The sequence below is a fragment of the Cicer arietinum genome, chromosome 5, assembly GCF_000331145.2.
Source record: "Cicer arietinum cultivar CDC Frontier isolate Library 1 chromosome 5, Cicar.CDCFrontier_v2.0, whole genome shotgun sequence".
In the NCBI taxonomy this organism is placed as follows: Eukaryota; Viridiplantae; Streptophyta; class Magnoliopsida; order Fabales; family Fabaceae; genus Cicer; species Cicer arietinum.
In genome coordinates, this window is record NC_021164.2 from 58,377,554 (window position 1) to 58,443,177 (window position 65,624).

General features: G+C 28.3%; 4 protein-coding genes and 1 long non-coding RNA gene across 5 annotated transcripts; 3 read left to right on the forward strand and 2 right to left on the reverse strand.

Annotated features, from left to right (window-relative positions):
* The first annotated feature begins 11,896 nt into the window (after nt 1-11,896).
* Nucleotides 11,897-20,853, forward strand: LOC101512846 (probable LRR receptor-like serine/threonine-protein kinase At1g06840). The gene is made up of 21 exons (XM_004500336.4): nt 11,897-12,118; nt 12,338-12,520; nt 13,394-13,544; nt 13,887-13,958; nt 14,136-14,207; nt 14,303-14,446; nt 14,593-14,664; nt 14,759-14,830; nt 15,550-15,624; nt 15,786-15,854; nt 15,942-16,007; nt 16,169-16,240; nt 16,497-16,583; nt 16,988-17,056; nt 17,263-17,750; nt 18,079-18,237; nt 18,473-18,756; nt 18,913-18,964; nt 19,176-19,426; nt 19,595-19,729; nt 20,270-20,853. The coding sequence occupies exons 2-21, from the start codon at nt 12,415-12,417 to the stop codon at nt 20,618-20,620; spliced, it is 2,847 nt and encodes a 948-aa protein (XP_004500393.1). The 5' UTR covers nt 11,897-12,118; nt 12,338-12,414; the 3' UTR covers nt 20,621-20,853.
* A 4,957-nt stretch (nt 20,854-25,810) lies between these two features.
* LOC101513391 (large ribosomal subunit protein uL16-like) lies at nt 25,811-27,102 on the forward strand. Its single transcript, XM_004500338.4, has 4 exons — nt 25,811-25,931; nt 26,065-26,566; nt 26,664-26,745; nt 26,834-27,102. Exons 1-4 carry the CDS (start codon nt 25,922-25,924, stop codon nt 26,900-26,902), a joined length of 663 nt encoding a protein of 220 aa, XP_004500395.1. The 5' UTR covers nt 25,811-25,921; the 3' UTR covers nt 26,903-27,102.
* A 2,915-nt stretch (nt 27,103-30,017) lies between these two features.
* LOC140920229 (uncharacterized) lies at nt 30,018-32,974 on the forward strand. The gene is made up of 2 exons (XR_012162951.1): nt 30,018-30,449; nt 32,449-32,974. It is a non-coding gene; the product is annotated as an uncharacterized lncRNA (long non-coding RNA).
* LOC101513702 (metal tolerance protein 4-like) lies at nt 30,761-34,794 on the reverse strand. The gene is made up of 7 exons (XM_004500339.4): nt 34,451-34,794; nt 34,190-34,359; nt 33,438-33,636; nt 32,665-32,843; nt 32,431-32,581; nt 31,658-31,788; nt 30,761-31,184 (listed from the first exon to the last, which is right to left on the reverse strand). The coding sequence occupies exons 1-7, from the start codon at nt 34,671-34,673 to the stop codon at nt 31,005-31,007; spliced, it is 1,233 nt and encodes a 410-aa protein (XP_004500396.1). The 5' UTR covers nt 34,674-34,794; the 3' UTR covers nt 30,761-31,004.
* A 17,974-nt stretch (nt 34,795-52,768) lies between these two features.
* On the reverse strand, nt 52,769-55,884 carry LOC101514039 (KH domain-containing protein SPIN1-like). Its single transcript, XM_004500340.4, has 7 exons — nt 55,583-55,884; nt 55,403-55,491; nt 55,057-55,202; nt 54,441-54,560; nt 54,219-54,335; nt 53,414-53,557; nt 52,769-53,075 (listed from the first exon to the last, which is right to left on the reverse strand). The coding sequence occupies exons 1-7, from the start codon at nt 55,669-55,671 to the stop codon at nt 52,929-52,931; spliced, it is 852 nt and encodes a 283-aa protein (XP_004500397.1). The 5' UTR covers nt 55,672-55,884; the 3' UTR covers nt 52,769-52,928.
* Nucleotides 55,885-65,624: the final 9,740 nt, after the last annotated feature.

Sequence of the window (65,624 nt, forward strand, 5' to 3'; positions counted from 1 at the left end):
ATTTTAAAAACCTGAAGAAAAAAAAAATTCAAACATTACAATTTTTATACTATTAAAACAATTATATAAATTTTTTTATGTAAGGAGTGCATAAACTACAATGAAAATATTAAGTGGAGAAAATACTTAAATACTACATTTTCTAAGATAACACTACTAATTTAGTGTGATATAAAATATAAGAGTTTCATACATATCAACGACCAGAAAGAAAAAAAAATCAAACCATTATAATTGATCGATTAATTTTTTTAGTTTATCATATCATTAGTTTGATTGTTGCATCCCTAGACAATACTCATAATTCACACAATTGAAAGATTCAAACAATTGAAAGATGTAATGTATTTTTTAGTTACAATGAATTTTTTTTAACTTTTTTTTTAGGTTCACCTTCATTGAAATAGTCAAAAGAAAATGAAAATATTAGAAATGCATTGGAGTCTCAAACAACCCTTAAATGCATTTGTTCTAGCATTATAAATGATTTTGGTGCGAAGAAGACTGTGGAAGTGTGTCTCAAATTAGTAACAACTTGGAGTTAGTTAGTTATAACTGAATTTAGTTAAGACAATGTTAGTTATAGTTAGTTAAGAAGAAGTTTGTCTTTAAATACTATAGTTGAAAATGCATTGTAAAGGGTTGTAATGTGTTGTTGCATGTGGTAATTGCTGATTGAGAGTGAGGCATATGGAATTAGAGATTCATAGAAATTCAGAGAAGAAGATTAAGGGAGAGAAAAAAAGATTGAGTGAAAAGATTAGTATTGCTGGTTTAGAAACAGTGATAGATACTAGGAGATCAATTTTGAGAATGTCTTAATCTTGTAAAGTTCAATCATTAATAGTGGATTAACCTTGCTTGATTGTATGTGACGTATGTCTCATCAATTGAGACTGAACACGTAAATATGAGTATTATTTTTCTTCTATCTTTCTTTAATTTTCGTTTACATTAATTGAAAACTAGTTTTTTCAAAACTGCTGAAATGGAGAACGATAATCAGTCTCTGTTTTTTGGTTTTCAGAACATTCTGTTTTTCATTTTTTCTCTACAATTGTTTGTTTTTCTGTTTTGTTGGTTAATTCTTGTTGCAGATCATAATATTGTTTTAACAATTGGCGCCGTCTGTGGGAAAGGGAGCAACAATGGTGGGAGCAACAATGGTTGGAACCACAAAATTTGACATTGAAAAATTCAATGGATCAAATGATTTTAGTCTATGGAAAATAAAAATGCATGTTGTTCTGGTACAACAAGGTTTGGTGAACATATTAAAGGGTGAATCAGCTCTTCCAACAACAATGACTGCACGAGAAAAGGAAGAACTGGTTGAAAAAGCAAAGAGCACTATCTTCTTGTGTCTTGAAGACAAAGTTTTGATAATCAGTCTTCGTTTTCTGGTTTTCAGAACATTCTTTGTTTTCAGCAGAAAACCAAAAACGTTCTCCGTTTTTCATTTTTTCTCTGCAATTGTTTGTTTTTCTATTTTGTTGGTTAATTCTTGTTGCAGATCTCAATATTATTTTAACAAAGACTATTAAGTTGAAGAAAAAATTACGAGATGAGAAGAAGAGAAATATTAAATGACTTATGGGTTTGCTTAAAAGTAGTTGAAATATGTTATAATGGTGGGAGTAAATATATGATATAATAGTAAGAATTTGTAGTGTTTAATGTTAAAGTAGTTTAATATTGATTTAATGTATTTGTGTTTTTTTAATGATTAACAAATTTGGTTAGATTTGAATTAAATTATGTGTATCTATTTTGTATTTGTGTTACATAATTAACCATAAACAAATACATAAATCATGTACTAAATAACCGGTAACCAAGACATAGTGAACTATATAATCACAATGTTGTTTCATTAACCAAACATTGTTGTTCATGCATTTCCAACAAAAGAATATATATTGTCCAAAATTAGGTGTTCATATATCACCAACAAAACAAAATGTTTAATTTAAAATGTATTACATAATCGATGTTACATAAATGTTAATGCCTTATATTTAAGTGTTGGAAATAATTTTGAAATGTAAAATAGTATCTTTTGTTGATAAAAAATGAAGGCTCGTCTTTTTTCATATCCAATATCCTCTAACAATAATTTTAAGAACCACTTTCATGACTTCTTATTCTCATTCTCCACCACTTCAATATTAGTTCATGTGGATTTGTTAAGTCTATTGGGTGATAAGTTTTTTTACTTAGGGTTCTATTTGCTTTCATCTTCATTCTATATGAATTTCCTTCAACAATTACTATTGATGATCCCATTAAAGGGTGAACATAAGATAGACCAAACCAATCATCAAATCATAAGACTTTATCATATTCATTATCATCAAAATTAATATACATAGAAACATCTACTAACCCACTAATTTCATTCACATCATTCTCAACATAAATGTTAATCACACATTTGTTCTAAACAAATTAATTACCAACAACATAAGTATATTCATTTAATCTTATAAGTTTAAAACTAACATCTCCGTCAACGATTTTTAATATAAATGGTTGAACTTACGAGACTAATAATAACCATTTGTATCCTTATTATTTACTATATTTATTTACCTAACATCCTCTATTAATTTATGATCACATTAATATCATTATTAATATTTAAATCATAAAATTCTTAATACCTTCTATGGATAGGTTCACCTTGACTTGGTTTTCTCCGCACTAACACAAATACTAACCATTTAATTACTACGATTAGGTCGTATATGAAACTCTAATAGTATGAACACTATATATAATGAATGATTCTAAAATTAATTTGAAGCTTTCCAGTTGGTGACCACGTTCTTTAGTGAATTATTATGATCTCCACTAAAATTAATAAAATAAGGCGTTTTTTCAATTATTTGAGAATAATGAAAATTCAAGTACATAATATTTCAATTACTTTAATTTTGTCACATTTTTATACAATTAATTTAGATGTTCTCACCTTGCATGTTTGTAAATTTACCATTTTCAATTTTAATAATTATGAATTTGAATTCTTCTCGATCAATAATTTTTACTAATTTAAAAAAATAAACATTGTTTTTTAGATAAAAAAGAATAATGGTGATTAATTAAATTTGAGTAAAAAAGAATAATGACAATTTGAAATGGTTTAAGATCAATAATAATAATTTTAATACATGACATAAAATTAAATGTTTTGTGTGTACGATAGCAATAAAATTGAGTGGCCAACCAAAAGAAAGTTTAAAAAACAATCACATTTTTTATAAAAAGAAATAACTATTAAGAGTTTTAATGAGATTGATGCAACTTTCGTAAAACATAAAATTGTGAAAATCAACTAAATTATATCACTTTTTTTGTATTGGTAAAAAAGTTTTACCCAAGAATGCAATTATATATCTCACTTTTCTTGACGGAAAAAATTGTATCTCGATCATTATGTAAATGTTTGTTGAGTAGTTTTAGAAGTTATTCTTTTTTAAAACATATACAAAGTATTCACTGTTATTTAGTAGTGATAAGGTAGGATTTTTTTCTTTCAACCAAATTTTATCTGTATCCAAAAGTTTTAGATCGGATCTCTGAAGTGACGTTGTGATATATATCAATTAATTTGTAGATAAATTTTATTTTATATATGCAACAATGTATTTTTTTTTACACGGGCTCAATTAGATATCACTATTTAAATATGTCATAATATTATTTTTTAAAATATTATTTTTTAAATTTATTAAATATTTATAAAATAATCTATTGTTCAAACGATAAATCATATAATTAATTGTCACCGTATATATTATATAGGGCGCCTTTTATATATATATATAAAAAGTCTTTATCTTGTAACTTATTTTTTTCAAGTAGTTTAATAGTTAGACATACACTTTAAGTGTGAAGAATTAGAAAAATTTTAAGGTCAAATATAAACTCTTGCATATCAATAACCCTTGCAGTAAGTGACGACTCTGAGCATGTTTAGAGTGTGCGATCGTACATGATTTTAAATTTGTATGGGCATCAAAATTTTATTTATAGTTTAAAAAATTATATAGTAAACAAAATGCAGTATAAAAAATAATTATATATTAAAAATATAAAAAATTGAGTAGTTCAATGTTTTTTCTTCTTAAACTTTAAGTCTTAAATTTTAAATTTATAAATTGTTGGACCCTTGTGGTTGAATATGTACAAAAATGATATGCATTTGTTATTTTTATACTAAAATTAGAACCCTAGATAACAAAAATGTTTTGTTTATCAATTCCATTACTCCTTTATTCTTTGGTTTCTAAAGTTTGTGAAGAAAAACAAAAAATATCTATTAATTTCCATAAGAATCTCTTGTTAGATAATGTTATTATATATTAGTAGTAAGGCTATTTTAGACATTTCTATTCTTTTGTACATATATTCATTGTAACCCTATTAACTCAAGTTTGGTTAATTCTATATTATGAAACCCTAGAATGGTTTTCTCTCTTCTTCCTTTTTTCATTGTTAACATAGTATCAAAGAGCTTTGGTTGATTTTGGGATCTACTATAAAGAAGAGATAGACTGTTTTGATAGGAAGGCAACCACCAAAAGAGAGAAGAGAAGAGTAGCCTTATTCCCGATTTTGTTAAATCAGTCTCACAAAAACATTGATTGAGCATTCGTTAACCGTTAGATCGGGTTGATTTTTGGACAGCAGGTTCGCAACATTCAGGTCTTCGTCTTCAACGGTCGGATCAGCGAAAAGACGTCTGGAGGGGAGAAATCATGCTCGCACAGAACCAGATTATCCCTAATTTATTTTGTCTTAGTGATTGTGTTTGTTGTATTTTCCTGTCATTATTTGTTATGGCTGGTGCTAAGGATGATTCTCTTCAAGCACATTGGAAAGTACATTGTCCGAAATTGGAGAGAGCACATAAGAAAAAATTTAGGGGCCATCGTCCAATGTTGTTGTTTATGCTCCTCCTACCATTGGTTCTAGTTTTGGTTCTATATACTCATATGAGACTGCTTCCCAAATATTTGATATTGCAGAACAGCTTCAAAAACTTCTTGCCACTCAATCATATGCCATGTCTGCCACCTCTTCTAAATGTTTGAACTCGTCAGGTATATCTCCTTCCATATGGATTCGTGATTTGAGAGCATCTCATCATATGCCATACGATGATAAATCTTTTGTGTCTGTGAAACTTGTCTCGTCTGTGTCGGTTATGACTGTTGTTGGCACTCCTATGCCACTAGCAGGCGTTGGTTCTGTCTCCACACCTAACATGTCTCTTTCTGATGTTTATTATATTCCTAATCTTACTTTGAGTCTTGCTTCTATTAGTTAAATATGTGATCTCAGTTATTTGGTTGTGTTTTCTTCTACTTCTTATTGTGTGCAGGATTCACATTCTGGGAGGCTGATTGAGTCAGGTCATAGATAGGGGGGACTTTATGTTTTGGATGACCTGCAACTCCCAGATATTGCAACCTCAACAAATACTGCTGACTTATTATCTAGTTTTCGCTTGAATTCCTTATCTTCTAGTTTTTATTTATAGCATTCTCGCCTTGGATATGTTTCTGCTTCTAAATTAAAAAATTTGGCTTCTACTAGAGCCTTAGGATAGTTACAAACCTGTGATATATCAGATTGTTGTGGTTGTAAACTTGCTAAATTTCCAGCTTTACTGTTTAGTAAAATTGTTTCCGTTTCATATGCGTCATTTGATTTAGTTCACTCTGATGTTTGGGGTTCATCACCGGTTTTCACAAAGGTGGATCTAGATATTATGTTTCGTTTATTGATGATTACACTCGTTATTGTTGGGTTTATCTTATGAAAAATCGGTCTGAATTTTTTGACATTTATCATATGTTTCGTGCAATGGTCAAAACTCAACATAATTCTGTTATAAAGTTCTTTCGGTGTGATTTAGGTGATGAATATACCTCTAATAAATTTTTTGAATTACTTGCTTATGATGGCACCCTACACCAAACATCTTGTACTGATACTCCTCAATAAAATGGAGTTGCTGAAAGGAAACACTGTCATATTATAGATACTGCTCGTTCCCTTTTGTTGTCCGCTTCAGTTCCTAGTGAGTTTTGGGGAGAAACAGTTCTTACTGTTGTTCACGCTATTAATAGAATTTCATCCTCTATCATATCAGATTTGTCTCCCTTTGAAAAATTGTACGCTTCTACCCTTGATTACTATTCTTTGAAAGTTTTTGGTTATACTTGTTTTGTTTTTTGCCCTCAAGTAGAGCACAATAAGTTGTCTTCTCATTCAACCATGTGCGTTTTTCTTGGTTATGGAGATGGTCAAAAGAGTTATCGTTATTATGATCCGCATGCAAGAACTATGGCAGAAGAACTATCTGCATTGCACAAAACCAATACTTGGAAATTAGTACCTCTTCCTCTTGGAAAACGTGCTATTGGGTCTCGTTGGGTATACAAGATCAAAACTAAGTCTGATAGGTCAGTTGAGCGCTACAAAGCACGTCTTGTTGCTAAGGGTTTCTCTCAACAATATGGTATGGGTTATGAAGAAACTTTTGCTCTTGTAGCCAAGATGACCACTATTCGTACTCTTATTGCAGTTGCATCTATTCATCAATGACATATTTCCCAAATGGATGTCAAAAATACCTTTTTAAATGGTGAGCTTCATGAAGAAGTCTATATGGTCCCTCCACAAGGAGTTTCTCATAATCAAGGGGAAGTATGTAAGTTAAAAAAAGGCTCTATATGGTCTTAAACAGGCTCCTTGAGCTTGGTTTAAGAAATTCTCTACTGTGATCACTTCTCTTGGTTTCCGCTCTAGTGAACATGATTCTGCATTGTTTATAAGGTCCACCATTAATGGTCGCGTTATACTTTCTCTATATGTTGATGATATGATTATTATAGGTGATGATGTTAGTGGAATCAATGAGTTGAAATTGTAGTTAGCCAAATAGTTTGAGATGAAGGACTTGGAAACTCTTCACTATTTCTTGGGGATTAAAGTTGTCTACTCTCCTAGAGGCTACCTTATTTCTCAATCCAAGTACATTGCCAACATTCTTGACCAGACTCGTCTTTCTGATACTAGAGCAGTAGATACTCCTATTGAGTTAAATGTAAAATATGCTCCCTTGGATGATGTTCCTTTACCAGATTCCACTTTGTATTGTACTTTGGTTGGCAGCTTAGTGTACCTTACGATTACCAGATCTAACATTGCTTATGTTGTTCATGTTGTTAGTCAGTTTGTTGTCTCTCCCACTACAGTACATTGGGCAACAGTTATTTGAATTCTTCGTTATCTTCGAGGAACTCAATTTCAAAGCCTTCTCTTTCCATCGTCATCCTCATTAGAGTTAAGAGCTTATTTTGATGCTGATTGGGCTGGTGACACCACATATTGTAAATCTACCACATGGTTTTGTATTTTTCTTGAAGACTCTCTTATTTCTTAGAAGAGTAAGAAACAAGACAATGTTTCTCGCTCTTCTACAGAAGCTGAGTATTGTGCTATGATATACACTACCGTTGAAATAATTTGGTTGCGTTGGCTTTTGTCTGATAGGGGTATCTTTCTTTCTGAGCCAACTCCGATGCACTGCGATAACAAGAGTGCTATTCAAATTGCTCACAACTCGGTCTTTCATGAACGCACCAAACACATTGAGATTGATTGTCATCTTACTTGTCATCATCTTTAGCATGGAACCATTACTCTACCGCTTGTCTCTTCTTCTTTATAGATTGCTGATTTGTTCACAAAGATGCATTCCATTAAACGTTTTCGTTTTTTAGTTGACAAACTCTCAATGCTCCATGGTAATGCATCGTGAGTTTGAGGGGAGATGTTAGATAAGATTATTATATATTAATAGTAAGGGTATTTTATATATTTCTATTCTTTTGTATATATACTCATTGTAACCCTATTAACTCAAGTTTGGTTTATTCTATGTTATGAAACCCTAAAGTGATTGTCTCTCTTCTTCCTCTTTTCATTGTTAACATCTCTTTTGTCAGTAATTGTTTGCTCATACTCTCTTCTCAAAAAAATGTATCTCTTGTTGAGATGATTCTTGAATGAAATTTTATCTTGCAAAAACATGTTAAATCGCATCAAACATAATGAATTTAATTATCATTATCTCAGTCATAAAATCCAAGATGAATTGATTATAAGTATAAAAAACATAACGAATTAATTAATATCACATCAAATATAATAAATTTTATTATCATTATATGACTTATAAAAAAACATAGAATTTACATAAAAAAATAAGGCACCGAATTTAAATTTTGCATATGACACCAATATTTTCAGGAATTGCCTTGTTTGCCGCCATTGAGTTTTACTTACACCACTAATGAAGACTATCTTTATCCTTATTCCTTAATATTATTTATTACTATATTTCTTTACCTAATATCCTCTATTAATTTATGATCATATTAATAACATTATTAACATTTAAATTGTAAAATTCTTAATACCTTGTGTTAAAAGGTTCACCTTGACTAGGTTTTCTTCACACTACGATAAGGTCGTCTACGAAACTCTAACAGTGTGAACACTCCATATAATGAATGATTCTGGAAAATTGATTTGAAGATTTCTAGCTGGTGACCACGTGCTTTGGTGAATTATTACGATCTCCACTAAAATTAATAGATTTATAAGATTTAAGGATGATATAATAGAATTTTAAACGCATCAAATTTTAACCACTTTAATCATATCATGTTTATAGATATTATTAGTTAGTTTACAAATTTATCATTTTTGAATTTAACAATTATAAATTTGAGTTGGTCGCACTTGATCTATGCTATCAATTTAAATGAATAAATATCATTTTTAAATGATAATCAATTTAAATAAAAAGAGAATAGTGATAATTTTAAATGATTGAATAATAATAATAATTTTAATACATGACATAAAATTAAATTTAAATTCTCTATTACCATAAAATTGAGTGGCCAACCAACATGGAGTTTTAAAAATAAAGACTTTTTAAAAAAAAAAAAAAATAATCACTTTTAAGAGTTTTATCTATTTGTTATAGCTTTTGAAAAAAATTCAAAGTCTCAAAATAAATTATAAACTACTTTAAATGAGTAATTATTCTGAGTAGCTTCACATTAAAATTATTTTTTTAAAACAGATTATTTTCTTAAAAAAATAACTTTTATCACGATAAACAATGATTTTTTAATAAATTATCTTTAAATTGTGAATTATCAAAATTATTATTTTTTATATAATATGTTGCAAACAAACCCTCTAAATGAGATATTATTCAAAAGCCAAAGTTTAGGTAACCTTGGGGTCCATGATGAAGAATGCAACATTGCTCTTCAAATGGTGTGGAGATTCTCATGGGCAACATTAAACAATCCAAACTTAAGAAGAAAAAGTCTTCAAGAAAAAGTTAAGTTTTTATATGGATTAGTCTTCTAAAGATTATATAAAGTTTAACTTCTACAAGTTGAAGTTGAATTATATATTGACTTTTATCTATGGTTGGTACGATGTATGTTTTCTGCAATCGCATGTTTGAAAAGAAAGTTGTATACTTTCACCAAAAATTTGCATCATATACAAAAACCAAACCTATTTTACTAAGTATGCAACTTTTATAATTTTTTAGTTGCTTCCACCACAAGTTTATTTAATATCCAGATTTGCTTCTATATATAGGTTCACCTAATTTGACTTGGCTTTCTCCATAGACTAACACGAAGCACTAATATGAACACACTTTCTTTAAAATTAAATATATATACATTTTTTTTTATGAGGTAAATAAGACCCAAGTTGTTTGTGTCTATATATATATAATATAACAAATATTGAAGAAGATTTCAATGTAATATTTCATAAAAGAATTAATAACTAAATATATATTAATTAATTAATTTAAATTTTGTCCAAAGAATGTTAATTTCAAACAGGAGCTAGGAAAAAAATTTATGAATGAAATATTATATTTAAATGTAAAAAATAGAACATTAAAAGATGATAAATCATATTATAAAAAAGGATTATAAATTATTGGTAAAAAAGTTTTACCCAACTATGCAATTATAGATCACTTTGTTTTACGAAAAAAATTATATCCTACTATGAAAATGTTTGTTGCGAAGTTTGAGAAGTTAATATTTTTTTTAACATGTGTATCCACTTTTATTTAGCAGTGACGAAATAGATTTTGTTTTCTTTCAATTAAAATTTCTCTGTAGGCAGGAGTTATAAATCAGACCAATAAAGTGACATTATGATAAAAATGATTGAAAGATTATCTAAATTTTTTTTTTTCATTGTTAATGTACATATCAATTAATTTGTAGATAAATTTAATTTATATACATGTGACAATGTAATTTTTTACACTGGTGTAATTATATTTCACCATTTAAATGTGTCATAATATTATTATTTTCTAAAATATTGTATTCTCATCAAGACACTACAATTTGAGAAGTACTAAATGTGAGACACAGAAATTAAAATTGTGATTTACTATTAAAAAAAAAAAAAACGTTGTTATTGCACACCAATTATTATTATTTTCATTAAATACTAGATCCTACCATAACAGATTAACACGTCATGAGGAGTGAATATGACAAAATAATTGGTACAAATACATAGGAAAAAGAAGAGTCAAATTAGTCATGTATAATTATATCCATATATATGTAGTTCATTGGCCACCTAAATAATGATGTAGGCAGCATTATGCCGTCATCATTTTTTTGTTTAGAAAAAGAAAATGTTACCTCATATTTGCAATGTTTTTTAGTTAAGAAAAATAAATTTTCAATATGTTTTTTTGGTTTTTCACAAACATTTTAGTTCCAGTTCTCATAATATTTCGTTTTTATGCTTTTAAATATATCAATTTTTTTTTTATTATTGTTGTTTTAATTAATTCTTGTAAAATTTGTTCATGTTAAAATTAATTTATACATGTGTGTAATATTCATTTTAATTTTTATGTAGGTATTAGAGGTATTTATATGGTACAAATATTAATTTCAATATGAATAAATTTTATGAAAACTAAAAAATTAAAATTAAAATTAAAATGTGATATATTTATAAAAAATATTTATTTATTTATTTATTTTCAAATTTAAAAGTGATATATCTGGATGAAGAAAAATATATTTAAATAAAAAAAAAAGATATAAAAAATGAATAAACAACAATTTTGAATGCGAATATTGTCACTATAATCATTTTAAAAGTGTTACATTTTGACGAAGAAAAATATATTTAAATTGAAAAAATAAAAAGATGTAAATAATAGATAAACTAACATCATGTTCCATGAATTAAATGTGATTTTTTTATATTACTCAATTTAGTCCATAAGATCACTGACTAAAAAAATACTCTTTTTTATGTAACAAAAAAAAATACTTTTTTTACCAAACAAAAGAAATACTTAAAAATATAATTACAATTTCAATAAATTGAAAAACAATGTTAACAACACATTATAGATTTAAAGATCAAAGTTATTATCATTTTGTTTGGTACTCCATAGAAAGGATAGTAAATACTATTATTGATCACAGATGGAAATTTAAAACAAAAAATTCAATCGAACAATATCATTTGTTACATGAGTTAGAAATGAAAGACAAATAAAATAATTGTTTATTCATAAAAATAAAAAAGAATATACTTTCATCCATAAAATCAACAGAAGGAAAAAACAAAAATGAGTAAAGACACACTCTGTATCTTCTCCAGTTCACAAACTGTTTTGGTTGTTTGATTCGGTATCAATTTCATTCTTCCATTTTGTTATATAATAAATAAAAAATTCATTCTTCTATTTCATTACATTCTCATAAAGTCAAAGACGCCAACCCATTTAAGAATAACCCATTTTTATTTTATTTTCTTCTTCCTACTTTTTTTAATGCAAAATGGTGAAAAGTTTCTACATTATTGAAAGTGATTGTTTCTCCCTTCATCAAGAGCACCACCTATATTTTGTTCTGCATTTGTTATGGCGACTCAGTCATAAATACAATACTGAAATACCCTTCACTTTGTCACATCTTGTCCCACGTCTATGCCACCTTCACTACCTGTAAGTAATAATATAAAAACACCTCATGTTTTAGTTTGTACTATTTTCATGTTATTTGCTTCAAAGTTTGAGTCTTTTTCCATTTGGGTTTCAAGTTTGATTATGTTGTCTCAGGTGTTTTTCTTTAGTCTGGTAGCTGTTTGATTTTATGCTTACATGGGGTTGTTTGTGGATTCACATCATCAATTAATGTTTCTTACTTGATTTGTTTGTTATCAGGGAGAGATAAAGTGTTTTAAGTGATTCATGAGAGATATTTAAAGGTTGTGTTGTGGTGATTTCTGTATATTTCAAGGATGTATCTTTTAGAGGGTCATAAACATGAAGTTGTTTTCATTTTATGGTTTTGTTGCTATTTATTACTGGTTGCTGCACAAGATAATATCACTGACCCCACTGAAGGTATGTTTCTTTTTCTCCTTTTTTGGCATTCCATGATTTATTTTTGCTTCTATTAGGATGTACTTAAATACTAAAAATCGTTCATGTAGCTCTAAAGTTTAATTTCAGTTGTAATAAAAAAAATGTTTAATTTCAGTAGGGCTAGTTGAATTTGTCCATTTTCACCCTTCAAGTCTAAAAGGCCCTTGTGTGAGGGAGATGTTAGGGTTGTATTGATAAAAATCTTTAATTTGAGCTTTTTGGATATTTGGTTCTTGAGAAATTCTCTTTGATGGTATACAAGTGTCTCTGGAAGTGGTAGTGATACAATTTGCAAATGATATTCTTTTAGTTAGTTACATTGTTGGTTAGTTTAGGGATTTAATTGTATGAAAAAACCTTGGATGACTGTAAAAAATATAACACAAAACCATCTACGTGTCTTTTCCTAATAGCTTAAACTTTTGTGATAGTTGATTCATGACATGGTTCTTAAGCTTCTATGAGCAAGTGGTCTCGAGTTTGATCCTCGTCTCCATCACTTTTCTAATAAGAAGCTGAATTTCAGCACAAGATATGCTGTCCTTTCATTATTCACATTTTAAGCCCAAAGAGCCCTTGCATGAAGGGACATGTTAGAAATATTGTATAAAACCATGCACATGTCTTCACCAAACTGTTTAGGGATGGTTTATGGCAATGACCAAAGACAGAGATAAGATAATTGTATCATTTCAGATGAACTTGGTTAATTGTGGAGTTTTCTACACTTGACTCAAAGGAAGGAGAATTTTGTGTTCTATGAGACTATCCATAAAACATTTCTTATAAGATATAATGTTGCTTTTTGTTGATTCTATTGATGATGTGATAATTGTTTGAATTGACGTGCAGTTGAAGCATTAAAAGCCATAAAACAAAGGTTGATTGATCCTAATGGAAATTTGAGCAATTGGAATCATGGAGACCCGTGCACATCTCATTGGACAGGAGTTTTGTGTTTCAATGAAACATTAATAGATGGCTATTTACACGTTCAAGAATTGTATGACTTCTGTCTTCTACTCGACATTTCTGTTTCATAAAAGACATATTTACATTTACAAGCTTACATATCCTCTCTCTCTCCCTCCCTCTCCCTCCCTCTCTCTCTCTCTCTCTTTCTCATTTGTTAATGCGACAATTGATTCACAACTTATTAAATAGCTTGTAGAATGTGGAATAGTCTCCATTTGAGAAGCTATCAATCTTATTCATCGATTGTAATTTCTTTTCGTGTCTTTCCAGAATCAAACTACTCAATGCAAAGCTATCATTCTGTGTTTGGAAATTGAGAACTTTCTTTTTGCCACTACTCCTTTGTCAAGTTTGTTTTTCTTGTTTGTAGGCAACTAATGAATTTGAACTTGTTCGGAAATTTGGCACCAGAAATTGGCAGCTTAGCTTATATGGAAAGATTGTAAGACATTAGCTGCATTTATGCTTGAAATTACAAATTATTTCGAATAATTTTCAATTTAATAATTGCTAGATGCCACTTTGCGTATGTAGTAGTTTTGACTCATTCGAGTCTTTCCTCGTTTTCACATCTTTTAGTTAACTTCTTCTAATACATCCTTTTCTACATGTTCTAAAGGAACTTCATGTGGAACAATCTAACTGGGAGTATTCCAAAGGAAATTGGGAATATCAAATCTTTAATCCTCTTGTAAGTTAAACCTTTTTCTTTTAGCATGTATGTTAGTCGCCATATGATTAAATAACCCGATTGTTTTCATTTTAACTTTTTTTCATTTTTGTTAGACTCCTGAATGGAAATCAATTAACAGGTTCACTGCCAGAGGAGCTTGGCTTTCTTCCAAACCTTGATAGAATACAAATCGATCAAAACAATATATCAGGATCTCTACCTACATCATTTGCAAACCTGAACAAGACAAAACACTTGTAAGGTTCTTGACGACCAAAATGTTGTTTAAGCATGACCATTCTTTATATTTTTATTTGAACTCTTTTATTTCTCAACCTTTGTAGTTATTACCATAATAAAAATGGAAAGAAAATAATGTTTTGCTTTTCCCCCAATGGAACAGTCACATGAACAATAATTCAATTAGCGGGCAAATCCCACCGGAACTTTCCCGATTACCAAAACTTGTTCACTTGTAAGTTGGTCATTGGAAGTTTTTCTTGGTTTTATTTAATCCTTTGTTATCATACTTATATGTTTGTTAACAAGATGTTTCTCTGGACCTGTAGCCTTCTTGACAACAACAACTTATCAGGATATCTTCCTCCCGAGCTTTCCAAATTGCCAAGCTTACTTATTCTGTATGATTTTCTTATTCTCTGAAATGTGTGTTTGTATGCATATATAATTATATTTTATGTTTTTCATTTCAGATGTAAAAAGTTCATATTCTTTATAAAGCTCATGGCATTTTGCTTCTCTTCCACGTAGCGTTGATCTCTGTTGGCTGTTCCATTATTTACACATCTGTAATTTGGCTGTCACTAAAATAGTAAAATATAGAGTAAGTACTCAAATTGGTCCCCGATAAAAAAACACGCAGACCTATTTGATCTATGGTAAATGAAAAGTACCAATTTTGTCTTTAAGAATCCAAAAGTGTGTCAAATTAGTCCTTTTTAAGATATTTTTAGGGACATTTTAGTTCCTATTAGGGGCTAATTTGACCCTCATTTGAGATTCTTAAGGACCAAATTGGTATTTTCATTTCTCAGAATCAAATATGTCTTCGTTTTGTCTGGGACCAATTTCAGTATTCACTCTAAAATATACAAGTGTTGGGAAATCTCATAGATGATATCTTAGGAATAGTTTCCATAGCTCATTATATTTCATGAATTTATTTTCTGATTAAGCTAGTCTAATTTTATTATAAATAAATAGGTGGTTAGTATTTCACCTCCGTACAATCATTGCAACACGTCCACAAGAATCATCTTGTGATGTTTACATTACAGCTCTTAAATAATTGTGTTTGTATAGTTAGATTCTTGAAGTATTGTTTTGGATTTTCTTGCAGTCAACTTGACAACAATAATTTCGACGGGAATAGCATTCCAGATACTTATAGCAACATGTCTAAATTGTTGAAGTTGTAAGTGAATTTTGTTATCCCTTGTCTCTAAGTAAGTTTTGTAAGAGCAGGGAGTGGAGTCCATGTGCGAAAGCCTTTCTTCCAATATTTAGCTGCAAAGTACTAGTTTTAGATACTATGATTTTTGTCTCTAAATGTTATTGGTTTTTTGATACTATCAGGAGCCTTAAGAATTGCAACTTGCAAGGACCGATTCCTGACTTAAGCCGTATACCAAATCTTCTTTATCTGTAAGTTCAGTTATCTGTATTGAGGGAAGTTACTTTTCGATGCAAAGAATCTAGCATGTCACCATTTTTATGTTGTATGAATTTCAGTGACCTCAGTTCCAATCGGTTGAATGAATCACTTCCTTCCACACTTTCAGAAAACATCACAACTATGTAAGAATCTCTGCCATTCAAATAATCTCTACTCTATTTATTTTGCATTTAATTATTTGAATTCCATATGTCAATATTTTCCTCCTGTTTATTGTTTGTTGTAAATCTACTGAATATGAGATCATATACTTTTGATCATTAATCTATGTGGTTATATGCAGTGATTTTTCAAACAACAAGCTTACTGGAACCATTCCGCCCTCCTTTTCTAGTCTTCCACATCTTCAGAGATTGTAAGTTTTCTTTTGTTTTATCTTTTCTTCTTCTATATATCAAACTGTTAATATAATCCAAATGAAAGTTATATCAACCACTCATCTCATTTTCCCATCAAATATTGAATTTTCTACTACTAACGAGTAAGACCTTTTTTTATTTTTTTTATTTATTTTTTATTTTTTTATTTTTTTTTTATTTTTTTTATATTCTTATTTAATCAATCATGTTATTAACTAAATGGATTCTTACAGTTATCATTCTCTGTGGTAGGTCTCTTGCAAACAATTCATTGAATGGCGTTGTTCCCTCCACGATTTGGCAGGATAAGACTTTAAATGGAACAGAAAGATTTATCTTGTAAGCCCTAAAGTAATAAGTTCCACAATTTTGTTTTCCTAGCTAAATGTGTATTAGGAGTGTGCATGCGTTCTTTTCTGTATAGCAAATCATAGTATGTTCCCTGCCTATGAAGCACAAACACTGGAGACGACACTAATAATAATTTTAGAAAATGAAAGTAATTGAATGTAGCCATATGTTTCAATATCGGACACTGATACGTATGCATTCAATCTGAAGCGTTGGTGCTAAATAGGTGTGTGCACAATCAAATTGGTAAAGATTTTTGACCTTTGGGGCATATTTTGGGTTTTTTTCTATGCTAATATATTCAATTCATGTATATTTCCATCTGCATAGTTGCTAGTGAATACTTAGATTTACATTTTTGATTTGCTTAGCCTGAGGTTCTGATCTTTCAGGGAGTTGGAAAATAATCGATTTACAACTGTATCAGGCAATATCAATCTTCCTCCAAATGTCACAGTCTTGTAAGATTCTTAACTTACTATGCAGTTTGCAATGAAATCATTGTAGTGTGTTATGCAGTTTTCCATTATTTTGATTTTGTTATGCACATTCAAACGTCTTTTGTCATTTTCCGAAGATCAAGAATTGAGCATTAGATTTAGCATATATATACTAGATCTTTTTTAAATATCTCCCACGTTATTATCTGAAAATTCTTGTATTTCAGTCTTGACGGGAATCCTCTATGCTCAAATAACACCCTGAGTCAGCTCTGTAGTTCCGAAGGCGTTAATGACACAAACGACCTCATTCGAACAAACGCCAATGGTTTCTGTCCTGCTCAATCATGCCCGCCTCCTTATGAATACTCTTTGGATTGTTTCTGTGCAGCACCATTGCTTGTTGATTATCGACTGAAAAGTCCGGGGTTTTCAGATTTCCTTCCATACATAGACGATTTTGAGAAATACATGACTACTGGTCTTACTATAAATATGACTCAACTAAACTTTACTTTTCATTGGGAAGCAGGACCTCGATTGAGAATGAACTTGAAGTTTTTTCCTTTATATGTTGATCAAAATAGTTCCCATACTTTCGATGAAACTGAGGTCATGCGAATTAAAAGCATGTTCACAGGATGGAATATTCCTGACAGTGATTTGTTTGGACCATATGAATTGCTGAACTTCAATCTGGGCTTTTACCTGAATGGTGAGTTTCAAAAACTTTCTATGATATGATAAATTGGTTGCAGGAAATTCGATTTAATGCATAATGTTATTAAAACTGCTTTCATGTTTTCTTTATCTGGATGATTACTATGAATTTCAAATAAAATCTCTATTCATTTAGTTGTTCATGTAATGTTTTCAGTATATATTGAACTAATGATCCTCCCTGTAAACAAATTTGCTTTCTCTCTATTTGCTTGTATCGCAAGTTGAAATTTACAATTAATAAATTGCTGCATAATATGTAACGTACTTTTCTACAACAAGACACATGACTGTTCTCATATTGCTCATTATTATTGTTGCAGTGACTGCCACCTCTTCAAAATCGGGGATAAGCACGGGAGCAATAGTCGGCATAGTCTTAGGGACGATTGCCTTTGCAGTGACGCTATCTGCAATTGTTACTCTTCTTATATTAAGAACAAAATTGAGAGATTATCGTGTAGTTTCCAAAGGGCGTCATGGTGAGTTCCTTATCATGAATCACCGAGTGTATTGTTTTTGTTCTTTCAGTAAGTGGTGTGCCTCTGGCACAATCAAAAATTTGGAAGCTATTATGTGCTATTTTATTTTTAACCGAAGCATATGTAAAATCTAATTTTTCTTTTCTCAACATTCTAAGTATTAAAATCTAATTTACTGTTAAAGACCATATTAGATCGGTTATCAAGAATAACATAGATTCATATTTATTAACAGTGTCTAAAATCTCGATAAAAATTGATGGCGTAAGGGCCTTTACATATGAAGAATTGTCCTCCGCTACGAACAATTTTAGCAGCTCTGCTCAAGTCGGACAAGGGGGCTACGGGAAGGTATATAAAGGTATTATTTCTGACGGCACAGTTGTTGCCATAAAACGTGCACAAGAGGGATCCCTGCAAGGCGAGAAGGAGTTCCTTACAGAAATATCATTACTATCACGGTTACATCATCGCAACCTTGTGTCTCTAATTGGATACTGTGATGAAGAAGGTGAACAGGTAATTTTTCTTTCATAAACTTAATCCAAGTCCTGGTTAATTTTTCTCATTGTCCTTTCAAGTTATTTTGGTTTTATAAAATCTCTTTCAATCTTCAATCTTCTTTTGTCTGACTGTATCGGAAAATCTTCGGTTGTTTTTGCTTCATGCTTGCAGATGCTGGTTTATGAATATATGCCAAATGGAACACTCAGGGATCACCTTTCTGGTACATCTTATGTTCTTATTTTCTAGTTTTCTGACATTGTCCTATTAAATCTTATGATTTTGTAACATTGTATGCTGTGTAAATTTTCTTTGCTCTATCCGACTCCAATAGAAGCCCAACGATATATGGATGGTTTGATTTACCGAAATTGTGTGCCAAAGTTCCTTTCTATGCCATCTCCCTTAACTCTCTTCTTAATGTTTTACTACAGCTACATCAAAAGAACCTCTAACATTTGCCATGAGATTAAAGATGGCACTAGGGGCAGCTAAAGGTCTCATGTATCTACACACAGAAGCTGATCCTCCAATATTTCACCGAGATGTCAAGGCCAGCAACATATTATTGGACTCTAAGCTCTCTGCAAAAGTGGCAGATTTCGGACTTTCGCGGCTTGCCCCAGTTCCAGATATGGAAGGAATTGTGCCTGGTCATGTATCTACAGTCGTAAAGGGGACACCGGTAAGGCTTTCATAATTGGGTTTGGTTTTCTAAACCGGCCATGTGTATGTTAAGAGTATTAGACACTTATTGATGACTGTTGAGTTGAGCTACTGGCACGTAACATCATCTCGGATGAATTTTTATCGTTAGTTAATTATTTCCCTTCCCTATATTTTAAATATGCAGGGTTACCTTGATCCAGAGTACTTCTTAACTCACAAGTTGACCGACAAGAGTGATGTTTATAGTCTTGGTGTTGTGTTTTTGGAACTTCTGACTGGGATGCATCCTATCTCACATGGCAAAAATATTGTTAGAGAGGTATTTCTTTACCTTTTGACTTATTTCCCTATTTGCTATTTCCCCTTTTGTACCCATATTTGCAGTGTGAGGTTAAGCAATTGTGCCTCCCTATGATTTATTCACTTCCCTTTACTACCCAATTTTCATTTGAAAAAATGGAAGAAGCTGCAAAATGTATAGCACCAATGTTTCAGATTGAAGGCATGTTTAGTGTCCATTTGTTAGTGGTTGACACCGACACATGAAGTTACATTCAATTTTTTTCCATTTTTCAAATTATTTTTTGCATCAATATGTCAGTGTTGTGTTTGGTATCTGTGTCAATGCTTCATTGTAATATCCAATCATTGTTCCATTATTCCAAGGTTTTGGGTTTGATAGCACTGAGTAATACTTGACATGATATAGGTTGAATCATACTGAATAATTTTCAAGTAACTTGTATCCTTTGGTCATGTAAATTTCCCTTATTCATTTCCTATCTTATTATTCATTTCTTATCTTAAGATATCATAATTACAGTGTTTGACGCCAACCCTTTTTAATATCTTTTTTCAGGTCAACCTTTCATACCAATCCGGCGTGATATTTTCAATTATTGATGCACGTATGGGGTCTTATCCATCTGAGCACGTCGAGAAATTTTTGAGTTTAGCTCTCAAGTGTTGTAACGATGAGCCAGATAATCGGCCTAGAATGACCGAAGTGGTTCGAGAACTCGAAAACATATGGAATGTGATGCCGGAATCAGATACAAGGAGAGCTGAATCTTTAACCAGTGTCAGTGATTCTAGTAAAGCAATTAGTACACCATCTTCATCTTCTGCTATGAGGACTCCTTTTGTATCAGGTGATGTTTCAGGGAGTGACCTTGTTAGTGGAGTAATACCAAGCATCAAGCCAAGATAGAATTACACACAAAGCTGAAAAAATAGTAGCTTTAGCTAATTATGGTCCATATTAATTCTTCTTATGTGAGGTTGTGATTACCATGTGAATTGAATAATGAGACTATGTATGTCACTTGATTTCATCTTCACCCTTTATATTCTTTTGTTTTTGTACCATCTGATACACTGATAGAACTCGGGGTTGTATATATAACATACGAGTTTTGTACATTATATAAGTTTGGTTGTTTATGCTGTGCCTTTATGGACTGGGAAAGTGAGTTCCATTTGAGGTTTGCTTATTAAAACAGTTGAATGAGAAGAGAAATCTGAGAGACATGTTGAAAATCCGTTTCTTTTAACTACACAGCGTAAGTTCTTTGTATAGACTATGAGCAATAAATACAAATAATGATAGGAATAATTACAAAATATTCTACTCTTAATTACACGGTATTCTATTTATTTATACGATCTTATTTTATTCTCAACATTTCCCCTCAAAACAGAGTATATAAATTAAATGCACTAAACTTGCTACATATATAACTAATTTTAAAATCTCGCAACATCTTTGTAAAAACACTTACCAATTAACCATTGAAATTGACAAAACTAGTGATGATGTCTTATTCGATTTTTTCTCTAATAAAATGGTGATCTATGAAAAACAATATTTGAGACAATATTAGTGTCATTGGGCTGCCCTCTTCAAATTGAAGTTCTTGTAGTAATTGTTTTAACTAGATGAACTCACATGTTACTAGTGTCATGTATTCTGCCTTTGCGCTAAATCTTGTAACAACATTTTGTTTCTTACTCTTCCAAGATATTAAATTTCCTCTAACAAGTACAAAATACCTATAAGTGGACCGTCTATCAATAGGTGAGTCTGCCCAATCAGCATATGAGTAACCAACTATCTGAGTATGTCAGCTATATTCAAAAATGAGACCTTTTCCAGGATCAATTTTCATGTATTTAAGAAATCGGATTATAGCATCCATATGTTCTTGGCAAGGAGGATTTAAGAACTGGCTTACCACACTAACAATGAAAGAAATGTCAAGACAGATGACTGTGAGATAGTTTAAATTTTCAACCAATCTCATATATCTTCCTGAATTTTTGACAAAGACTCCCCCTGATTAGGTAGGCGTTTGACATTTGGATCCATAGAAATATCAACTGGCTTGGCATTCAATAGACATACTTCTTCAAGAATATCCATAACACATTTCCTTTGTGAAATTACAAGGCCATCATTGGATTGGGCTACCTTAATACCCAAAAAATAACGAACTTTATTGAGGTGTTTAGTTTTAAACTGATTTGAAAGATGTTGTTTCAATTGGAGTATTCCTTGTTGATCACTACCAGTTATGACAATGTCATCCACATAAACAATAAGATAGATGCACCTTTCGGTTAAGTGACAACAAAATACAGAATGATCAGCTTCACTACGAATCATACCAAACTCTTGTACTACCATGCTGAATCTGTCAAACCAAGCTCTAGGAGAATGTTTAAGATCATAAAGAGACCTATGTAACCGGAAAATCATGGTGGAAGACTCCCCTTGAGCAACAAACCCTGGTGGTTGCTCCGTATAAACTTTTTCAAGATCACAGTGTAAAAAAGCATTTTTAATGTCAAGTTGATGGAAAGACCCCTGTCGAATTGCTGCAATGGAGAAAAATAGTCTAACATATGCCATTTTGGCTACAGGTGAGAAAGTATCATTGTAATCCAACCCAAAAATTTGTGTCTATTCCTTGGCTACCAAGTGAGCCTTAAATCAATCAATCTTACCAATGGAGTCAACCATCACCGTATAGAGGAACCAATTCCATGAGGTAGAGGAACCAATTCCCAAGTACCACTACTTTAGAGAGTATACATCTCATGAAACATTGCTTGCCTCCAGTCAGGGTGGGACAATGCTTCACCTAGAGATTTAAGAATAGAAATATAAGACACAGAAGACAAGCAAGTGTAATGCAAACGAGAAAGACAATGATAACCCAAATCAATATAATGAGGAGATGAATTACGTGTTGTGCGAATGTCCTTATGAAAAGCAATGAGAAGGTCAAGCTCATATGGTAGGGTTGGATCCGGTGGCGTCAGAGGATAGTCTGCAATGACTTCAGGAACAAGTACAATGAAGGGTAGGCGACGACGATGATGTGTTGGTAGTGGTCGTGGAGTTGGGGGATCAACCGTAGAGGTAGTTAGAGGCATAATCAATAGGTTTGAGAAGAACAAGAGTGGGCGGAATATGGATAACTACTTGAGGAGGTTCGAGATTAATTTCTTGAGGGGGCTCAATAGCTACATGGGTTGACTCAAAATATGGTATATACTCGAAAAAGATAACATCAGTTGATGTAACGTATCGTTGTAGTGCATGAGAATAACAACGATAACCCTTTTGGGACCGATGATATCCAAGAAAGACACTTGAGCAATCGAGCTGACTGTTTGTCAAGACCAGGAGATAAATTGTGAATAAAACACGTGGACCCGAAGACACGAGGGGTAGTGGGTGAAGAGGGACATGAGGAAAGAAGACCGAATGAGGGATATTATCATTAGGGACAGAAGATGGCATACGATTGATAAGGTAGCATGTCGTAAAGACTACATCCTCCCAAAAACGGAATGGAACATTACCATGGAGAAGTAAGGCCCCAATGGTTTCAATGAGATATCGATTTTTGCGTTCGACTACCCCATTTTGTTAGGGTATACAAGGACATGATATTTGGTGAATAATACCATTAGAAGCCATAAAATTTTGAAATTGATGAGACAAATACTACCGAGTCTTATCACTTCGTAAAGTACAAATAGAAACACCAAATTGAGTTTTAACTTCTTGATGAAATTGTTCAAAAATAGAGAACATTTCATATCTATTTTTCATCAAAAATAATTATGTACAACGAGAATAATCATCAATTAAGGTAACAAAATACTAAACTCTAAAGTAGACATAATACGAGAAAGACCCCAAATGTCATAGTGAACTAAAGCAAAGGGGGACGAAACCCTTCTATTGACTCAATCAGGAAAATGACTACAAGTGTGTTTCTTTAACTGACATGATTCACAATATAAAGTGGACAGCTTAGACAAACTCAACACCAACTTTTGAAATTTGGGAAGACTTGGGTATCCTACTTGAGCATGGATAGTATGAGGGGAATCTATGGTAGAACACGTCTTGGATGATAGAGAAAGGTAATAGACGCCTTGAGACTCACATTCGATGTCAATCGTTTGTCCTGAACTTTGGCCCTACATGGTAGCACTACCATTAGTAAAAGCAACAATACACTCTTGGGACCGAGTTAATTGACTAACTGAAAGTAAATTAAAAGTGCATCCAAGTATATAGAGAACAAATGCAACTGAAATGGAAGGGAGAATTTGGACAGTGTGAAGCCCTTAAGATCAGATTTGGGAGCTATTGGCAAAAGTTATAGTAGACAAGCAACTAGATGTAGAGAGACGAGAAAATACCTTTATTACTCGTGACATTATCAAACACACCAAAATCAAGAACCCAAAGGCCAATAAAAGATGATTGAAAGAGGTAAACAAATGAATTACCAGTGTGTGCAACCGAAGTAATAGAACCAGAGTTCAGATGACTCTGAACCTACTCGAGAAAATTTTCATAACTTGTCGGAGAGCCCTGTGGAGGAGGAAGTCAGAATAGTGTTACAAGGATCAAGCTGAGTTGCATTTCTCGACCGCAAAGGTTTACCATGCAACTTCCAACAAGGATTGTAACAGACCGACCATTACCTACCGTTACCGGTCTAGAGAGGACGATGTTGTTGGAGTGTTTGTTTGCTGAAAAAGTCGTCAAATAGAGCGACAATAGGGTTGGGATAGCCGGAAAAAGTGGTAAAACAGGGCTGGAATGAATCACAATAACAAAGGAGGGGCAAACCAGAGTTGAAAACAGTAGATCCACCGGGTAGTTATAGATTAAGGTTGCCTCTCAATAGACTCTGGATACCATGTTGAATAAGAAGAGAAATCTGAGAGACATATTGAAAACTCGTATCATTGAACTACACAACAAAATTTTTTTATATAGACTGTGAGCAATAGATACAAATAATTGCAAGATACTCTACTCTAATTACATAATATTCTATTTATTTACATGATGTTATTTTATTCTTTAATATAGCAATTTTTGTAATGAAGTTCCTCTTAATTAAGAGCCTTATAAACCGCCCTTACTTTCTACACAATTCTCACTTGTCATGTTTCATTGTTTTTTTTATAGGCCATGTCCTGTTTCATAGTAATAAATTATAAATATAGTTTTTCTTTTCTAATGATGTATATGTATACACAAATGAGGGGGAAAATGAATTTTGTTATTATTATATCTAATTTCATGATATATTTGTATTGTTTTGTTAACTACGAAAGACAAACTCTAAACACAACATGACACGAAAATATAGATTAACAACTTCAAGGTTTAATACAATATGTGTGTTGTTTTAATGTTAAGACATTATATATACAACTTCGTTGAACTTATTAAACATGAAATTGATATAATATGGAAGTTGGGACCCTATTGCATTGCAAGATCTACAAATGTGAATCCAAAGTATCTTCAAGAAAATCCATAAATAATTTGAATTACTAATTTACAAACAAAGATAAAGATTACTCATTCGAGACGTCAAAAACAGGTATTACTTATATGATAAGTTATGTTTTTACCATGAAGTAATAACTAGTCAATATAGAAACTAATTTATTATACAAGAATGGTTAACGAATCTAAATATTTGATTTTAACTTTTGCTAGATCACTTTTGATAAAATTGTATTGTATCATTTCGTGATACAATACATTTTCCTTCTTCAATATATTGTTAGACACAATAAGAAGGCATCCCAACATAATTTTCCCTATTCATCTCAAATACTAAAGATCGAACCTAAACCTTTTACTTATATTGGTATTTACAATTTTCTTTTAATGAAACCGTTGTAAATTATTATTAATCTTTTTATATAAAAAACAAGGTCGGTGGGGTATTGTTGGTAATAGGCCTCAAAAGATCCCGGGTCCAACAAGCTAACCAACTTTCTGGAACATTCTGGGCTTGAAAACGGGCCTAATCCAAATATCTACGCGTTGGCCCACTTTCTGAACACATGACGCACGCCCATATGCAATCACACAACAAACGCGTAACTATAAAAATAACACCAACCTCTCACCCTTTCCCTCCATTTTCAATCTTTCTTTCAGCAACAAAAACAATCAACCATGGGAAGAAGTAAGCAACAAAAACTTTCTAATTTCTCAAAATGAATTAATTAAATGACGAAACTTAGTTTCATTTCAAGTAATAATTGAGTAGATGATGTAACGATAACTAACCGTAATATGAACATGTTGATTTTGGTTAGGACCGGCGAGATGCTACCGTCAGATAAAGAACAAACCATATCCAAAGTCACGCTTCTGCCGCGGAGTACCAGATCCAAAAATCCGAATCTACGACGTAGGAATGAAGAAAAAAAGCGTAGACGAATTCCCTTTCTGCGTTCACTTAGTATCATGGGAGAAAGAGAACGTTTCAAGCGAAGCATTAGAAGCAGCGAGAATCGCGTGCAACAAGTACATGTCCAAATTCGCTGGGAAAGACGCGTTTCACTTGCGCGTGAGGGTTCACCCTTTCCACGTGCTCAGAATTAACAAGATGCTATCGTGCGCTGGGGCGGATAGGTTACAGACTGGGATGAGAGGCGCGTTTGGGAAACCGCAGGGGACGTGTGCTAGGGTTAGTATTGGTCAGGTGCTTATGTCGGTTAGGTGTAAGAGTGGGAATGGCGTTCATGCTCACGAGGCTCTTCGTCGTGCTAAGTTTAAGTTCCCTGGTCGTCAGAAAATCATTGTCAGTAGAAAGTGGTAAGGATTCTTCACTGTTTTTTAAATTTCATTATTTTCTCAATTCATAATCATTTGTGTTTAGGGGATTTATGTTTGTTGATTTTGAATTTTTTAGGGGATTTACTAAGTTGAGTCAAGATGAGTACTTGAAGTTGAAATCTGAAAACAGAATTGTGCCGGATGGGGTAAATGCCAAGGTAAGTATTTTTATTTTTAAGTTTTATATCATTCTTATATTTGTGGGAGATGTTTACTATGGAATTGACTGAGTTTTTTTTTCTTCAGGTTCTTGGGTGCCATGGACCTTTGGCCAATCGTGAGCCTGGGAGAGCTTTCTTGCCGATGTCTGCTTAGATTTATGAATTAATGTTTCTATTTGAATTTTGTCTATCCAGTTATCTTTCCAAGATGTCTGTCTGGGGTATGAGAGATACAAATTTGATGTATGTAACGTCTAATTGTATACTGTCATGGTTGAAACAATATATTATAAAATAAACTGTTTCATGTTGTGTGTAAATTGTTTTTAATATAGTAAGGTGAATTTTATCCTATGGTACATGTGAAAAGTGGGAAAGACAACTATCAACTAATTAACTGTATGTTTAATTGTAGTTTTTGTGCCTTTATTATTATTATCAATTTACGAAATTGGTTCCCCTATTTTAAAAGTCGACAGTTTTGATCCATCTATCAAACTTTTAAACTAAAAAATGACAATTTGATATATTTTTAGTGACATGATATACAATTATATGATATAGAACCATCTAGATGCATTAATTATTCATATGTCATTAATTAAATAAAAAATATAACAAATGTTCAAAGTTGAAAGCTAAGTTTTTACGGCATTTTATTCCAATTTTATGAGTGTTAATCATTCTACATCGTTATATCACATGTCACGTTTTTTAAATCATCTCACATCATTATTTTTTAGTTAAAAAATCAGAAGAATAGACCAAAATTATCGAATTTTAAAATAGGAGGACCAAGTTCATAAATCAGTAAAAATAAAGGGACTAAAATTTCAATTAAGCATTAATTCTAAAAAAAGTTAGAATGATGTGATTAATTTGGATTATTGAGGTAGTACTCAAATTTGATTCATAAGAGGAATTTTTTTTAGTAAACTTTGAATTAGTCAAAATATATTTCTTACAAAAATTGAGGAATTAACACACAAAACAAAGCTAAATATTTGTATAATCAATACTAATCAATACGCCACATCAATGTGGTTGGCCACAAAAGTCAGTGGCATCCACAAAAGTTAGTTGCATTTAAAACTATGATTGAAACTATGGTTGCAAATTGAAATTGTGTTTTTCACATGATTTATATTTCCCAGTTTTATAATTCTCAATCCCTGCATTAGCAAACGAGAAATACACATATCCACTAAACAACTTCATACTGATCAGTAAAATTTTGGTGATTGTTCATACAACTCCTCAGAAAAGATGATTATTACCAAAAGCTAACTTTCAAGAGTGTTATTTAACTAAAAATAAAATATCGAAAGCATACTTGTACTTCACATTCTATGAGCAAATTGGCCCAATTTAACTGAATTTGTTATTTGCTATCTCTTTTGGTTTCTCTGTTTTTAGTTTTATTAGATTTAGTTAGTTAGGTTTATTAGTGAGTTAGTTTAGCCTTCCTTCTTGTCTATTTTGATCGATCTGTGATTCCCATTGTATATAGAAGGGGTTTCCATTTTTCTGGTTTCATGAATATTACGAGGTGTATTCAGTATTTACTTCTCTTTGTTTGCTGCACTTTCCACAAAAAATAGTTCATGCTGCAACTACCATGATACATGTGACCATAGCTCCAATGCTCACAATTGACAGATGCAAGATGTCAAAATCCATAATTGGATCTAAATCAATTTTAAATATCTGTTAAAATAATGTGGTTATAATGCAATTCATTTATTAACTGGTTGTATATTCACTCCTATTTCATTTCTGGATTTGGATTTTATCCCGTTATTATTCACTCATATTTTATTTTTGCATTTGAATCTTAAATCATTTTTTGGAATCTTAATTCATTTTTCTAAATTGTAATTTACGTACAATTTAAATTGAATTAGTAAGATGTTTTTTTTTTCTCTCATTAACACAACAACAAAAATTTGCTACTTCTTCTCTGATTTCGACAACAACAACGAGATAGCTATTCTTGAATTTCAACTTCATTATTCCATTTATCTCTTCATTTTCTACATTTCAATTTCTTCCTAACTTAATAGTACTTTATTTATTTTCCTCTATTTCTATAGGTATTAAGCTTTCTACCGTTCATCCTGTAGCACAAGTTTTCATTAGAAATTTCATCATTTTTATGACTTTAACAAATTCTTATCTTTTCACAAACAAAAAAACCTATTTCCTATAAAATAAAGTTTATACCTTTAGTTTTAAAATAATGCATTAAAACATAACTCATTTTTAAGTACTTTATTTTGTACAAATGTTATATATTATATTTTGTCAATATTTCACCATGTTGTAAATCATTTATTAATTTCTCATATTTTTTTGTCTTCTATTTTATCTGATGATGAATGTCAAATTTGGAGAGTATTGCTAGTTATGGTGCAATACGGTGTATAAATTGTAATTTACATGCATTTATCATTGACTGAATTATATGATGAGGATATGTTTAAGGTAATGAAAAGAAAAATATGTTCAAGTTTGCTCGTAGTTTTGTCATCATACTTTTATATAGGGGTGGACAAAGTTCAGTTTTGAACTAGAACCATTTGAAAACTGAACAAATCAATTTTTAGTTTGAAAAACCTAAACCGAACTAATTTTCAGTTAAAAAAACCGAACCAAATTGGTTTATAAACCAGTGAGCCAGTTTATTTTTGAACCGAACTGGTTTGTAAACCAAATTTTACATAATTACTCCTAATTACTTCTAAAAAAACAAATTTGATTCTATTTTTTTAGAATTAAAAACTAGTTCGGTTCAATTTTTCAAACTGAAAACCGGTTCAGTTTGGTTTTTTCGAACTGAAAATTAATTCGGTTCGGTTCTAATTTTAAAAAATCAGTTCGAAAACAGTTCGGTTTTCAATTTTTATAAATCAGTTTAAAAAACAGTTTGGTTCAGTTCAGTACTGCATTTTGGTTCAATTCTTAGTTTTTTCGAACATCCCTAGTTTCATAATGCATAAAATTCTTGAAATTAACGAGTTATATCAAATTTTTTCGTATATAATATCAAATTTTCAAATTAATTAAAAATAATTAAAAAAATAACCAAATTTTAACCAATTTTAAAAGAAAAAATAAATTTTAATTTGGATTTGTCAAAACCGGTTGTATAATTAAAAATCAATTATTTAACCATAACTGATTTTACCATCGATTTTAAATTAAAAAACAGATTTGATTATAAATCTTAATCTATATAATGATTTCATGTAGTTTCCGGTGACCACAACTTGAAACTATATTTTTCATATGTTTCATATATCTCGTATTTTATATTTTTAAATTCGGTCAATTGTCAACTATGTACACCAATTTGATTACTAAATATTTGTGAGTCAGTTAGTTACTATTGGATGGGCTCACTCCCCAAATGTGATCTACTAATTTTAATAGTATTATTATTATAATAATAATAATTATTATTATTATTATTATTATTAGTTTTAATATTATTATCATTATTATTATTGAAAAAAAAAAAAAAAAGGTTTCAACGGATTTGGCCCATGTGACAAAGAAAAGAGATTTTAATCCCTAATATAAAGATAGCAACAGTGCCGAAGAAAGAAAAATAGAAGGAAAAGCAAGTGTAGCAGCCGTAACAAGCACACTACCAAACGGGGAAGAGAAGAAAATGAATAACTTTGATGATGTGGTAACAGGTGTGTAAGTCCGTTTGATCTGCAATTTTAATATCCCATTCCTACCTATGAGTTTTTGTTATATAATATATTATTCCTTCAATTAAGTTTATTATTTTAATATATGAGTAGAGTTACTTTAGTGGAAGTTTTTATTGAACTAGAGTTTTTAATCTTTTAATTTGAGAAAAGTTTTTCGTGTTAAAAGTTGTATTTGTCTGTTCTTATCTGTACATCAAAGAAAAATATTTCGCATTATTGAGATAATTATCTCTAGTTTATCTATTGAATATTTTAGCCATCTATTCTTTGTGACAATGACAACAACCGAATTGCAAATGGAACATATATGTTTTACTTTCTGGTCTTAAAAATATAGTATATCTCACGACAAGTAGCCTTAAATACACATGTTCTAAAAAAAAACCATAAATACACCATGTGTTATTGCAAAATGAGAGCTATTGAATTAATGAAACTGTCAAAACTTTGTAATTGGCCAATAGAACTAGATCATGCTCTTTTACATTTTCACTTTTCAGTTGAATTTCTTATTCACAAAATGGTAAAATGTGCTTAAGGCTGATTGTTAGGTAGTTTACTCAGAACCGAGTGCTCTGGTTTGTGATCACACTCAAAGTCTAGATGAACGAATGCTCGTTCGACTTCTGGAAGTTTCTCAAGCTTTATCTGTAGAGTCTCTCCAATTGCATGTGCTTCTTTTAAAGGTAATTCTTCTGGAAGTTCAATGTCTACCTGCGCAAAATCAGACCCAAATCACGAGGCATAAGATCTTTTTTATTTTACATCCTTATCTCTCACAAATTCTAAAGTATACTTTACATGAACATTAGTATCAGAGGTTTGTAAGACTAAATCCACATAAAAGAAAGTTATCCTATCCTTGCCATGAGAAGATATGTACTGACAATCACATTGAAAGCTAACTAGATAAGAGAAACCGACTTTGTCACAAGTATGTTCAAAATGTAATATGGGCATCCCAAGTGTTATTATATACACAAGAATAGCTAGAAGAATAAGAGAAACCTAACTAGATTCCGTAAGTAAATGTCTAACTAGATTCCGTAAGTAAATGTCTTTTATAGCAATAAGAATAGAGTCCGACAGTATTTTGTAAATACTAGTAGAGCATGATGAATTAAATTTTTATAAAATTAGGCTTAGTCTTGTATGACTATAAATTGATTATGTGTAATTTGACATACCTCCACAAAATATAAAACACCAAATGTGTATGCGCGGACTGTGTCTATGCGTTTAATTCCAGGGTGCCGTAGAACTAGATATGTCAGTTTCTGCAAAACTTCAGGAGGTGCAGATTGTCCCACAAGTGAAACTGTAAAGGTGGTATCAGTAATCAGAATCGGTAAACAATTACATTCACACACAAAAGCTTCTTTTTTTTCCTTTTTTTTGGTGAGGGGTGTATGTCTTAAATAACAAACAAATGAAAATACAAGCTAACCAATTGCATATAATATAGTAAATTTTAAATCATTTTATTGTTATTGAGAGCTGTCTTTTAGACCTTGCCTGGAGCAAAAGTTAATCCTTTTTATAATTCTGATCAATATTTGAAACAAATGTGCTGAACTTTCACCAGCATCAATTATAGATTGAGGTTGGTGTATCACTCTCTGATTCTTCTGTTGCCCCTATCCACAGACAAATTGCTTTAAAAACTAATGCTGGATGCTCAAAACCGGTTTTGGCTCATAATTTTGCATCAATTTTAATATAAGTCAGCTGGTTTAGTAAAATTAAACTGACAAAGAACTGGTGTTTAAAGTTTTTCATACTGACAAAAAATAAAGTTGTTTCTTGGCAGTGAAGTTTTAGAAATTACTTTGCCTTTGAATGACAATAGCACAGTCAAAAGCACTAGCACTGAAGACAATCTATCATTTTCATCTCACAAGCATATATACATATATTGTGTAACATATTTATTTTTGTTTGAAATTCTGACGAGAATTACCTGCATTTTCCATGACAGTGCGAGACCAATTTGAGATAGTGTAAATTGCAAGCAAAATAGCTCCTACCGGATCAATCCACCAATAAAATTTATCACCGAGAATAGCCGCAATTAATCCAACTATATTTGTTACAACATCAAAGTGATGATCCTGCATGTTGTCAATTTTGAGATTGTTCAATTGTACTTTGACTTTAATTCATGAAGCAAATATCATAAGAAAGGGCCACTTACATCTGCATAGGCACGAACAATCTTGTTTCCTGAGCTTCTACAGTAAAACCAGAGTATAAGCTTCACCACTGTTGCAAATATCATGATAGAGTACAACCATATTAATTGTTCGCTTGTCATCTTTTCACTAGGACTGTTTTCTATTAGTTGTTTTATGGCCGTGAATAACACTTGAAAACCTGTAACAAAAAGGATTGAATGTATCATGTAATATTTTACATTTCAATGTAAATTTTTTTAATTGTAATTCTAAGAAAACAAGTTAGTGAAAATCATAAAGTACCAAAAGATGTTAATGTTATTTTTAGAAGCAGTAGGAATGTAGGATTGACCCTATAACATTTGAATGTATACTTCATATGTTAAAGTTCACCATAACAATACCATTAATTAAATTAAGTTCAATTTCTCTGATTCAAGCTAATGTCACAAAAACCTATGTATTGTCACATTAGGATCTTCTGATTTATGGTTTAAAGAATAAACAAACAGATGTTTCAATCTTAAGCTTAAAGCTGAATGCTTTCCTTAAAAAAAATAATCATAAGCATAAGGTACATATGTGCAAGTACTAAATTGAAATTTAATTTACAACAATGACAAAATTATGCATACAAGTCCACCACTGTAATATGATTTCAGACACCTTTCAATTAAAAGGAAAATGACATAAACGGAAAAATGATCTCAATGAACCGAATTTTGTAGCTTGCACATACAACAGAATGAACAGCATGGAAGCTAGGAATATAATTGAAGTAAATGTGACTCACCAAGTGTGGCCATGACAGCAGCAAAAACAATTATGCCAACTGGCTGCACCCTCAGCTTTCCAATGGGATACTGATATATATTTATGTTCTTCATTGATAGGTGAGTGAACCAAAGTATGCCACCAGCCATGAGATCAAGCAGAGAATCCAAAGTTGAAGCTGCAATAGCTATTGACCCACTCCTTATCGTGGCATAAGTCTACGCATTAAAACAGAAAATTATTTTACTTAGTTCACAAAAGGACTATATAATCCAAGAAGCAGGTAGAATAGTATTATCAACAAAACAACAAACATATAATCCAACGGCAAAAGAGTTCAATTAATTGATTCTCACAATTAACAAGTTTGAAATGAATCCTTCATTCCTTCTATATGACCACGATTACGTATGTGTTAGATGTTTGGTTATTATTACATAATAAAATTGATTTTGCTTCCAAACTTTTGTTTTATTAGGAAGTGATAAAGTACCTTTAAAAAAGCGATGAAGTAGCTTTTGTCTTATGTAAAAAAATTATTGGTGAAGAGGATCCAAATCCCAAAATAAATCAGTACTACACTTCAAACTCATCAATTGTACACAAGTATCAAAATCACGTTTTTCATGAAAAGCTGTAACAACACACACATGTATAATAATAACTATTGGAAATGGAACCAGAACATGACGAACCTAGCTACTTGAAATTGAAGACATGAAATGAATGAATTATATATATAAACATCATAATTCATAATATCATACATACCTTCAAAATCAACAAAACAACATTTGCATAATTTGAGATCTTCATTGCTCTTTCTTGTTGAGCCTGTTCCTCTTTATCATCCTCATCAATGCAATCAGATTCAACCAAAGTATCCACTTCCTCAAACGACTTCAGAGTCGCAATTTGTCTTTCATAGTACTCTTTCTCCCCTGTATTTACTCATCAATTCAAATTTGCAACACGTTCATTCGTTCATTTATACAAATATATAGATATACATATAGATTTAGAGAGAGAGACCTTGGCTTAAGGCGGTGGCGTTGGAGAGATCAACGTCGAAGGGAGACTCAGAGTCGAGGCTAGAACGGACCTTATCAGGAAGCATGGACAGGAAAGCGGATCTGATAGAGTTAACAGAGTTCCGGCGAATAATTTGGGTTCTCCGACCGTCGTGTTCGGCGGAGTTCCGGTCATTTAAAGATAAAAGAGGTGTCGTCGACTTTGAACCTGAATTCCCGTCCATGTTTTAAATTATCAATTATCAAATGAATAACCATGCAAAACTCTCAATAAACAAACCAAAACAAGCACAGAGATCCTTACTTTTTCCTAACTCATAAATTTCATATAATACGGTAGTATTAAACATACGGTGCTGGCTAATATTTACATGTTAAAGATTTTAAAATAAAATATTTATGTTAAAAATATAATTTTTAATTTTTTTAAGGAATTAATATGATAAATTTCATATTTAATATCTTAAAACTTATTCTTTAAATATAGATTAACATTTACTTTAAAATATATTAGTTGATTTTTTTCAATTAGGATATTCTAGCATGACTTTGTCGCGTCAAAAAATTAAAATAAAAAATAAACAAATAAGCAAGACTTATTGCTACGTGGACAGAAACCATTTTGCCAACGTGAAAAGTATTAATGTATTCTTTTGGATGTTTTCTTTTTCTTTCTATAATATTTCATTCTTTTAATTTTTTTTAGGCGGCAATTTGAACATGCCGACTATGTAAAATTTGTTTACCCTTTTAGGAAACAGCATATTAAGATGTAATTATCTATTGATTTATTTATTATCATTTTTAATAAATTAAAAATATAATAAAATATTACATTAAATATAATTAAATTATATTATATTAATAATAAAATATATTAAATAAAAAAAAGTCAACTTTAATACAATTGAGTACATGTGTCAGCAGTGTTTAATATTTTTTATTATGACCAAATACATGACATAACTTACACTTTTTAAGTACTTTTTTTGTAGTGTCTATTTATATTTTAATGCATTTACTCTAAACAATCTTTTTTTACTCTTTGTATTTAAAGATTGTGGCACTCTAACACCTTCATATTCGAACGTATATCTTTAGCTAGGTATAGACTTGAACGTTTCACTATAGAATAGTATTGTTTCCATAGTCGCACACTTGTTAGAAAGGTTGAAATTGAAGTGACCAATTAGTCTTTTGGATTTACTATCTCATAACCATAAAAGTATGGTTGCTCTGATCAAAATCACCCACTTGATAACTATTGAACTTATGAATTCATGGTTTCATAAAATTCATGTATTTTTCTATGTATACTTGATAAGAAGCTAAAATTATTGCATGTAATTTTTCCATTGTTGAAAATAGTGTCCCCAAACTTATAATAAAGTTGTTTGGACCAAGTGGTTGGAAGGTTGTACGTGTTTTTCAACATTCAATTGATTGACTCAACAAAGTTAGTTATCATGTGACCCAACTACTACCTAGTATGTTATCCAACCGTTTTATGATATATCGGTTTACCATGTTGATTTCACTGCAGTAGTATTTGTACATAGGCTCATTAATTAAATTTAATATATATCAACACAAGAAAAATATGTTAAATTTTATGGAAAAATAATTGAAAATTATATTATTAAAATTAATTAATAAGTAAGAAAAAAAGTATATTATATAATTAGAATAAAATTAAATTTTTCACAAAGGCAGAATAAAATAGAATTGGCACGCTGACAAATCGAGGAACTAGATAAATTTTGAAATATTGTATTTAATGTACAAATTGAATATTTTAATATATTATAACTTTTGTATATTAAGTTGACAAAAACCTATGAGCAGCTTTGTCATTAATAAAAAAAAAGTCATAAAAAATATAAAAATATGTGCTGTAGTGTTCCTGTATCTGACGAGTCCGGTACATATATTTTAACGTATAGTTCTCATAGGCTACAAAATCGATTGTTCAGCTAAATGAAATTGAACAAAAAAATAGCTAAGCAAACAAAAGTGTATGGAAAAATATAGATTTTAAAGTTTAACACACAAATACAATTTATTACCGTTGATTGGTTTTGACTGATGTATGATTGACGCGTAAGTAGATACATAAAAGATAAACCTAATAATTTTACTATGGTATAATATATGAGATTTATTTCCTTTAAAGTGTGTAATCATTAAAAAGAATATATCAAAAATAGATATTATAATTAGTTATAATTAATTAAATATATTTTTAATATTAATAATTAATTTATTAATTAACTATTAATACTATATATGTTACTATATAAATTGAGTTATTCACTTATTTAGATCATGAATTTATTAAAAGTGTTGTCTATTTATTTTTTCAATAAAAATATCCAGAAAATCTAAGTCAACTTTAAATTGACCCACCACGTTGAATAAGCTTTTGACACACGTGGCCGTTCAATCCGTTATGATTTTACTATTTGTTCTTCAGTTTTTGTATTTAGCATTAAAATAACTAATATACTAATACACCTCCCATTCAATATAACCAAATATTTTACACTTCGATGAAACACAACCTTCGTATTTAACATTTGTTGAAGTTGAATGTGGGTTTTTATTTTTTAAAAAATCTGCAGAAATTTAATCACATATGAATTATTTTGCATTGTTGAACCTCAAATCGAACCTCTGCACTTGTTGGGTTAAGGGTTGGAAGTTCCTATTTTGTTCATATCTGAGACCTAGTAATGTATTTTATTATTATAAATGTAAAGTGAAGTATAATGTTTTAAAATAGTGCACATAATGTTAGTTAAAAAGACAAATTAGAAAAATAATAATATTAAAAATGATATTCGTTTTAATTATATATGTATAAGATAAATGCCAACAACTGATTTTGGAGTCAATAATACAAATATATAAATATTATTTTGAAAATATTTTAAAAGTTTACATTCAAATATTTTAAAATCAAAATTTTAGTTTTATTCATAAATTTTTTTTACTTTTAATTTATTAACAAGTATCGCATGAGCATTCATTAACAATGTCATATGTATATATAATTTATTTCAATGACAACACAAATGTAAATGTCTCCATTGTGTGACCATTTTTCTCCTGCCTTATATTATTTTTTACAATTAAAAGAAATACATTTTAATCAAGCTGTCTCACTCTTTTTAATTAAATTTTTTTAGTAATATGTGACAAATGTCAAATGACAGCCGTTCAATTATTTCATATAGTAATAAAAATTTAGAATAAATTAAAAAAAAAAGTAAATGATCTCAAAATGAAGAAGAGTGTCCAATATTAACAAGAAAACTAATACACTAATTCGCCTTACGAAGGATACGTCCAATAGAATTGTCTATTTTTATTATTTTTACTAGAATGAATTAAATACATTTTTTATAATTTATTTTGCTTCCTATATATTTAAATAAGTTAAATTTATAATTGATTTTCAGCCAAATAAAATGAATAATGCTATATGTAAACTTTTTATTTTTCAACACTTCAATTTTCTTTATTTCTATCTTTTTGTCATACCACCAACATATCATATTTTATATTATTCTCTCTATTATTTTTTTCTCTCAAAATGTTAATTGATCTATATAAGTGTCCATAAAATATTTTCCAAATAAAATATAGTTGATTTCCTTCCTACTCAGGCCTTGACCTATTCTCAAGATCTCATTATCAATTTTTTATAGAAAAATAATATTTTATTAATAGAAAAATAAAATACTATTACAAAGATGAAAAAACAAATAGATTAAATTCAGTTAAGACCTACCTCATATAATCCAACAATAAATTTATTTGGTTAAATTATACATTTAGTCTCTTTATATATTTTTTATTTTTACTTTATACACACACAAAAATAGAGAAATTTGATTTGGATCGCAACTTAATTTAATATCATGTCATCTTCAAAATTTATAATTAGTAAAATCTTGACTTCCTTAATTTGATATCATAGTTCTTGTCAATGTCGAACTCCTTATTCTATTATGTTTTTTTCTTCTTCTTAAAATCGTGGCATCTCATCGATATTAAACATCGATATTATTTATTTTAGCCATAAGAGAGAGAAATTATTTATTTATTTATCATAAAAATCAAAAGATTGAGAAAAATCACTTATCATATCTACACAATCAGAGAAAATAACTCAATGTAAAAAGAGTAGTCTCTCATATTAACATATAGGAAATAGAAAAGCTTTGATGTATTGCATAAGACACAGAGATTTAATGTGCAAGATAAAATTCGTGAAATTGCATAGATATAATTTTTTTCATCTGATTAAATAAGAAAAGATCGTTGTTCTTATTCATAATAAGGTTTTTATTCATAATAAGAAAGTGATGCCAATAATACTAATTAAATGGTATAAATAGAAAAGGAAAGTAATATTATTTTAAAAATTGAAAAGATTGTTTATTGTAGAACAGAGAGATTACTATTTGGAGGATAAAAGTAGAAGTTATGTAAATGATTAAATGCAATTGGTGTCCTCATTTACTCAAATGTTATCTTACGAATGCTTCAACGCGGCACCGTTTCAAGAGTTCCACGTTTTTTAAATACTTTTCATTTATTAGTACTTTTTATCATAATTGATTTGAACAAAAAGTTGCTTCTAAAATTTCCGGTCATTATACAAGTCCAAGGGGATAACGTTAGTATATCAAAAGGTTAATTAATACTCATTTCTTACGTATTCTATTGGAGTGAAAATATATTACACTGAGTTAAGCTTTACAAGATTTAAGTTTGTCATATCAAAAGACTTGAGTGTAGTTTGTGATATATTGTAGGCTTAAATTTTATGCATAAATCTTAACGAAAATTTGATATAATTTGTTAACGTACTTAAAAATTTATTTTATTTTAATATATTTAAATAAATAATTAAATATATTTTTAAATAGATTAATAAATTAGTATGTCAATAAAATTATATTATATTTTAATATTTAATATAATATTTTAAAGAATTTGATTTTATATGATATTCTACTTCAATTCTATTTTATTATAATATCATTTAAATATGATAAAAATTATAAAAAGTTAGTATATTTAAATTTCTAAAAGTTCAACATTTAATATAATAATTATTCTTATTTTTATTTGATTAAATTTATATTTTTATATTTATATTTTATTATATATTTAATTTATATTTTAAATTATACTTTATAAAATTAATTAAAAAATAATTATTCTTATTTTATTTTGATGATTTTTATTAAAAAATAATTAATTTAACTCAGCTTATATTTATAATAATAATTTTAAATAGAAAATAAGATACAGTAGAATTGTAAATTAATTTATTATATTTTAATAATTTATTAAATACTAAATTTAAATATAATATAATAATTTATTTTTATCATCTACATAAAGGGACTCTAATATTAAAGTGCATCACTTTGATGCAATGATTAATCCTCATAGTCCCGATAACTTAAAATGGAGGCCCATAGCCATAAGTATTTAATGCACGACTTTACCGAGGAAGGTTGTTCATGGATTGTCTCTACATATTTTTCTATAAATTTCAATCAGTATACAAATCCAAGTGGATAACATTGTTATATAAAGAGGTCAATTAATGTTCATAGTCTTAATAACTTGGATACAATATAAAATTAGGATAATGTTAATAAGTGTTTTTAAGATGTTTATACCAAATTTAAAAAATAATATTAGAAGTTGTATAATTTATATTCTAAAACTATATAAAAAAAAGTTTTTTAATTTATTTATTTATTTTTTTAATTACTTAATAAATACATTTAAAGACGTTAGCATGACCCAAATAATATGTTGATATGGTATTGATATTGATTAATGTACAATCGTATAAGAATGTTTTAACATCGAGGCTATTAATTTTGAGTAAAAAGAAGAAAATCGTGATATTGTTTAATGTTCAATCATATGACAATGTTTAACATCGAGGCTGTTAATTATGAGTAAAAAAAGAAAAAAAGAAATCGAGGCTATTAATCTAATATATATATAATATACGATGGAATTTACTATATTTGTTGACATCTGCTCAAAAAAAAATTATTTGTCATACTATATATCTATTAACTATTTTTGACATAGATATTTATCTATGACATTGTCTATTGATCAATATACTATTAATTTATATTTTTTTTCTTCTTTTTTATTATATTTTTCTATTGCAAATTTAAATCTTATTAACTTTTATCTTACATCATCTTTTTATTAATTTGTTCTTTCTTTTTAAAAAATTCAAGCACGAATTCTAATGTTAAAATTGTAAAAATAAAGTTAATGTTAAAATATTTTAAAATAAACTGTCATTGGTATATTAAAAAAAACATGGATTTTTTTTTGTCTATGATAGATAAAATAATATTTGACAAATATAAAAAAACAACATGATATATTTTTTATTAATACTTAAAAAATATGAGAAACATATGTGGCATTGATAGTTATAAAAAAAAACACATGACAAATATAAATTATTTATACATAAGAAAATACGGAAAATATATTTGTAATCAATAAATAAATAAAAAACGAGATAATATTGAATTTCATGTATATTTTTATACAAATAAAAAATTATTTGATATCATGAATATTAACGGTGTTCACTAAAAGTACATAAGACATTAATTTTAATACATCTCAATAACATATCAAATAATTTTTTATTTGTGCAACAATTTCCATGCATGATAAATACAATGTAAATTTTTGATCCAACCAAAAAAGTAAAAAAAAAAAAAAAATAGACATGATTGACATGTTTACATTGAAATAATTGAAACTCTCAAATATTTATCAATAATAAACATTAAATATCAGAGAAATATTTATCATTGTTACATAAAAAAAATATAGGACACATTTTTTCATTGATAAATTTTTTAAAACATCATGAAATAAACCTTTATCACTAACAAATATAAAAAAAAAACATAAAAAAATTTAATAATCGATAAATATAAAAAACACATGATCAATATTTGTTATCGATACATAATAAATATTTGTCATTGGTACAAAAATATATATGTGGCACATATTTGTCACTTATAAATTAAAAAAGAAATCGTGGAATAAACACTCATCATTGATAATTATAAAAAATACATGACTAATAATTGTCATTGATATATAAAAAGAATACAAGATAAATATTTGTCACGATTAAATATAACAAAAAAATACGAGCTAAATATTTATCATTTAATTTAAAAAAACACAAGATAAATATTTATCATTTAATTTTTATAAAAAAATACAAGATAATTATATATTACTTATAAATATAAAATCACTAGACAAATATATGTTTTTTTACTAAAAACAAATATATGTTATGGATTCATAAAACATATGAGCAACATATTTAACTGTGATAAATATAAAAGAAACACACATAACAAATATTTATCACTGATAAACTTAAAAAATACATAATAAATATTTTTTATTTATACAAAAAAAAATATGGTATGCATTTGTCACTGATAAATTAAAAAAGAAATTACAGATAAGACAAATATTTGTCATAAATGAATATAAAAAATACTTGACTAATAAAAAAACACATCACAAACAAGGCAAATTAAAAAACACATGACTAATAATTATCATTGATACATAAAAACAACACAAAACAAATATTTGTCATGAATAAATATAACAAAAAATACGGGATAAATATTTCATTTAAATTTAAAAAAAAATATGAGATAAATATTTATTACTTATAAATGTAAAAACACTAGATAAATATATGTTAATTTTTTTTATTAAAAACAAATATATGTTATTGATTCATAAAAAAAATACAGGACACATATTTAACCATGATAAATATAAAAAAAAACACATACAACAAATATTTATCACTAATAAAAAAAAAAAAAAACATGAGCTAAATTCTTTCATACATAAAAAAATATATGGTACATATTTGTCACTGATAAATTTTTAAAAAATCTCAGGATAAACACTTATCACTGATAAATATAAAAAATACATGACTAATATTTATCATTGATACATAAAACATGAGACAAATATTTGTTATGAATAAATATAATAAAAAAACACCGAATAAATATTCACCACTGAAAAATATAAAAAATACAAGATAAATATTTATCAATGATAAATATAAAGACATTCGACAAATAAATTTTTTTATTAACGACAAATATATTTTATTGATTCATAAAAAAATACATGACATATATTTAATCATGATAAATATAAAAAGAAAGACAGTTTAAATATTTACCACTAATAAACATAAAAAAAAAGCATGAAACAAATATTTGTCATTGATACATAAAAAACACATGGCATATATTTGTCAATTATAAATTAAAAAAATCACGGGATAAACACTTATTGCTGATAATATAAAAGCATATTTATCATCGATAAATATAAAAAAATTACATGGTCAATATTTTTCATTGATGCATAAAAGCACACATTACATATATTTGTCATTGATCAATTTATTTAAAAAATATTAGGATAAATATTTTTCATTAATACATAAAATAATACTGGATGCATATTTATTGTTGGTAAATATAAAAAAGCACAAATAATAAGACAAATATACACTATCAAGTCCATACACTATCAAGTCCATATGTATAAAATTAATTTTTTTTTAATATCTTATACATAAAAATGAAAAAAATTATAATACACTAAATATAAAAAAGTAATACTCAAGCAATTATTTATCTTAATTAATTTTAGCATTTTTATTCAAATCGTGCTAAGTATTGTTAACATTATTTATCTTAATTAATTTTAGCATTTTTATTCAAATCGTTGATATTATTTTATATGAATACACAACAACAAAATCATGATAAGTTAAGTATTGTTAATGTATTTTACTTTTTTTTCTCTTACATTTTATAAAAAAAATATAAGGAAACAATTAATTTTCTTATTCAATTTTAGATTCTACATGTGAATTTTGCAAAATATCCACATATATATAACTTTAAAACTCTTAACTTATGTGACAATAACAATAATAAAATGTCTTTAAAATGAATCATATATGATAAAAAAAAATTAAGAATTAGATGGTGATAATTTTTTATTCACGATAAATTCTTAATAAAAAATCAAATCTATTTTAAATTTGCGATAGTTAAATAATAATTTGGTTAATGTTAATATGAAACTACTTGGACTATTAGAAACTAGTGTTTTACCTACTAATTTTCCTCGGCAAATAATTCCGCAGGTAGGATTTGTCGCGAATGATAGAATATTTTCTTCTAGATAGGTAAAAAATCTGTTTGTTGGTGGGAATCTACAATCGACTATATTTCAGTAGAAAAATCCACATTTTTCCTAGGATTTACATGCAAATAGTTTTCTGCAGCAAAATAAATAAAATTATTATATTTTAAATAAAAAACAAGACAAGTTCTACTGTACTATCAATATTTTGACCAATCATTTTTCTTTTAATTTGTTTATGTGAATATTATTATATTATCTATTTAATTGACTAACCTAAATTTTTTGATATATTTATCTATTTAATTTTGACTTAAGTAATTTAATAAATTGTTTTCATAATTAAAATTTAATTTTAATTAAAATCATAACAAAAAACTATTTAAAAATAGTTTCAAAAAGTAAAATTAAATTGTTTTGATAAAAATAAATCTAAAATATGATCAAACTCATTCATAGATGACATTGTATTTAACTATGAATGATTTAATTTAATAATATTAAATTATATTAATTTTTAAATGTACCCTTAAAGTCTTCAAAAGGTAAAGTTATTACGTGAAATTGTATAGAAATAGAGTAAAATTGACTGATTTTTTTAGTGTCCACTAAAATTGTTCAATTTTTTAAAATAGATGAAAAGTAAAATAGGAAAAATAAAAAAGAATCTAATCACAGTCATAACCATCAAACCTAATCAAAGAACCTTAGTTTTTCAATCTAGCCACCACCAAACCTCAACCGACACACCATCAGCCGCAATTGCATTTCAATCATAGCCTCAATTTCGTTGTCTTCGTAACTCTTGCATATGAGCTTCATGACATTCTCAACCTTCAGCGCCATTCAAATTTTCCGTGTATGATTCAACGTCTCAGTAAACGCCATTTTACAGTTCTTCTTCTTCAATAGAATTTGTCCCTTAGAAGTTTCATGTGGTTTACTAATTTTTATTTTTATTTGTAGCTTGAAGGAGAGTATTAGATGAATCCTTTGTATCTAGGTTTTTTTCCCAATTTTTCTGTTGAGTATTATGTGAAACTCGTTAAGCTCTCTACGAAGATTCCAACATGTTTATATCTCTTCCCTCTCCATTCGTCAAAAGATTTGCCTCCGAATTTCAATTCATCTCTCAATTTCGTTCATCGTCGAAAATGTTTGTTACTTACTTTATTATACCATTGTTATCAACATGATTAATATATATCTCTTTTCTTGTTACAATTGTTGAATGTACGAATAGATGTTAGTACTCATAGAAAATTAGGTTTACAAGATATTGTTTTGTTTTAATGCATGTTATGGAGTTTTTTCGTTGTTGCATGTAAGGTGTTTAATTTTAGTTTCTAATTAATTTTCACAATCTGAAAAGATGTTTTATGTTTTCTATATTGGTTGATATATTGAACAAGATACATGGGATTTTCTAGCAAACACTAAAGGCTTGATTTTTTTGAGTTTGCTTAGAACTAAGTTATAATTTACTTGATATTAGATGCATTTTAAAACACTTGATACATAATAGATGCATTTGTTCTTTGAGTATGTTTTTCATCCTTGAAGTTTTGCTACATTTGTCTGTTTTAAAATGCAACTCTTTATTAACAAAAAAGAGCACTCACCGTCCTTTGCTTCGTGATCATAATGGCAGTTCAAATGGTTCTATTTGGTGTTTCGATACCATTTGATAAAATGGTTCCGATAAGATAGTGGAGATGATGACATTAGTAGTAATCATATTGAGTATTTTTTGTTTGTTTTTATATTGATAATTTGGTTGCATCATGTACTTGATTATACATAGTTTTTTTTTGGGTCATGCTTTAATTAATACTCAATTATGATATGTCAACATGATATAAATTTTGTTTAGTAGTATTACAATTAAAACCAATATTAAATACATAAAAAATGTATTATAATAATGTTTTCATATTTGAAATTTTTTATATAAATTAAATTTCCCTATGCAAATTTCTCACGAAATTTTCTTTGAAAACAACTTTGACGCGGAGTTAGTAACCTTTTTCATTCAAAATTTTATTTGGAATTATATATAGAACAAATTTGTGGAAATAATACATATATTTTTACATAAAAATTCGTAAGAAAATGTCTTAAGTTAGTCAAAGTTTGCAGTCGAATTTATTTATTTTTCTTGCAAAAATAGCTTCAGATAAATTATCTGCGGATTCAGAACTCCTCAAGAAACAATTATCCACGAAGGATTTATGTGGAAAAATAGTTATGCAGACAAATCTGCAGGTAACTTGTTTCCTACGGATGTGTAGCTTAAATCCGCATGACAATCCGCATGTAAAACACAAATTTATCATACCATTAGTTATGACATAAGATTGTCGTAAAAAATTTCTCATATAATGAGTTTATAAATTTATTAACAATCATTACTTCAACTATTTATGTATTGTTGATCAGCTTTCCTTTTAATTTTAATTTAGTATTTATCTTTATTGTATAATAATTTGATTGTTTCAACTCATAGTATTGTATTTTGATTATATCAATTATAAGCTATTAACAATACACTGTTATAGTTTATTTTAATATTTTTTAAAATTACTCAAATAAAAAAATATATTTATACAATTATCTAATTTAATCAACTATTAAAAATAACATGTCATATTTATTCATATAATATTTTAAGTGATCATTTTATTCGCAAGACATGTTTTGAACTAAAAAATTAACCTAGTGCATTAGCACGAAACTCTTACTAATTTATGAAAAAGAATATCATTCAATAGCTATTCATGTCCCAATTCACTATCATATGCAATGTATAAACATTATATTTTTCTTATCATTTGATTTGATTATGATTATATTTAGTGAGTACAAGTATTTTTAAATATATAGTGCACTTTTTTTTAGCAAAAACAAAATATATATGTAGTGCACTTTTAATAATATTTACATTTATATTTATACTCACATGTATTAACTATTAAGTACAAAGTTTAAGATGCGTTTTAGTATATGTGATCCTTATTTCACTTCATTCAGTTTAATTATAATCTGAATGTCTAAGTTTAATAAGGATTTAATTAATTTAAATGGATGTAGTAAAATACATGTGTTTGTCCGATCTTAAATAGAAATGATTTTTTAACTTCTGTTTGTTTATTGGTATAGAATATTTTATTTAAATGATTTTTAATCTGTTTGTATATAATTTTGTAAAATTAATTTTTTTTAACTACAAAATTACCATAAATGACATAAAAATAATTTTCAGAAAAACATATTTATTTGAAAAAATATTTTTTTAAATACATGATTTTCTAAATACACATATGTGTGTCTACCCTCTTATGCATCTCTATATTCATTCATCCAATTTCTATCTAGTATCTCTCTTACTATGTACTATCTCATGTCTTCCCCTACCTCTCCCTTTTATCCCAAACAAATCAATGAATTTAGGTAATCCATTTCATAGTTTTTGAATCCCCTGAAAAATAAACATATAAATAATTCATCATGAAAACATATAAATAATATATTTTGGAGGTCCTATTTTAATCTTAAAATTTGGGCCCTAATAAAAAAAATGCAATTTTAATAATTAAAAAATTGAAAAAATTTAGTCTTTGTACACATATCAAACTACGTAATGTTCTACACATACCAATTTAAATGATGATTTACACATACCAATGTACATTATGTATATATATTAGACTCAAATTTCTTTCATGCAAATTTTTAGCAATAGTTTGGTTTTACTTTCATCCCATCTTACAACAATTCTTTAATCACTCTCATAATTTTTCGCATTTTTTTAGTTGTTGTTCTAATTGATATTTAAGTCAGCAGAAATGTTAAATCACATATTTAAAACAGTTCATGGAATTATAACCTACAATTAACCAAATTTATTAGTTTAATCTATGTCGTATACACATTTTAAAGTTGTTGATTAATGTAGTTGAGTACTCATCAAAAAGCAATAAATAAACACACAACACAAAAAAAAAACGTAGAGAAATAGGATAAAAAAACTTACAAGATGAAAACCTAGATTAAAGTTGATAAAAAAATCGTGAAAAAAAAAATAGTCACTGCGTGAGAAAACACAATCATTTTCCCTCTCATTTGTTCCACGAGTCAAATGTTACAAACTACTATTTTTAACTTTTCATATTTAACCAAAACATAATTTTTCTAATAAAATAATTTTAAAAAATTCTGAAACAAACACTATTTAAATCATAAAAGATAATTTTTAATTTAAAAAAATAGATTTTCTTCAATCTAATTACCAAATAATAATTTATTGCTTTAAATAACAATTAAATATACCTCAAATTTGTTGTGTATGATGAACTTTCAACCATTTCGATTTTGTAAATTAAACGTGATCATCTATTACACATTAAAGGGTCAAAACAGAATAAATGTCATAACTATAAGTCAAACACCAATTCAAAATTTTAGAAAATTACAATTCTCTATTCTTGACATTTGGTTCTTTTAATTTTGTATACATATATCAATAAATAATAAATTTAAATATATTTAATTTTTTTTATCTTCGTTAAAAATAAAATTTATTTAATATATATTTTTAAATTTGAAAAGTACAACAAAAATATTATTAATTATATTTTAATTTTATAAAAGATGCCGTGTTTATAAGATCTTTAGGGACCAATGGGTTTAATTATTTTGACCATTTGAAACACCCAACTTAATAGTTGTCTCATCAAAATCTCTTCTTATACGATACAAACAAGTTCAGTCTCCAATAATTTTGAAAATGCATGTGTGGTTCACCAACAAATTTCAGATCTGAGTGCCATTTATTTCCACATTCATGAATTAACATGAGGTTTTTAACAAGAGGGTTCAAACCCAATAAAAAATAAATGAAATTAAAAGTCCATAGAAAAGATAACTAAATTTCTATAGCCAACACGGCAAAAAGAGATGTTAGTTGTATTAAAATCTCATCGATCTCAAAAAAAAAAAAATCGAAATTTTGATATCTTATTTTCTAACACAAAAAATTAAACCAACTTAGCAAAAAAATATTCACAACTTATAAAAGTATTTAATATCGATTAAATTAATATTTACCATTTAAGGTTAGAACTATAGAAGTAACTGCTTTAGACATTTAAAAATAAACAAATTTTTATTTAATAAAAATACTTCATATTTTAATTTATAATAATTTTAATAAAATATTATTATACACTTTAAAAACTTTATATTTATATTCATTTTAAATCTTCTTATATCTTAGGTGGCATTACATCACACCACTTGACATCTTTTGTAGACAATGTCTTTACACACACAAATATATATATATATATATTAAGACGACAACATAATTCACACCTGCTTTGGACGGAGAAAATCTATTTTGATTGGATGCTTCCATGAAATTAAAATTAAGAGGTGGAGACGGGTTTGGGGTGATGATATTCGAGTTTTTTTTTTACTATCCTGTTTTTGAAAGAAAAAAACACACAAATACTCCCATTTTAAATTAATCTACCAAAATGCACTTTTTTTTTTTCAATTTTTTTAAATGTTACAAGTCGCCATTTGGAATGGCGACTTCCTTAAGAAAGGCCAACTTTCAAATGGCGATTTCTTACTAAAAATTAAAAAAAAAAATTGATTTTTTTTTTAAAAAAACAAGTGAGAAGTCGTCATTTGGAAGTTGACCTTCCTTAAGGAAGTCGTCATTCCAAATGGCGACTTGTAACATTTAAAAAAATTGAAAAAAAAAAAAGTGCATTTTGGTAGATTAATTTGAAATGGGGGTATTTGTGTGTTTTTTTTTTTTTTTTTTTTAAAATAGTGAGAAAAAAATACCCTATTATTGGTCGTTAATGATGACATAGTTAAGCTATCATTCTAGTGAAAGGATTTAACAAGGGGACTTGTTATCTCTTTACCTTTTCATTATATACGTCGAAGGACTTTCATTGCATATTTAGAAAGATGGATCCATAGGAAAGATCCATGACATCAAAATATGTTGAAATACACATATTATTTCTCGCCTTTATTTTGCAGATGATTTCTTTTTGTTTTTAAAGGTAAGTGATAATGAGGTTTTGATCATGAAGAAATTTTTTGGCACATATAAGCAGCTTCATAGGTTATTAATTTGAACAACTCTAAGATTTTTATACAACAATCAAATATTTGTAAATTAACCTTTCATACTAAATAATATTATTTTTTATATGCTAATATATATATAATTTTTTTATTAATACACGATAATATATTTTAGTTGAATATGTGAAAAATATATATTATATTTTGAATAGTTTATTTTTTATTATATTAATTATAATAGATATAATTTTTAAATTTATATATATATATATATATATATATATACATATATATATATATATATATATATATGAATGGGTACGGATGTAGACGGAGAAATTCAAACTCCGTTATAAAAAAATAGTCTAATTTTTGCATCTACTATAAACGGGAACACAGAGTGGAGGAGACAAAATCTACTAATACCTCAATTCGATTATATATGAAAGTCACGTGCAAATGCATACAACCCTTTTGTAAAAAATATTTTTTGCATGTTTTTTCCCCTACTAATACCTCTAAAGAAGTAGTATATCTTGGACCAGTTAACTGAACATATTGCTTGATTTGGGATCATCGACAAACTTCTCCTCCTCCTCCTTCTTGTTCTTCTGAGCATATTTTTTAATTTTCATTTATCAGAGAAGAGTGATTTAATGTCATTTTTTATTTTAAAATCAATTTTTTAGTTTTTTTGTCTCACCTCTAATTCAAATAATTGAATTATATATATATTTTTTGTTTTTTTTTGGGTTGTTGTCTAAATGTGACATTGATATATATTTAATTTTTTTCTTTTATTTGTAACGAAGTTATCGGAGTGCAACGTTGATTTGTTCATCGCTTTAATTTTTCTTCAATTTAATGTTTATTTGATTCAGATTGATAAATAAATTTAATCGAGTACAGATCAGCTTTAATCAATCATTTTTGAATTGTCAAAGTTATAACTCTAAATACATATTAACTTGAAGGTAGATGTTGTCACATTTATAAGTATTTTACCGTTATATGTTAATAATTTAACGTGATTTTTCTCGTAAATTTATCATTTGGGGTTTTAATAACTTTAAATTATTTTATTCTCTATTGATGTAATTTTCTCATCAATTCAAATGAATATCCTTTTTAGTAAAAAATTTATTTCAACTATATATTTATATTAATCACTTTTAACTATTTTTTCTTCCGAACTTTCAATTAAATACCGAACTATTTGTATATTATTTACCTCCACAAAGTAACAACTTTGCACAATCCACCTACGTGACCCATGCAAATGTTTGGATATTATGCTAGTTATCTAAAAAAGATGGAACTAGAAACCTCACGAGAAACTGATAGTGGCAGAATCAGAGACACAAAAAAATCAAGAATAATGTTAAAAAGTCTGAAAAGGATCTAGAAGACTAACACTTCGTTGGACAAGTAGGGGTGGCAAACTCATCCTTTTATCCACTATCCATTCAATTCATCTCCACATATATGAATTGACTCCAATCTATTTATTTAAAATTATGAATGGATCCAATCCATCTATTTTTCTAACTTAATGGATCACATACTTATTTTAATGATATGTAATGGATTATATTTTCTTTATTTTAATTTTTTTATTAGTTTAAAATATTAAATCTAAAATTTATTTTCTTTATTTTAATTATTTTATTATTTTAAAAAGTTGTTTTTAAAAATTCTGAATTTTTTTTCTTTTTAAAAAGACAGTTTAAAAAAAATAGATTTTCTTATTATTTTAATTTAAAAATAATAATTAAAATATTTCAATTTATTAATTAATATTATTTAATTAAATTAATAATAAATCAAATACATTAAATTAATAATAGATGGTGGTGGTCATGAGAGCTCCCCTACAAACCACCGAAACTCAGCAGTCGGTAGTTCTGTTGTGGAGTCGGCAGAACTCCACCGCGGTACACTTCAACCACCCCTTTTATTAAATTAATAATTATTTATTTTTAAAATACTATTAAAAAACTTTTTTTAATCCTGCAAAGCAACAATTTTTTAAATAGTTAAAAAAGTATTTTCTTTTTAAAAACAAAAAACAGTTTTAAAAATTAATAATTAATTATTATAAACATAATATTAAAAACAGTTTTTCTAAATATTTTCATTTTATTTTTGTAAAAACATTTTTCATCAATAGTAAATAAAATTATTTTATAAAATAGTAAAACTATTAGTACTATTTAAAATATATAATTTATTAAAATATGATAATGAATAGATGAAATGATTTTTATTTTTAATTAATGAATAGATGAAATTAAATTTTTTTAGTGAATTATAAATAAATCAATGACTTATTTTAATCCATCTATTGCCTAATGTAAATCTATCCATTTTGCCACCCTCATGAATCAAAAAGTCATCCAGTTGATTGGCTTCTTTGAAGATATGTCTTCAACTAACCTCCCACATAAAGATTTACCATGAAAGGTCCATGGCTCACAAACTTAATCATTTGAACCAAAAGAAAGTTAGCTTGTCCCATTTAACTGTTCAAAGCCCCTACCTACTATTTGACGTTATTCCTAATATATGAGCTTTATGCTCCAAAAGGGCTTTGTTCAAAAGTTCGGCTTGAAATACTTTTATATTGTCGAATTCTAACTTTTAATAGTGTATTTGAGGGTGGAGAAACAAATACGAGAATGTAACTTGGTCGATAAACTAAGGAACATTGAAAGAATTTTAATAAGGAGATTCCACTTTTTATCTAAAAAAACTCACATAATCTAACTTATTAACATTCCTTCACCTATATATAAATAAATAAAAATGTAAAGGACACATTTGACATGAAGCATATATTTCCAATCTTAAGATTAAACATAATATAAATGCAACGAATGTTATATTTACACACATTATTAGACTGACAAACAGGTCAAAATAAAGTCAACAAGAATTCTACTAGTTTTGAAAGTCTACTAAATGCAATAGACTAACAATGAATATGTTTCCTCTCCAAATCAAGCCTCTCATTATAGCTTTACAGAATCAAGTTAAAGGATGCAACATTAAATTCAGCAATCATAAGAATATAACAATTATTATTCCTCAGTTTTGGGCCTTTTTATTTCATTAGAAGTGAATGGAGAGACACTACCACTTAGTTGAGGGCTATCTTCTCTAAAATTGGAATTGAGCATAGCAAGTTCTCTTAGTTGTTGTCTCTTGTAAAGGTCCTGTGACTCATCCTGCACAAATAATAAAGGGAGGACAAACTTTGGTTCAAAATACATTTACTTGTCACAGTTATGCAAGAGCAATGTTGTAAACAACGGTTTGTTCAAATTTTGCTATGCTATAGTGCTTTAGCGCTGCAACAACAACTATTTGATAACACTTTATACTAAATAGCGTATCACCGAATAACAACGATTTGTTCAAATTCCACTATACTATAATTTATAGCGTTTATTTGACAACACTGGTGGTGCAGAGCCTATTAAAATAAGTTTAAAACAAATGAAGATATCATAAGTTAGTTGTTCTATGATGATGAAGTGCTTAAGAGTTAGGATGAGATGTATACCACAGGCTTAAGTAGCTCTTCTATGATTTCCTGTGCATGCCTCAACTTTGCATCAACAATATTGGCAGGTAGTTCAGCTTCAATTAAGATGTGAAGTGCATCATTCAGGTGTTCATATCCTGGCCTTCCCCTTAGCAACTCTTCCTTTGGAATCAAAAAGGTAAGTCAATGTCTAAAATAGTTATGAACAGCGTATATATTGTATAAGCAACAAAAATTCAAATAAATTGAAGAACTTATTAAAACAATTTATGACATGTTTATAAGCTGTTTTTAGTTTATTTTTATAAATTTTCCATGATAACTTAGAAAAAAAGCTTATAACTTACGTAAAAACAGTTATGAATCTGCTTTTATCTTTTGTTATAGAAATAGTATATACACTTATATGATAATTGTAACATCTCATAGTGCTCCAAAGATTGCCAACCGCCCCCACAAACTAACACAAGTTGTTTCAACATGTTTTGTTCTTACTCAGATACTTGCTGCCAAACTTCTTAGACGGTCACTCATCTAAAGAGTGTTCAAAATCAAGCAAGCTTAATTGTGACATTCTTATGTTATGTGTCACCGAAAAGATGCATCTTGTTGGTATAAGTAGTATCAATCAATACTTATATGTCTTTCAACCATATAATTCTACCTACACAATCTCAAAATCCCTCTCATGCGATGTGAATTCAGTTCATTCTTCGTCCTCATCAGTCTTAGACATCACAATAAGTGTTTATGCTATAAATACTTACCTGAGTGTGTGAAGTTTCAAGATAATAAGACAATGTGATAAGATATAGGACTATACCTTGTCTAAATCTTTAATTGAACCTTTCCCTCTAATATACACGCGGCAACCTGTGGTAGCCTCTACACGCTTCAATGAATTACCTCTAGGACCAAGAAGCCTCCCAACAAAATTAAACTGAAAATTAAAACTAGCTTTAGTCTTACTAAATAAAGTAATTAACTCAAAGATTATCAGAACATAAAACTATCATAACATGACAAATTATATAATAGATCTTACATTTGGATAACCATCCTTAGGAATATCCAAGCGCAATATCTTCTTCACAATGTGAGAACTTGGAACAACTGATGGTGCTGTTTGCCAATCCATGTTTAGTCCCTTCACTTCAGCTAACATCTGTTGTATCATGTGTTTAACCAATCAGTAATACAAACTTGTGCTTATAGTTCTAAATTGCAGTTTCAGCCGCGGCTACGGTTACACTGCAAACCATAATATTGCAGCAAAATGCAGGCAAATGTAACTGATACAGCCACATTTACAGTTTTGGCTGCGGCTGCAGTTACACTGCAAACCATTATATTGCAGCAAAATGCAGACAAATGTGGTTGATACGGCTGCAATTACAGTTACACTAAGATTCTACAAACCGAATTTGGATTCCCTACATTCAAGGGAATCCAAATTCGGGGATATCAGTGATCATCCAGTTTTTAATCAATCTAGAAAATACAATTTTTTTTTATAATTCAAAATACCAAACTTAAATCTTGACTATTCAATCTTGACCAGACGGTCACTGATGTTCCGAATGCGGAATGATCGACCGCAGCGGAGCCAGAGCCATTTTTACATTGATTATCAGAACAAAAAACTGAGATACAGTACTTACTTCTTGTGACAGGCTGTTCCAGCCAGTAAAGTTTGGTTTCAAGTCTGAAGAAGCCATTTGACTTTGGTTTATGAGTTGCATTCTATCAAATTCATTAAACCCTTGGTTCTGTAACAATCCATTCTTTCCAGAAACCCTCAAAATCTCTGATAATAATTAGGTAAATATTGAATGTAAGAACTTGTATAAAACCACTCAATCAAAAAAAATTAATATTAATGAGTAGGCCTAATTTAAATTAAATAAGGTTCGATCTCAGTTACTAACATATTCATCTCCGCTAACAAATTAACTGCTAACATTTTTGTTTATAAGAAAAAATAGATTAGATATGGAATAAACACACCTTGATTTAAGAGTCTGCTACATAAGGGTAAGACTTGCATGAAAGGTCCAAGTTTTTGATGTTCTGCTAGAAGCTCCATTAAGTATTGACTAAAACAACAAAAATAAATAATAACATATGCCAAAGAAATTAATCAAAGTGAATACAAATTTATATGTTAGAAAAATGATTCCCTCATACCTTTCAGCATCAATAAGATTGCTTCTCATGTTAATTATATTTGGTGAATTGGCCCTTTGAGAAGCAGGTGAAGAAATTTGATTATACATGTTAGAAATGAATTCTACAAAGGATATGTGTTTGTTTATCTCAAAAGGAATAGAGAGAAAAAAGAAAATTGAATAATTTAAAAGAAAGAGTTGTTTGAGATTTGATGTGGTTGAAGAATCCTATAAGAAAAAAAGAATCAAGTAAGCAATATTAGACAAGAGAGTAAAAGGGTAAGATAGAAAACTACAAATAAAATGGAGGGCCACTTGTGTAGTAGTTTCAGTAGTAAAAGCATGCCTTAAAGAGTGTCTCTTTGTACTTCTCTGCTTGTGTTTTAATTGTTTTTTTGTTGTCTTCTGTTATGTTTATATATATTTTACCTTAACAAACACAACAATGTGTCACTAAGGAAACATAATCATAATGAAATATAGACATTCAAATAAAAGAGTAATTAATTAAATATATGCTAAATTAAAAAGGGAGATTGATTTGCTTCAATGAATTAGAATGAAGAAGTAATGAAACAGGCTACCCCCAATGACCAATGTGGGTCATTGGTTCTCTGTCACCAGATCATGAACTTGTAGATTTCAAACCAATCACTCGCATGCTTCACGCTTTTAATATATATATGCTGTAGTCCTATATTTAAATTTTTTTCTATTTAATCTTAAAATAAGAGATTAATCATTCAAAATATAGATATTTATTTAAAAAAACTGACCTCCTAGGATAGATGTTCTTTTATATGCACCAGTCAACTATCAAAACTCACGAGCATATGCTACACTTTGTTTTTCTTTTTCTTACTAAAAAAACAATATTTATATTAAATTTATAAAAAAACAATATTTATATTAAATTTATAAAAATTACGTCGATCGAAAATAATACAATTTAATATTGGTAAAATAAAAAAGAATGAAATTGTGAATAAATTCACAATTTTGAGGTTAATAACATAAAACGGTCACGAATATGGTAAAACTTAAATATACGGAAAAAATTAAAGTGTATGAGATACTCATGTCTATGAAACTACAATGTTGATGACGTTAAAATAATTGATTACATTTATACTTGATTGAACTTGATTTATCAATCTAAATCAAATAAACACAACAACGAAATGAAAAATTAAAATGTCATACTAAAATGACGAATAAAACAACGTTGTACTTAGACTACGTGAAAGCATAAACAAAACAAGAAAAAATAGATGTATAGGAAAAAACTTGATTAAATAAACTAGATATAAGCTGCACTTTATTGGTATATACTATTACATAGTATTATACAGAATATAGTATATATATCGTAAATTACTATATTATACAATAATAATTATTAATATTATATTATAGGCCAAAATGCATCTATAATCCTTTAAATTTAACTCAATTTCTATTTAAGTCCTTTAAGTTTATATTGTTTTTTTCAATTTGGTCTTTTAAATTGCATTTTACTTGTACAATTAGTCATTTATCTCAATTTTAATAACAATTAGTACAACTGAAAGCTTTTGATCATTTTAAACTTTACCAAATACTACAATAATATGTCACTCATATTAATATTTCAGAAAACATTCATCAAATCTTATAAATGAAATAAATTTTTTGATTTTCTCTACAACAACTTAAACATATTTATAGTCTTAAAAACAAGGCAATAAAAGTTTATTTACATAATCAATATCTTTAACATCATTCACATCCAAAATAGTTTAGACAATTACAATATTTCGATAAAATCTTAATATTTCATAACAGTAATTCGAAAAAAAATTTAAACTTAAAATATTGCACTCGTAATTTAATAATTTTTAAATATTAATAGTACAAACGAATGTAACTTAAAGTATCAAATAAAAAAAAAAACTTAAAAACTTAAATATAAATTGAAATAACTAAAGCACTAAATATGTATTTTTTGATATATTATACATAAACATGTAATGTATACCACCAAAAAAGAAACCTTCTTCTAGAAGTTTTTCTAATTATTCATACCATGTGTATGGAAAAATATCTTCTAACTTCAAATCAATTACCAATCAAACAACTTCGACTTCATTCCATATATTCTGTGCTTAGCATATCAAATCTCATAAAGAAGGGAAAAATATCAAGCTTTTATTAAATACTAGTATATTATTATATTAATACTGCTATTAATTTTGACAGCTTAATGGCTGCTATTATTGATTTCTATAATCAATTGATTTGCATTTGTTGCAAATCTGGTTCGTATTAGTTTTATACCATTTGTATATATATAAATCACCTATCACCCATATCCTGTCTTACTCGCCTCACCTACCCAAACAATTCTATTTTATTGAAAACTTGTTACCCTTCATACTATACAAACTTTTTTTTACCTAAAAGTATTTATTTTTTGTTACAATAAAAGAATTTTATTATATTTTACATAAATAATTTTAATTTTTAATAAGATTTAAGGTGAGTAGACGATGCTCTAATTCAATGTTAAATTCAATATCTGTCTTTTTATTATTAGATTAAATCATTGAAGTTGTACATAAGTGATTTTATTAGACAAATATTAATATGAATAGGGATCCATTAATTCTAGAAGTAACTCTTATTTAAGTTACTCTACTTAATAAATTGTTGTAGATATTAAATCTTATCAATTTAACCGTCAATTTATTAGTTATTGAGTAGATCAAATATGTAAATATGTATAGAATTTTAATAGCATCTAATACTTTAATAAGTAAATTCAATTCAATGTATAATATATACTTTTTTTTAATAGGCAAATGTTAGTAATTGTTAGTAGTTATGTTAGTTCTTATGATCGGATCCTCCATCTTAAACTTTCTATGATATATTTTTTAAAATACAAGTAAAATAATGATGATAAGATCATATAGCTACACATATGATTTTTGTAATTTTTTGTGTGCATGATGGTTAAGGTATACTAAAAATATGGAACGATTGAATTGATAAAATTAATGTCTACAAAAAATTATTAAGCAGATTAACTCCAACAAGACGTACTCCTCGAGTCAACTAATCTCCACTCTATTAATATTTTGAAATATCAGGTGAGAAATCATATAGTTATTAAAAAAAATTCCTCTATAAAAACTCATATAATTAATTAAAGATTAAAGGAGTTTTACATTATCATTCAATAATGAGAATTCTGTTAGATTTTGTTGGTGACAATTGCTGCAAGACTTTAACAATTAAGTTGATGAAGAATGTACGTAGAGAATTCTAAAGCGTGTTGTTACACTAGCCTTTAGGTTTGATTCACCCCACCAATTGAATGCAAATGAGATGAACAGCGAATCCCTTCATGATACTTTGGAAAACTTTGATATAATTTGCATTAACACACAAAAAGTATCTTTTAGTAGTATGTCACAAAAGAATATTTCGTACTCTTTCACTCGTTCATTAGAGAATGATAGGATGACTTAGAATTTATAAAATCAATGAGAAAATTATGATTAATCATGGCATAATTCGTCTATCCTTTTCGTCGCTAGAATGACAAAATTTATAGAAACGTTAAAATATTAACTGAAATGTTGGGTTTGTATCCCAGAGGTCACGCGCAACCACTAGTCCAACAACATAATCATATCAATGAAAAACGTTTACACATACATATGCATAATATTTTGGAAATATCTCACAATCTCCCACCATTTTCAAAATATACTAAATCCCAAATTCTGATAATGGTATCTTACTATTTGAACCATTACTTTGTAAGCTATGAGTTTCACTCATCCAAGATAGACATTGGTAGATAAGCTTTGAACCAACAGTTTAATAGAACAAGTGTGCATAACTTACTTATGAAATCTCGATACTATTGAAAGAATTATAAAGATGACACATTTGATAAGGTCTTGTGTGAGTTGTGTCATGTATCCTTCTGATGAGAATTTAAAAGTCAAATCATTTAACTCTTTGAAGTGGCCTCACTTCATCCTCACATAGATAGACTATATCTTAAATATTTTGGCAAATTCATGTTATATGTCTATTAAAAGTAAAACTCAACATTGCAACTTTATACTTATGGTCCAAATACTTTTACCCTTTTAGATGTATCTACATTAGAGTAATTTCAATCAGTATAATAATATACTTTCATCATTGAACTCAAGATTTGGTGTTACTCAAGTGTGAATTGTTTTTCTACCATTGATGATTAGTTAGATATGGGCTTGAGTCTCATCCTCAATGATGTATTCAACATCATGTCCTTTGTCAGACCTTTCGTCAAAGGATCTGCAAGGTTCTTTTCAGTTCTTACAAACATTATGGATATCACTCTATTTAAAATTAAATCATTTATATAGTTATGTCCTAAATCAATATGTCTAGATTTTCCATTATATACTTGGCTATAATTTTGATAATGTGGATTGACTATCACAATGTATCTACAACTAGAACAATAAATTATGTAGTCATGGTGGAGTCGGCAATGCAAGTTTATTTCTTTGAACCCCAATAAATTGCACCTCCACCAAGTATGAAAATCCATCCACTTGTGAAAGCATGATCCTCAACATAAGCTACCCAACTGACATTTGTATATCCTTCAAAAACTGAAGGATATTCACTATAGATTAAATTATACTTAATTGTTTCTTTAAAATATTTTAGTATTCTATTAACAACATGTTATTGTTCTTTACTCGGATTACTTGTATACCAACTTAATATACCAACAACATATGTTATATCAAGTATGGTACATGTCATGACATACATCAAACATCTGATTACCTTTGAATAATCAGATGGAGTAGAAACAAATTTGCAATCAAAATGATCATTTTTTTACACTTTCGCAATATAATGAGATTGAGAGAAACCAATATTTACACCATCTCTTTTGATTTTAATTCCTAAAATCACATTTGCTCCACCTAAATCTTTCATATAAATTTTTTTTTGGATAAAAAAGCGTTATTCTTTTCTACCTCATCAAATATTAACATATCATCCACGTATAAAAAAATCTTAACACCATTTTCATTGTGAAATTTACTACAAATATACTTGTCAGATTTAGAAGCTATCAAGTTATTCTTAATTTAAAGAATATAAAATACATCTTTAAGAGTAAGTGTCTGTAACAGACCCTGACCGTTATTGGCACTGTTAGGCACTGTTTCATATTCGTCATAAAATTTAAAACTTTATCATATATAGCATAAAAATTGATATTTTAATTTAAATATCATAAAAATTAAAATTTTATCACATATAACATAAAAATTCATACTTTACTTCTTAAAAAGTGTATATTATATATCGAACTCAACGCAAAAGATTGAAGTTTTATTATTTTACTTCATTAGTCTATATTTATTTCTTGCAAGCAATCACAATTATTAATTTCATGTCATCCAAACAACGGTCTAACTATAATTTGTGTGGGGAAAAACCCTTACCTTGGCCGGAAAAGCCCTTACCTTGGCCGCTTTTCTTCCTAATACAAAGCTCTAAGCTCCACGAAGTTGGTCACAACTAAAAAGAAGTTTCAAGCTTTTGATGCACAAAGAAGAGAAGGTGTGAAGGTGATGGTGGATAGAGTTTTGGTATTCTTTCTGATTACATAATCTTGTGTAAAGGGTTTGTGATGGTGGCTAGGGTTTGAATATTCCTTTACATTTATTATTATTGAGTATACAAATATTAAAGAGGATATTATTGGATAGATGATGTTGAGCCTAAAAAAGATTCGCAATATAATGAGATTGAGAGAAACCAATATTTACACCATCTCTTTTGATTTTAATTCCTAAAATCACATTTGCTCCACCTAAATCTTTCATATAAATTTTTTTTTGGATAAAAAAGCGTTATTCTTTTCTACCTCATCAAATATTAACATATCATCCACGTATAAAAAAATCTTAACACCATTTTCATTGTGAAATTTACTACAAATATACTTGTCAGATTTAGAAGCTATCAAGTTATTCTTAATTTAAAGAATATAAAATACATCTTTAAGAGTAAGTGTCTGTAACAGACCCTGACCGTTATTGGCACTGTTAGGCACTGTTTCATATTCGTCATAAAATTTAAAACTTTATCATATATAGCATAAAAATTGATATTTTAATTTAAATATCATAAAAATTAAAATTTTATCACATATAACATAAAAATTCATACTTTACTTCTTAAAAAGTGTATATTATATATCGAACTCAACGCAAAAGATTGAAGTTTTATTATTTTACTTCATTAGTCTATATTTATTTCTTGCAAGCAATCACAATTATTAATTTCATGTCATCCAAACAACGGTCTAACTATAATTTGTGTGGGGAAAAACCCTTACCTTGGCCGGAAAAGCCCTTACCTTGGCCGCTTTTCTTCCTAATACAAAGCTCTAAGCTCCACGAAGTTGGTCACAACTAAAAAGAAGTTTCAAGCTTTTGATGCACAAAGAAGAGAAGGTGTGAAGGTGATGGTGGATAGAGTTTTGGTATTCTTTCTGATTACATAATCTTGTGTAAAGGGTTTGTGATGGTGGCTAGGGTTTGAATATTCCTTTACATTTATTATTATTGAGTATACAAATATTAAAGAGGATATTATTGGATAGATGATGTTGAGCCTAAAAAAGAATGAATATATATATATATATATATATATATATATATATATATATGAGAGTGTATCCGGTGAAAACTGATAGTTATTATTAGAAACGAGAACTAATAATAGTAACCATTGGATTTAAATTTAATTAACGTATAATATTAAATTACTCACTAAAGATGTTATGTGACTGTATCTCCACCCAATAACTCTTGGATACTATATGCTATAATATATCTAAATTTTGTTTTCTTTCTATTTTTGTAATAATTCGAATTAAAAACTCCTTAATGTTTACTTAAAAAATAAAACTCATTCCTATACTTGTGAGATAGAATTATTTAAGGATTTTATTTTTATTTTTAAATTTTTTTGACTCAATAATTTTAATTTTATGAAACCTGCATTTTTGTTATTTACCAAAATAAAAACTACTCTTCAATTATCATTTTTTGTTAAAAAAATAAATATGAAAAACTTTTGCATTTCCAAACAATCCCTTAAAAAATAATTTTCAAAATTGAATATAGAACTTATAAAAATCAAATTTTGAATATCATAATTCTAACTAGCCACACCCACTGTTTTATTAGAATAAACAAATTACTAAATTTATTAATAAAATTGTTTATAATAGTTAATTCTAAATTAATAATGCTTAAATAAAAAAAGTTGTTAGATTATATAAACTCGAAATAACATTTTCAATAGTTAAGTTACAATGATTGAAATTTGAAATTTGAGTCAATAAAATATTACAATAATAAGAATTGTAATTTGAAAGTTACAATAATATTACAATAAATAATAAACATGCAGGTTTAATAAAAGTAAAATCTTTGAGTAAAAAAAATAAAAATAAAAATAATATATTTATTATGGAGTTTTTAATTCGAGTTATTTCGAAAATAGAAAGAAAATAAATTTAAACATATTATAGCATATAGTATCTAAGAGTTATTGGGTGGAGATACAATCACATAACATGTTTGTTGAGTAATTTAATCTTATGCATTAATTAAATCTAATTTTATTATTAATAGTTCTCGTTTCTCATAATAACTATTAGTTCTCTCTTGATACGCACTCATATATATATATATGACACAAACCTCTAGCTCAAATTTCTACTCATTCATATGAGTTGAGTCACAAACCCTTAGCTCAAATTCTTCTTGCACTAAAGATATAAAAAAAAATTAATATATAATATATATATATATATATATATATATATATATATTTATAGGTCTTAATTATTTTAAATAATAAATTTAGAGGATGCTACAGTGTTTTTCTAGAAGTGAATTCAATCTCTATTGTTCATTTTCCTTTGACTTAGAATGTTGAGGCATTTCTCATGTACAAAACACTTTCGTTTTCTTCATGAGTGGTCTTGAATAGTTTTTTTTAGCTTTTGCACACATGACGGATAGCACCAGAGTCTATCCACCAAGATTCAACATCTTCAATCATGTTGAGTACAAAAATGATAGCAACAAGATTGTCTTTTGTTGCAATTTGAATTCTTCTATTTGTTCTTCATTTTCAAGAACCTGCACTCATTTTAAAGTGTTTTAATTTTCCATAATAATAAAAACTTCCTTTTTTTTCATTATTACCATTGTGTTTTTCCTGAAATTTATTAAAATCTTGATTTCTTTTGAGACCGATGATAACTAAGAAAGACACATTTTAGTGATCGAGTTGAAATTTTTTCAAGACCAAGAGTGAGATTATGGAACAAACATGTAGACCCGAAGACACGATGAGGAAGTGAGTGAAGAGGGGTACGAGGGAAGAGGATCGAGTAAGGTAATTTGTTATCAAGAACAGACAAAGGCATACGATTTATAAGATATCACACCGTTAAAACAGCATCGCCCCAAAAGCGAGATGGTACATTACCATGAAGAAGGATAGTACGAGTGGTTTCTATAAAATGCCGATTTTTGTGTTCGACTACCCCATCAACCCCAAACTTAATCTATTGCTTGTCCCCAAGCAACAATTAATTTCATATTTGGTCTTGTTAAATGCACACTTAAATTCAATTTCTCAAATTACATCAAATTCAAATTTCAAAGTTCTTGCTACTGCAAAACATTCATCATGCTCTATGGTTGCTTTCAAAAATACAGACAACAAGATTTGTACACCTTGGCATTCATTTATCAAATTCAACTCTCTCTTCACACAATCTCACCAAAATTTCTCTCAAGTGTTTAGAAAGGTTTATGAATTTATCACTCAAATCCTAGAACATGCATCACGCTACCATAGGCTTGAAAAAATTCTAGTTAGCAATCACAATGCAGTAAACACATACATTTTTGGAGGACTTTCGGGTTGTAATGGAGCTTAGGTAAGGGTATGACATTTTAGGATAGTAGGCTTTACCACTTGGAGTTAGGCATACATTTCCAGATTATTCTACCATTTTTTTTTTCTTCACCTTTTCATTATGGAGATTCTCAGACATTGACAGAAGAACCAAGAAGATATTATTTTTTTTTTTTTTCACCTTTTCTTCTTCTTTTTTCTTTCATTTTCTTTTTCTTCTTTTTATTATTATTTTTTTTTATTTTTTTTTTATTTTTGTGAGAATCACCACCCCAAACTTAAAAAGTTGCTATCCCATGAACAACCCCAAACTTAAAATTTTATCAAGACAATAATTTTTTTTCTACCTAACTCCAAGTAAGGTGATTTAATTAAAGTCAGATGTTTGACTTGTAATTTGCTAAGTAACCGAAATAAAAGGGCAAGGCTCAAAGGGGCTAGCAAAGGTTAAAATTTTCATAGGGTAGTTAGAAAGGCTCAAACGACCAATAAAATTGCCTCAATGTATGCATAAATTACATGTGATGCAAGTCAGAATTAGTGCAAGTTCTAGAGGGATAACACATGTCTGGATAATCACACAACAAAGAATTTAAGTGTTTAGGCTCAAAAGCTCACAGCTAGGATAATAAGAGAGAGTATGAACAATCAAAATAAAGCCAACATGCTTCTGAAAAGTTAAAATTGTATTTTTGAAAAATTGATGGCATATTAGCCTTCTACAACCATTTAGTAATCAAGAATGCATGCATTAGGAAGGCTTGTCAACTTGAGCAATAACATAATCTAAGAAATGAAATTTAACTTGCAAAATCACAAACCGAAATTTTGAGATTAAGTGGAAGTCAATACAGTTGTTTCATCATAGTACACATTTAGTGAAAGGGAAAAAAAAATCATGAATAAAAGAAAGTCAACATACACTGACATTAAACAAAGAAAACGAAAAAACGGAAAGAAACAGGACAAACAACAGAAAGAAAAAAAAGGAAAGAAGACTTCTCTCAGTTTAGTAGTTCAAGGATTCTCGTTTAGATCATCCGCTC

What these genes read in the sequence shown, in the direction of transcription:
- LOC101513702 (XM_004500339.4), bottom strand. Translation starts at nt 34,673, where the DNA reads ATGGACGGGAATTCAGGTTCAAAGTCGACGACACCTCTTTTATCTTTA. An exon ending in TGCTGTCATGGCCACACTTG is followed by an intron (nt 32,844 to 33,437) that starts GTGAGTCACATT and finishes TTTTTGTTACAG; the next exon opens with GTTTTCAAGTGTTATTCACG. An exon ending in GTGTTTTATATTTTGTGGAG is followed by an intron (nt 31,185 to 31,657) that starts GTATGTCAAATT and finishes GATTTTGCGCAG; the next exon opens with GTAGACATTGAACTTCCAGA.
- LOC101512846 (XM_004500336.4), top strand. Translation starts at nt 12,415, where the DNA reads ATGTATCTTTTAGAGGGTCATAAACATGAAGTTGTTTTCATTTTATGG. An exon ending in ATGTCTAAATTGTTGAAGTT is followed by an intron (nt 15,625 to 15,785) that starts GTAAGTGAATTT and finishes TGATACTATCAG; the next exon opens with GAGCCTTAAGAATTGCAACT. An exon ending in TCTGGGCTTTTACCTGAATG is followed by an intron (nt 17,751 to 18,078) that starts GTGAGTTTCAAA and finishes TTATTGTTGCAG; the next exon opens with TGACTGCCACCTCTTCAAAA.
- LOC101514039 (XM_004500340.4), bottom strand. Translation starts at nt 55,671, where the DNA reads ATGTATAATCAAATTTCTTCACCTGCTTCTCAAAGGGCCAATTCACCA. An exon ending in AATCTTATTGATGCTGAAAG is followed by an intron (nt 55,492 to 55,582) that starts GTATGAGGGAAT and finishes TTGTTGTTTTAG; the next exon opens with TCAATACTTAATGGAGCTTC. An exon ending in GGAACAGCCTGTCACAAGAA is followed by an intron (nt 54,561 to 55,056) that starts GTAAGTACTGTA and finishes ATGATACAACAG; the next exon opens with ATGTTAGCTGAAGTGAAGGG.
- LOC101513391 (XM_004500338.4), top strand. An exon ending in ATCATTGTCAGTAGAAAGTG is followed by an intron (nt 26,567 to 26,663) that starts GTAAGGATTCTT and finishes TGAATTTTTTAG; the next exon opens with GGGATTTACTAAGTTGAGTC. An exon ending in CGGATGGGGTAAATGCCAAG is followed by an intron (nt 26,746 to 26,833) that starts GTAAGTATTTTT and finishes TTTTTTCTTCAG; the next exon opens with GTTCTTGGGTGCCATGGACC.